This window comes from Pholcus phalangioides, unplaced genomic scaffold (genome assembly GCF_987345545.1).
Source record: "Pholcus phalangioides strain wild (caught in Gottingen) unplaced genomic scaffold, Ppha-v1.0 ptg000028l_1, whole genome shotgun sequence".
Lineage (NCBI taxonomy): Eukaryota > Metazoa > Arthropoda > Arachnida > Araneae > Pholcidae > Pholcus > Pholcus phalangioides.
The window spans coordinates 1,014,749-1,086,837 of NW_028301618.1; the positions used below are offsets into that span (position 1 = coordinate 1,014,749).

The following is a 72,089-nucleotide window of genomic DNA, read 5'->3' on the forward strand; positions in this document are numbered from 1 at the left end:
ACGTAGCAGCCCCCGCCCCTCCCCCTTAAAGATCTCCACAAGAGAACTACTTCTCTAAAGAACCTCTTCTTCGTCGCTCAGCTGCGCAATCTGTACTGCAGTGTATTTCGGTTTCACAAAAGACGCACAGAGACTCTTCTATTGTGGCGGGGGGGGGGGGGGGATATTCAAGCCTGTGTCTACCATAATTTATGGCACAACCCCCCTCCCTCCTTTTGTGGTTTCAGAAGTAATTACCATGTTTCAAGATATATGACCACCATGACCATCTCTTAATCTGTTTTACTCAGGGCGGTAACTATCGACCGCCAAATAATTACACACGTGGGAAACTAATATGGAAAAGTGTTTTCTCCGTTTTAGGATCGGACGTATATTAGGGGGGTGGTGGTGGGGGGGTGTTATAACGTTTTGAAATTTTGTGAAGTGTCAGTTTTCTAACGGTCAGTCACGCGCCAAACATCCAACGGAAAAAAGAAAAATGTTCCCCCATGATGCAGCGGGATTTGCCGCTGATTGAAAATGAACTGAAATATTCAATCCCGTTAGAAGCCAAGTTCAAGTTATTTTCTTTCACGATATTGGCGCTTCCCCCCCCCCCTGTTCGTGTAGAGTGATGTTAACGTTATTATTGCGCGTTACCTTCGCTCCCCTCCGCACTATATTGACAAATTTATCACCAGATTTGTAAAGCGTTAATCAAACGAGATCTATTTGAAGAATTGTTCGACCAAAATCAACATTTTTGCCAAAATGTGTTGATTTGCTTAACAGTAATTTTTTACTGTTAAGCCAAATTTTTTGAGGGAAAGGACAAGGGGGGAAAAACTGGTTTACAACAGCTTCAGTTTTCTTGATTACTCTCAGGGTTATAGCATTGCTATTACTTTAAAAAAATGCCAAGTTTATACGTTTGGTGCACGTTCGATGGATTTGGCAGGATTCGAAAGTGGCGCCGTCAATTTTTTAATGCGTTATAACTCCAGCATTATTGGTCAAATCAAGGAAACTGAAAACACTTTCCACATGTTAGTTTTCACAAGGAATCACGTGTGTAATTATTGGGCGATCGATAGTATCCACACTGTATGGTTTAAGGAAAATTCACCGGCATGCAATTCACCGCTGGGAAAACTCACAGATACAAGTCAGTAAGCCAGTAAGTGAGCGAGGAATGACCGAGTGAGTGAGTCAGTAAATGATAAAGTAATTAGTGAGTGAGTGAAAGAGAGTGACAGTAGTGTTGGTTAGTGAGCGACCTAGAGATATAGAATAAGTGACCTAGTGACTGATTGAATGTCATGGTGAGTGAGCCAGTGGCAGACTGAGTGATTTAGTGAGTGACCTAGTAAGAACGTGACCTGGTGATGGTGCGTGTGACAGAGTGAGTGGCCTAGCGAGGGTGTAACAGATTGAGCGACTTGGTGAGCGAGTGACCTAGTGAGTGATATAATGAGTGACCTAGTGATTGAGACAGAGAGATTGATAGAATATGAGCACCTCGTGATTGAGTGAGCGACCTGGAGAGTGAGTGCGCGAGATAGTTCTAGTGACAGGCCGTATTCGCTCATTCATTCACTTGCTCACTCGATCGTTCATTCATTCATGTCTTCATTCAGCTGATGTCGGGGTGTTATTTGGCGGGATGAATTTTCCATTCGGTGGATTGTTGGTCAGTGAATTTTCGTAGCGGTGAATTGCTGGTGGCGATTTGTTGTGAGTGAATCTTACGGCTGTGAATTTTTCGGACACGACCCTGTATAGGGGACTACGGTAAATGACGTTTCAAGTGAGTACGTCATGTGCCCTAAGGGGTCATTCAAGTATTACGTCAGCATCGAGGGTGGGAGGGGGTTCGGATTTGCTGACTTTTGATGACAAGGAGGGGAGAGGGGTTTTGAAGTATGCTTACGGCATCAACCACCCCCTTTTGAAGATATGAAATATTCTAAGCTGCTGACGAAATTTTGCTGATGGGGGAGGGGGGGGGGGTCAGTGTTTCGCTGACAAGGGGCGGAGGGGGTCAAAAATGGCTGAAAATCTGCTTACGTAATACTTGAATGGCCCCTAAGGTCTGAACTAAAACCGAAATGGCAGCGAAAATGACCCGAACACAGACGAAGAAAAGAGCCATAATAAAATAGTTTTTATTTTCCATAGTCTTAATGCAATAATACAAATAAAAAGAAAACGAGTGTATACCTAATATGTAAGCGTTCGTATTTATGTACATATGTACAGAAATAGAAAAGGGTTTTTCGAATCGTACAGTCAAACAATAATAATAATAATTATCGGGGAATTAATGACAAAATTCAACATATGACTATAATTGGAAAATATAATGAGGTAAAATATATAATAACAATGTTTTTATTCCTTTTTTTCGCGGATCAGAAACCACTGATTTGACGTGAAATGTGGATGTCATTGTGATAATGTTCATGACTTTGGCGTTTGATAGTTAGGTTGGTGTGAGGATTGTGGCTCTTTCTATTGGTTGGAAGAGAGAGACTGAGATTCTTACTCTTGGTTCGAAGCGAGATTGAGGATCTTGCTCTTGGCTGGCAGATGGATTGAGATTCTCGCTCTTTGCTAGAAGAGTGAGATTGAGATTCTCGCTCTTGGCTGAAGAAAAGATTGAAACTCTGGTTCTTGGCTGGAAGAAAGATTGATACTCTGGCTCTTGGCAGGAAGAGGGACAGAGATTCTATCTCTTTACTGGTAGTGTCTTGCTCTTGGTTGGACGAGGAATGGAGATTCTAGCTCATGGCTAGTAGAGAGAGATTGAGATTCTCGCTCTTGGCTGGAAGAGTGAGATTCACGCTCTTGACTGGAAGAGAGAGAGATCGGGATTTTATCAGAAATCACTTATTTGAGGGTGGGGTAGGGGGACACTGGGGCCACAAGCACCGGGAAAAAATGTTCACCGGAGGAAGATTGCATATCACTACAATTTTTTGGAGTTCGTGCTAGCGACTATTCTGACGGCTAGTAGATATACAGGGTGGAGAAGACACTGGAAATGGAGGAATATACTGCAGTTACTCAGGGAAACAATGAACTCTCGATTCGAAGCTTATGAAACTGTTTCGGATCTGGAACCGACGCTACATGGATAGGATGAGATGTTGATGGATGGATAGAGTTGTAAGTTTTCCGATTACATATCCGGAGGCAGACGTACGTGCAGGAGCCAAGGGAAATGATGTCCATCACGGTTCATGCTGTCATCGATTCGAAGCAGTCGGACTCCCCGAGAGAAATGATACAGGAGAGATGTCTCCGTATCTTGGGATGCCTTCTTGAGACGTCTCAACAGATGCCCTCATACAAGGAGAGACGTCTTCTTATCGTGACGTGAAATATAGATGCCATTGTGATAGTGTTCATGACTTTGGCATTTGATAGTTAGGCTGGCGAGGATTCACGTTCTTGGCTGGAAGAGAGATTCAAACTCTGGTTCATGGCTGGAAGAGATTGAGACTCTGACGCATGACTGGACGAGGGAAAGATTCTGTTTTGTGGCTGGAAAAGAGAGATCGAGATTCTAGCTCTATAGGGCTGAAACAAGGAGGATGATTATGACTTGGCTAGAAGAGTAGTAGAGATTCTAGCTCTTGCTGGAACAGAGATGGGATATTTTGACTCTTGGCTAGAACAGAAATGGTAGATTTTTGACTCTTGACTGGAAGAAGACTGGGAGATTCTAGCTCTTGGTCAGAACAGAGGTGGGAGATTTTTGACTCTTGGACGGAACAGAGAAAGGGGGATTTGGACTCTTGACTGGAAGAGGAGTGGAGAATCTAACTCTTGGCTGGAACAGAGATCGGAGATTTTGATCTTAGCTGCAACAAAAAGGGAGGGATTTTGACTCTTGGTTGGAACAGAGATAGGGAATTTCGACTCTTGACTGGAAAAGGGGAGGAGATTATGGGACTTCGCTTGGAAGAGAAATAGGGATTCTTGAGAGATGTTGGATTTTCAGCTGAAATCTGCTTATCTTGTCGTGAAATACTGATGACATTGTTTCTCGGGTAGAATGACGTGACTTGATTACTTGATGACATTGACATGATGGGTTTTTGGTATTCAGTTGTTGACGAAGATTTCTGGTCATGGCTGGAAGATAGATAGAAATTTTAGCTCTATGGTTGGAAAACGCAACTGAATGAACTTTGGTCAGTGAATTCTGGCTATTACTGGAAAATAGATAGCAGTTTTATATTTAGGCTGCTACAGAGATTGGAATAGCGGCGGCCGAAAGAAATATGGAGATTCTGGCTGTTGGTAGGAAGAGAGACGGGGGGATTATGACTCGTCTTGACTGGGAGAGAGTGGAGATTCTAGCTTTTGATTGGAAGAGAGAGATTGAGATTTTGGCTCTTGGCTGGGAGGTAAAAGGAGATTCTTCCTCTTGGTTGGGAGAGGTAGATAAAATAGGTACACTTGACAGGCGGTGCAGGTATCTTGAGAGGTAGATAAATAGGTACAACAGAGCTGAAAATAGATGGAGATTCTAAGTGTCAGAACGGATACTGGCAAAAATATATTCTACGTCTGAGCATAAGCTTATGATATGAGATTGTCAAAGCCACCGATAGAGGTTTTGGCAACCTCAATGCTTTGGCTTTCACCACTAAAGTATTCATCGATTTAGAGTGGAAATTTTCCATGAATTTTTCCACAAAAAAGCCTCAACCACCATCAGTTTGGTTCTGCCACGGACCAAATTCTTTACCGCCAAGAGCCAAAATTCTCTTATGCCCATTTTCTCATCAAGGACCGATACCATCGGACTCCTGGACGCCATATGCTCCCACGATGTCCCTCAGGACTGCATTTATAATTCTATACACCGTGTGTACGTACAAGCATTCAGCAACCAGTTGTTTCTTCCCGCGACAATTCAGAAGAACGCTGACGCCACTGTTTTCCCGCCAATTTCCAAAAAAAAGAAGATGGCAATGGTTCCAGCTTGTTCACCATCAGAGGGATTATTAGAAAGTTTCTCTTCTTCCCTTTCAGCAAAGGTATTCTTGTAATCCCTGGATCCTGTGTATTCAATCATAACCAAACACGGCAAAATGACAATATGCTTCAAGGCTGTATGCTCTGATGCTTTCAATAATGCGAAATAAGTACATCCGGAACCATCCAAGATTCTCGTCAAGTGACACCGGGAAAAAGAAACCTGGAAAAAACAAAAAAAAAATAGACTGGAATCATTAAACCTGATTTGTTTTAACGACTTTTACTGGTCATTTACAAGTCCCGTAAAAATGGGATCAGAATGAAATCGCTCGAGGTGCTGCAACGAGCACTTCGATAACGGTGCTCGTCGTAGCCTATCGAAGGAAACAATAAAGTAAAGAAAATATACGCGGTATTTTCTCTTAAGAAATTACGGTTCGCTGCTTTAAGCAGATGATGGGATTACAAGTTACAAAAACAAATAGATTATGGTCGGATGATGAGGATAAGGGGTCGTAGTAATCCCTTGTAATCCTTTAAAATGGTGGCTCTTTCTCTGTGGAAGTGAAAATTTATTCCTCCTCGCCATTATTTACTTTAAATAACGCTTATTGTCTGACTCGAGAGATAAGAAAACCGTCGCCAACTAATTCCGGAAAAATCCAAAAATTTCACCCTTTCCCAAGGAAACGGATTTTAACCGGGACACGTTGATGATTTCTTCCAAGTTCAACGTAATCCCGTATATACGGGACGTTGTACAAGATGAAAAACATCTAAGATTCTAAATTCATGGGACAAACGTTAAGAGGTGATATGAGATTTCTATAAGCAAGCATTTTAGGTCACAGAATGCGCGATCAAAGCCTGTGGAGGGTGTTTAAAGAGTGCACAACAGCACTTCACCAAAAGAAAATATCATATTTTTCCGACTCATTTGCTGCGATACGTACTATCAACCATTCGAGGGTGCACATGCACCTTCGGATTGGATTGTAGTTTTGTTTTTGTTTTTTTTATTGGTGCAAGCACCATCAAGGTTATGCTGCGCCAAAGAATTGGCGATTAATTAACTGGCGAGCTTGACCGTAATTGAGGACGAAGATGGGTAGAACAAGTCGCCAGGGCGATTCTGGGATCCATCGAAACGACCAAATATCGTTCGTAAGTCTGGGAGTGGTTGTACTGTAGACGTCCAGATGTCGCTCACAAAATGGACAGGAGCTCCGGCAATGTCACGGGCCCACACTCGTCTCGATGGCAGTTCCTATATAATCACTATCACCGCCCTCTCCTATTACGGCGCGCATCTTTTGGGGAAGGATGTTTCCCATCTGAGAGTTCATTTCCAAGGTGAAACATCTTTGCCCTAATTTCGAACGATTTCGTAGGAAAGTTTCGCTTCATTTTATTTATTTATTTATTTTTTTATGTGAAAGAGGATGGAGTCCACCATGTTGTTTATTGCCGTGGGACATCAACAACAAGAAAACTCTTCGGGTGATTTTTCTTTAACGAGTTGAACACGCAAAGACCTACAAGTTTAATGAGGCGTCAGGTTCTTCTTCTTCTTCTTCAAAGGAATAATACAATGTTCTTAACACCCAAACGAGAACAACATAACCTCGAAATGTCTGTTGTGTTTTATTTGTTATTAGTTTTTGTGTGTGTGTGTGTGTGTGCAATGATTTTTTGGCGCGTTGTACCGAAACGCGCGAACCGAACAAAAAGAATGCGTCACTCACTCACTCATGGAAAAAAAACCGAACGGGAACGATTCCGTTAATCACGTGATTTCTTGTTCATTCACATGAGAGGGGAAAAAAAAATTCACTTAATACTGCAAAGAATGTAATTATTCGTAGACGTGCGTGCGTATGGATGTACCGCGGACTATAGCTTGAGAAATGCTGGCTCGACGCTACGAATTTTATCAATCTTTTTGGTAAGGGAGCCATTCAAGTATTATAACGAGCAGAATTTTGTCCCATTTTTACCTTCCCGCCCCAGTCAGCTCACGTAATAATCATTTGAAACGAACCGCCATGCCATCATCAACAAAAAAGTCATAAAAAGGAGAAATAATTTATTTGCGGACTCACAAAAATACTTACATAGGAGTAATCATATTTGGTATTGACAAAAATATGAGAAATAATTCGTGGTCCGATAAAAAATTCATAGGTAGGAGAAATAATTTGCGAACTGACAAAAAAATTCACAAATAAGAGAAATAGTTGGTGGACCGATAAAAATACGTAAGTAGAAGAAATAATTTGCGGACCGCCAAAAAATGCATAAATAAGAGAAATAATTCGCGGACCGATAAAAAATACGTAAGTAGGAAAGATAATTTGCGGACTGATAAAAAATGCACAAATAAGAGAAATAATTTGCAGACTGACAAAAAATGCACAAATATAAATAATTTGGGGGGGGACTGTCAAAAAATGGACAAATAGCAAAAATAATTTGCGGACAGACAAAAAATACATAAAAGAGAAATAATGTAACTCGAGCAACGGCAAAAAGGTACACGAATAGGAGAAATAGTTTTTCGGACCAGCAAAAAAAGAATGAATAGAGGAATAATTCAGAGAGAGAGAACGGCAAAAAAGAAAAAAAAATAGGATAAATAATTTGCGGACTGACAAGACATACAGATAGGAGGAAATACCTCGAGGAACGGCAAAAATAACATAAATACGAAAAATAATTTGCGGACTCGCAAAAAATATACAGGAGGAAAAAATAAGTACAATACGTAGTAAAATTTGCGGACTGGCAAGAAATAAATAAATAGGACGAACAATAAATACAGTCGAAGTAATTTTCCGACCGAAAATCAATAAACAGAAAAAAAAATGTATTAATAATAGAATTAATTTGCAGACCAGCAAATTACCTCAATGTTATTACGAAATGTTCCGTATTCGTGTTGCATTATCACCATAATTGCGATAAATAATATGGAATAGCGACAAAAAAAAAAAAATGTGTCGTTACATCTAAGGTCGTTGCGTGCGTTTTCATTAACGTTATAAGCAAAGTTCGTTAACAATATTCTCTATGCAAATTAGTAGGAACCGCCAATTATTGACGTTATGACCAAGGTGTCGTTACAACCGAGTTCAACTATAGTTGAAGTAATTTGCGGACCGGTGAAAAATAAGTACAGAGGAGAAATAATTTGCGAACCGAAAAAAAAAACAACCAATAATAATAAATGCGAGAATCGTACCTTTCGCGTAGAAGCTGTTGGCGATAAATATTTGAATGATCTGTATTAGACGCATGGGCGATAAATGTGGTAGCCTTGTTCCACGTTAAAAAGAAAGAAAGAAATAAGGGTGAGGGGGACTAATACAGAGAGATAAATGGATAAGAGAGTATTAGTACCTTCTTTTCGCCCTCACCTACAAGCTTGTTTTGTAGTTTCTGGTTTTTTTTTTACTTTTTCCTCTTTCTCGCTTCTATGTACAGTGTATAATAGAAGGATTTGCTCTGTGAGAAAGATACACATTAAATGAGTGTGGGAGGGGAATGCCGGATACAGAGGATGCTCGCATACGGCACCCCCGTGTGGGGGGTCAAAGCTCACTATGGCAGTGAAGAGAAAACTAGACTCGGTCCAGAGAGGCTTTCTCCTGTACATCACCAAGGCGTACTGTACGGCACCGACAAACGCCCTACAGGTGATAACAGGACTAGCCCCCCCCCCCACCCCTCGGGCTCTGGATCGAGTTTGAAGCAAAGGTGGCATTGCTGACGAGACTCAACCGGTCCATCTCAGCCAACGACGAGCACATAGGGCCTGCGCAAATAGAACAGAGAGAGGTTGGATGGCCTGCTCACCCAGCCACAGAGGTGCAGGACGGGCAGATAAGCTTACATCATGACCAGCAGCTAACTCCGACCGCAATGTACACGGACGGCTCAAAGACAAAAGATGGAATTGCGGCAGCCTACGTCGTCACGGAGGGCAACAACATAATCAGCAGGTGGGCGCATGGTTCTCTCTGGAGAACCGAGCTACTCAAAAGAAATGACCGCAGGGAAAGAATCGGCAAATTGATGGAGCAGATCATCAGAGATGAAAAGAAGTTCATCCCGGATGGAAAGCCATCTCGGTCAAGGAGAGCAAGGCATTGCAGAGCGCCTTCAACAGAGGAGGAATCATCAGACCCCGAGGACTGACAAGGGACACTCAGTATCGACGCCGCGCCCCATGGGGGGGGGGCATATGTCGTGTGGGCGGCTAAAAGTAACATGTAAATAGATGATTTTGTATATACTAATATTCATGCAATAAAACAACCGGGAAATTTTGGGTGTCTGGTCTCGGGGTTTGGGTGGGGGCGCCCCGGGCTGTCGCTCGGGTTTGTGGGCCCCTCCCGGTGGGTGTATGGCTGCCTGGGTGGAGGGGGATGCTGCCGTAAATCGCAGAACACCCTAAAGACCAGACCTTGCGCTTACAGCTGGGGTCTTGGACTGAGAGTTGGGCGTGCCGGGAGGGGGCGCCTTCCGGGCACTCTCCGGGTAGGCGCCTCGGCCCGGCACCCCTGACTCTCCCCAGCACGACTCAGCCCACTCGGGTAAAAGGCTTATATCCCGGGAGGGACAGAGCCTGGGTCGTGTCTGGTCTGTCGGAGCGGAATGCCGTAGAGAAAGAGGTGAGGAGAACCGCTACCATCGTTATCTCAGTTGTTCGTTATCTCGTTGAGATATCACGATGGTGGTGGGAGAACGGGACACACACACAACTTCGTTTCATATGGTTTCAATAACCCTTCACGATGAGGGAAAAAAAAGAGGTCAAAGAAACAGTCAGCTGGATTGAATCTATTCCAATGGTGTTTGAACGCAATATTACGTCCTTTGATCGTGAAGAGGGCGGGGGGGGTGTTCAATTTGCGGACGTGCTGACGGCTAAGGCAGAAATAAATACGGTGTACAGTCGACGCGCTCGTTTTTACGAATACGAAAAGACATGGGAAAATTAGTTGCGTGAATGGGAAAGGCGTTTAAAGGGATAACTTTGTTGTTTGGGACCATACAGGAACGTGCGGTTCGTAAATTGGGGGGTTCGTAAAATCGAGCGTCGACTTTAATGTTTAAAAACTCTAAAATTATGTAGTGGCTACTATACATGTGTGAATGGGGCGAAATCATTCAATCTTCTCAACGCTGGACACGATTGTGCCAAAATATTCTATGAATGAAAAATCTTTTGTTATTTTCGCAATACATTTCCAACTAGTGACGTCGCAGGTTTTGAACTAAAGTTTAAAGCGAGGGGTCTCTAACCTTTCTTGGGGTCGCGAGCGCCACCCGTATCGATCACCAAGCGAAGAGCAACCCCCCCCCTCCCCCTCTAAGGCTAATTTCACACGACCGTGCCTGGAATCTGCATACCTTTAATCCTCGGATGTAATTTTCACTGAATGATTTTAATCGATCAAGTGCTCGCTCGCTTCATGCGATTGGTCGTGCTTCCGGGAGCACCATGGTGCTCGCGAGCAGCAGGTCGAAGATGGTAAAGGATTGTATGACATGCTCATAAGCAGGGCCGCCAACAGTAAAAAAAATTTCAAACTAGATACTTCATCAACAAGCACAATTAATTTTAACCATTATCTGGATCACCATACGTCCCGTATTTTCACGTGATTTCAATGATATACACATGACTACTGTCAGACCAGATATGACCCGGGCTCTGTCCCTTCCGGGATGTAAGCCCTCTACCCGTGGGGGGTTGGATCGTGCTGGGGGAGGACCGGGGATTCCGAGACGGAGCGCCCGTCAGTGGGGGTTATAAAGCAGCAACTCTCCCGGCACCCCCGAACACGTGACTACTGGTACACAGGACCAGAAAAACAAATACTAGAACCTAAATAGGTATTTTCCTCCTACGGAATGGCCAAGGGGAAAAAAAACCCCTAGATAACTAATGCTGGGTTTTCGTAGGAGCGGGTTTCTACGGTGCGTGCAACGTGAAAACGCTGATTGGTCAAAAAAAAAAAAAAACAACTGAATTTCAGGGTTTTAACCCAATCAGCGTTTTTACCCTGCACACGCAGCAAAGATTCTACTCCTAGGATTGGATTGGATTTTGGGTTTATTGGCGCAAGGGCCAATTAGATCAAACTGCGCTTCTACTCCTAGGAAAACCCGGTTTAAGTTAGGGGTCGTTCAAGTATTACGTAAGCAGATTTTTATTAATTTTTGACTTCTCCCCCCCCACCCACACGTCATCATAATTCCGCCAGCTCTACCCTAGCACGTGGACCAGAAACGTACGCGGGTGGGGGAGAGGGGGGGGGGCGTAAGGTTGTTGTGATCACCCCCCCCCCCACCCAAGACGATCAAAACACCTTTGTATGTCATTATAATCAGTAATTTCAATGCTATTTGAAGGCTAAGGATAAGAAATTAATGGCGACCCACCCTCTAAGCCATTTATGCTGAACCCATGGCCCCGCGGGCCAAATGTGGCTTCCGGGCGTTATTTAATGTTGCTTTCCACCTCAGACTTGATTTTGCAAAAAATGAACTAAGCGGCACATTTACAGATCGCTTCAGTGACCCGTGGCACGATTCCAGAGCATTTGAGCTGCCCGTGGCACATTCACATAGGTCGCTTAAGCGACCCGCGACACGGTTCCAGCACACTAAGTGGTCCGATTTCCGTCCCAGAACTTGAAGGATTCACCTTAAGCTTCATTAAGCTTCACATCACGGCTCAGTGGTGATGATTGCTTCATATAATAACCCTCCCACTATTGAACCCACCTTATGACCCCCTTGAGGGGGGGGGTCGAATTTCCAAAAAACCCCCCTTCTTAGTTTCTTCGTCATGGAATAAAACTTCGGACCAAATTTCATATTTATAGCTTCAGCGAGATTTTTGGCTCGGCGATGATGACTCAGTCAGTCAGCTAGGACATGTTATTTTTTTATACAGAGTGCTTAGCAAACAGGGGGTGGGGTGGCATTTTACTGGTGATCTTAGAGGGGTATGCTTCTAATTAGAAAAAGTTTCCAAATAAACGTGTGGCACTCAGAAGCCCCGTTTACATGTGCAAGATTGGGGGAGGGGACGCTTTAATGATTATTAGGGGTCATTCAAGTATTACGTCAGCATCGATGGGGGGGGGGTTCAGATTTGCTGACTTTTGATGACAAGGGGAAGGGGGGGTTTGGATAATGCTTGCGTCATCAACCACCCCCTTCATGAAAATATGAAATATTTTTAATGCCATCTTACTCGGTGCGCCAAAAACGAGAAAAACCTTTCGATAGTTTGTGGGAACTTGAAGTAACACACCCCCCCCCCCCTATTGATAAGTGCCCTACAGAGCCACTTTGGTAATCTCCAAATGTTTCGCGGATCCAAGTGATCTGGAAATGTGTCCGGGCCGCTTAAGTGCTCTGGAACTGCGCCACGCATCACTCAAGTGATCCGCAATTATATTCCGCGGATCACTTAAATAATCTGAGAATGTGCCGCGGGTAACTTGAGTATGTAGAACCGCACTGGGGCGATTTAAGTGCTCTAAAACCACGTCCATGTCACTCAAGGGATTTCTAAATGTGTCACGGATCGCTTAAGTGTTCTGGAACTGTCCCGGGTCGTTTAAGTGATCTGAAAATGTGCCACGGGCCGCTTAAATGCTCTGGAATTGCACCACGGGACACTTGAGCGATCTGTAAATGTGCCCCTTAGTTCGTTCATTTTTACAAAATTAGGTTTGAGAAGGGCAGGCCGCATCAGATAACCCCCCGGGGCTATATTTGGTCCGCGGGCCACGGGGTCTTTATGCGATTTATCATTATATGGGTTAGAGGGTGGGTGGCAATGAATTTATGAAAGAGAAATTTTGAGTTCATAGCCTTCAAATAACATTGAAATTAACAGAAATTGATTATAAATAACATATAAAGTGGGGGTGAGGGCACGAGACACCTATGCAACCCCTCCCCCTCCCCCGTGTACGTCTTTGATCCCACCAATATGCGTTAGGAGTCAGAGGGGCAGAGCTGAATTCGAAATTTTGCTCACAAGGGGGGAGGAGGGGATCAGAGTTTTGCTCACAAGGGGGGGGGGGATCAAAAATGGCTAAAAATTTGCTTACGTAATACTTGAACGGCCCCTTTGCTGCATGGTGACCTTTTTTTTCCCCATGAGGGACAAAAGTAGGACGAAGATCCCCGTCGAAAGAGTCCCCATCTTTGTTGCGGAATAATGGTGGGTGACTCCGACCTCCATTAAAAAACTCCGACCATCCGCTAAGACTACTGTAAGCTCCTCCGTCAGCCATCTTGAACCAACCCACGTAACCAATGACGACTTCGGGAAAGAAGAGAGGAGGGAATATAGATATGTCCTTCATGTTTCACGGCATGGGCGGAGATACGTGGGGGGAGCAAAAAGTGGGATGGACAGATCTGATGTATATATGAATTGACATCGTAATCATCGTGCACCCCCCAGACTTCCAAGTCTATCTCCCCCTTGGAAGGGTGTGTATAGTTATTAAAATTAAAAAAAAAAAATTACCGGTAACTTTTTACACAGCCCCCGTGTGCATTTGAAACCCTATTAGAAAGTTGTTGCCCTGTTTCTCCTGATGCCAACGAAATAAATTCCACGTTTCTCAATGCGATATTCACTGAGATACTCGAATTCGAAAAACGGAGGGAATTTGTGGGGGGGGGGGGGGGTAACAGCGTTATATAAATGCGGGAAAAACGGGTTTTCCGCATTTAGTTGCTTTTTTCTGAAAATTTCCTTCAAGAGAGACAGAGTAAGAACTTTCTAATTGGTTTTGAGGCACACATACGGGGGGGGGGGGGACCGTATAAAACGTTAATTTTTTATTTTATTTTAATAACTATACAACCCCTTGCAAAATGAATGACATATCTGAGTACTTCACGTTATTTGGATACTTTTCCTAGTTGCAAGTAAACCTCTGAGATTCTAAGATCAACGGTTCACCAGTGAAATGCCTGTTTGCTATGCACCCTGTATCTTCTTATATATAAACTAGCTATAATACCCGGCGCTGCCCGGGTTTTCTTTAATGAGGCTTTTTGGAATACGTGATATTTTCCTCTTTCTTTGAGGGACATGCAAACCGTGTCTTGCAAACCATTGTTGAGGCATAAAACATGTCTGAAACTCATTGCTAGGGAACCACGGTAACCAAAGTAAACGTTCCGAAAGTGATTGTTGAGGCTAAAAAACCATTGTTGCCGACATTTCTTTGCACATTTGGGGCATTTGCCCTGCTCTGACGAAATTTCAAAGTAGCCTATCGTTCAAGTCGGGTCCCATTTGGTATACATGCAAAATTTGGCGACGATCGACCTAAAATTGTGGATTTGTATAGAGAACACACACACAGAAAATCAATTTTATATACGTTGTATATAGATGTGAAAGCATGTATGTTTGCTCTTTATACAAATCTACAATTTTAGACCGATCGTCCCCGAATTTTACACATACACCAAACGGGACCGGGATTGAACCGTAGGCTACTTTAAAAATTCGTCAGAGCAGGGCAAATTCCCGAAATGGGCGGGAAAACAGTCGGGCAGCAATGGCTCCCGGGCCCCAACAATCACTTTCGGAATGTTTACTTCAGTTGTCGTGGTTCCCTAACAATGCGTTTCAGACATGCGCATGCCTTTACAATGGTTTGTCACTTCTTTGATGCTGTCATTATAGCAGTTTATTCCTTTATAATGGTTTGTCACTTTTTCAATACTCCCAGCAACTGAAGGAAAACCGGGGCAGCGCCGGGTATTTTTGCTAGTACTGTATAATTGATGGAGGGGGGGGGGATTTTCCACTGAAGAGTTCCATAAAAAAAATTAATTATTTTGAAGATCTTCGAGACAAGATCTGAAGACGTTTTGGAAGCCAAACGGCGACAAAACACTACCGTTTATTGCAGAGATCCAAGTGATTTCGAGAGACAATGGCGGGCTGGAGGAACCCTCCGATGCGGAACACGTCAAACCATCCATCCATTTGTATGTACCCCCGACACAATCAGATCAAGGTCAGCTCGAGACAATAGAAAAAAAACACTGACCCTAAACTTAACACAAACCGTTGCCATCGCGAGCAAGAGCGCTTTTGTCTGCTGCCGAACCGCCGATTTGCAAAATAACAGGAAATTTGGACACGCGCGTGTCATCCCATATCCTGTGTTCATTTCCGAATCGAAACCATCAATCACCGTGTGATCCAGTTGGCTTGAATTGGGGATTAGGACGGATGGCTTTTGGAGAAACTGTGACAGGCGGTACCGTTGGTCAAGGCGGTGGAAACTAATCAACCGGAAGACGACGCCTTGACCAATTAAGGACGAATGTGCTCCAAATTGACCGACTGTAGGGTACACCAAGGGATATTGACTGAAATTTCCGGGACGTAAAAACAACAATTAGCAAAGATTCAAAGGGGAAGAACCACGCTTTCTCATTTGCTTCAAACCACGTCAGAGCGGTGCTTCCAATGCGAAAGAGTGGGTCATTGACGTAACAACTGTGCATTCCCGAACCAGCCTAAATTGTCATTCAAGAATTAGGGGCCATTCAAGTATTACGTAAGCAGATTTTTAGCCATTTTTGACCTCTCCCCCTTGTCAGCAAAAGTCAGCAAAACACTGACCCCCCCCCCCCGTCAGCAGCTTAGAATATATGGTCTCACATCTGCAAAAAGGGTGATTGATGACGTAAGCAACCTTCAAACCCACCCCCCCTTGTCATCAAAAGTCAGCAGATCCGAAACCCCCTCTCCCCCTCGATGCTGACGTAATACTTGAATGACCCCTTACGTCAGCATCGATGGGGATGAGGGGTGGGGTGTTTCGAATTTGCTGGGTTTTGATGACAAAGCCGCTTAAGTGCTCTAAAAATGTGTTGCGGGCCATTTCAGTGCTCTCTAGGAATGTGCCGCGCGTCACTCAAATGGTCCTTGAATATCCCGCGGACCGCTTAAGTTGTCTGGGAATGTGCCGCGGGTAACTTGAGTGATCTCTTAATGTGCCACGGACCGCTTAGTATACTAGAACTGCGCCGCGGGTCAGTTAAGTGATTTGGGAATGTGCCATGGGCCTACTTGTCGTGAGAGGAATAATTCCCAGAATTAATTAAAGACATAATTCCAAAAATAATGAAAATTTCCAGAATTTATGACAAAAATAATTTCAGAATTATAATTATTATATTAATATTATTAATATTATTTTTATAGTGAAAACTCTCGATAACTTCAGACCCCTCCCGTGGCTCTTAGGCCTAATTTCGAAAACTAAAAATTTTCTTAATCTATAAAATTGGCTTTCTGTCTGTGTCTGCGCGTGTGTGTGATCACTATACAAATCGACAATTTTAGATCTATCGTCGCCAAATTTTGCATACACGCCAAACAGGGCCCGACTTGAACGATAGGCTACTTTAAAAATTTCTCAGAGCAGGGTAAATGCCCGAAATGAGCGTAAAACCGTCGGGCAACAATAGTTCCTGGGCTTCAACAATCACTTCCGGAATGTTTACTTTGGTTACCGTGGTTTCCCTAACAATGCGTTTCAGACATGTGCATGCCTTTATAATGGTTTGTCACTTTTTCAATCCGCTCAGCAATCGTAGAAAACCCGGGCAGCACAGGGTATTATAAACTAGTCAGGTATATTTTTAATGAGAATATTTTAAAATTAAAAATAGACCGATGAGTGTCGCGAAAGCGATCGTGTTTCGGGGCCGCAACTACCGGTGGAAGCAGTGTAGCCCCCGGGCACCATTCCAGAGGTGGCGCGAATTTCAGCCTTGGAATTCCCTTCGGCCATTGAAAAAGGGTCGCAAAAATGCATGCTTGCGCCGGCTGACCAGGCATCTAGTTGTGGTCCCGTCGTGTTGTTGAAAAACGTCAAGAACCCCCTGCAATCGATTATTACGCATCCCCCCCCCCTCACCCCAAAGTTGGGACCGACATGGCTACAGCCTGGAGCCCGGCACAAAATCTCATCATTTTTTAGCTCTTTCAGCTATAAATTCATTGTAGAACGAACCGTGTAAAGTCTGGTCTGGGAGCACGTCAAAGATCTCGGCCTAAGGGCTATGATATTACGAGTACAGCTTTACATCACTTAAGGTGGCCCATACCACATTTCCACGAGCCTTAAGTGACTCGGAGCATATGTACAGATAATGCAAGTGACCGCAGCACATTTACAGATAATGCAAATGACCGCAGCACATTTACAGATAATGCAAATGACCGCAGCACATTTACAGATAATTCAAGCGACCCACGGCACATTTACAGATCACTTGAGTGGCCTGCGGCACAGTTCCAGAGTGCTTAAGCTTCTAGCGGTGCAGTTTCAAACCACTTAAGTTACTCCTGGCACAGTTCGAGAGCACTCAAAAAATGGCCCGCGGGCACACACACACTAAGATCACTTGAGTTCAAGAACGTAAGTTCACGGTTCCAAATCACTTAGGTGACCCGCGTCATATTCACGGATCACCTGAATGTCCCGCGATCCCCCTTTTCATACCATCGTAGTGGCCCGCCCTCTCCTAAAGCTTGAACATTGCGCACCAATATTACAACAGAGTTCCAGGGCGGAAATTCTCCCGGTGTTTACAGCGACGACAGCAACAACACAAATTCCTGTCGTTCCCCCGTATTATTCTTAGAACAATATTTGCATAATGATTGAATGTTGAGAGGTAAAAGCCCTTTGGCAACCGCGATTGTTTGCACAAGCGCAGGTGCCCTTAAGGCCGGTCTCGGATAGAAGCTACAAGTCTTTGTTTACGCGCGTACGTAATAAGTCGTTGAAAAGAACGTTAATCCTTTGCAGATGGGTACGCACTTTCGCTTTCGGTTCCGAGAGAGTTCCTGGTAGAATCGGGTCCCGAACCTGAGGGTTGTGGAGAATTCGCACGTCGACGGAGTACGTTTCGTACCAATTCGTGTGCACCGGCGTTTATCATGCTACAGGTTACCGTTCGTTTTAATTTTAATCGAGGTGCACTGCGTGTCTCCTGCCCCACCCCCTACCAGACGCAGATCCAGAGCGATGTGTCGGAAGGGACGAATTGCGCAAGTTCCTTGGATCGTCCCGTATTGTTCCGGGACAAATTTTCCCAAAATATCGCCTCCTCCACCTCTGGATACGTGGCCACGCGAAGGCGGGAATCTTCAGCTGCGAATGAAGCCGTGGTCAAATGAATGATCGTGGCAGGCATCTTCAAACTCAAACGGAGTGGAGGCAGGCATTTCCAGCGTCAAATGGAGCGGAGGCAGGCATTTTCAGATTCAAATGGAGCGGGGGCAGGGATCTTCAAAGTGAAATGGAGCGGAAGCAGGCATTTTCAAAGTGAAATGGAGCGGGAGCAGACATCTTCAAAGGCAAATGGAGCGGAGGCAGGCATTTTCAGATTCAAATGGAGCGGGGGCAGGGATCTTCAAAGTGAAATGGAGCGGAAGCAGGCATTTTCAAAGTGAAATGGAGCGGGAGCAGGCATCTTCAGTCAAATGGAGCGGGAGCAGGCATCTTCAGTCAAATGGAGCGGGAGCGGGCATCTTCAGTCAAATGGAGCGGGAGCAGGCATTTTCAAAGTCAAATGGAGCGGGAGCAGGCATTTTCAAAGTCAAATGGAGCGGAGGCAGGCATTTTCATAGTGAAATGGAACGGGAGCAGACATCTTCAAAGGCAAATGGAGCTGAGGTGATGTGTTGGAAAAGTAAATTATTATGCAAGTGCATTGGATCATCCCGTATTTCACGGGACACACAAATTTCTCTTACATTATTCGGTTCTTGGGAGGAGCCATCCCTCCCAGATCCGGGCTTTCCCCCTACCACCTCACTCTGAGACTTAACAACCTGACTAGTGGTCAGGTTTGTGATTAGTGATTCCAGGCTGTAACCAAAGTAAATCCCGCCCTTGATACGAGAAAGCTGATTGCGGGCAATATACCAGCCGTTTCTCTGCATTTAGTTTCATTCACATGTTTGAGAGATTCTCCCAAGAAGAATAGTCTCGTAATTTTTCACAAGAATAGTGTCCTTTGCGCGAGAATCATCGCCATTTTTTTAATGGTCGAATGACGTCACTGATTCCAACTCGTATGACATTTATTTCCTGACTATAGGCAATAAATTCACGTGACTTGGCACATTTATTGCTCTCTCTCTCTCTTTCTTGTTGCATTTTTTTTCTGCCAGTCGACGATTCCGTGAAAACTTCAAGGCGCCAAGAAAAGAAACGTGGAACACGCATAACTGCAAGGGTGAATCGAAAAATGAAAATGGAACAGATGCTGTACAATCAAAATCCTCTTAACGGTCATCTCCGTGTTTTTACGGCCAAATAAAAACATCCCCGCAAAAAGTCTATTTAAATAATGTATTTCGAACCCCTGTTTAATGGTCACCCTCAGATACGGTCACGGACACCATTTCCATCATTCCTTTCATTGGACTAAAACCCTGTTCGAACGCCAATAGTTGCAGTTTCGGTTCGAATCATACTCACCAGATGGCAGCGGAAGTTTACATATTTGATCAACTTTTTTGCACTTGGCTATTTTTGAATGAAATTTTGGCTTGAAGTTGGTAAATGTTTGGCACCTCTGATAGGTCTATATATATATATATATATATATATAAAAGAGTGAAAGAGAGCAGGTAGGGTGAGGATAAAAAGAGAAATCTATTTTTTCTTCTCCTTCTTTTCCTTTTTCTAACGTGTGGTTACGGAAGGACAAGGCTACCATATTTATCGCCGAATCGTCAAATGGAGATCATCCGAATTTCTTGCCAATAGCTTGTAAGCGAAATTGTTGAATACATTTTTCCCTAAACGCAATGACAGAAACTCATTGGATTTAGTCTTTTCAACTTAACCCCTTCGCGTGTTGGCGATGAATTTGAATGACCTGTATTAGACGCATAGGCGATAAATGTGGTAGCCTTGTACCACGTTAAAAAAAAGGAAGAAAGGAAAAAAAAGAAATGGGGGGAAAGAACAGTACAGAGATGATTGTATAAGAGAATATTAGTACAGTGCCTTGCTTTTTCGCCCTCACCTACAAACTAGTTTTGTAGTTTGTGTTTTTACTTGTTCTCTTTCTCACTTTTATGTACAGTATATGATAGAAGAATTACTTCTGAGAAAGGTACATTATATGATCGGGGGAGGGGGGGGGAGAATGCCGTGTAGAACGATGGGGGGGGGGAAACTGAGGAGAACCGCCAGCATCGTTATCTCGTTGAGATATTACGATGATGATGGTGGGAGAACATGTGGGGGGGAGAAACGCACACAACTTTGTTTCATAGGGTTACAATAAACCTTCGCAATGAGGAAAAAAAGGGGGGGTTGAAGAAACACTCAGCTTGATTGAATTTATTCTGCTGGCGTTTGGACGCAACATTACGTCCGTGATCGCAAAGAATTTAAAATACATTTTGTAGGGGTTGGAATACACAGCAAAACCCACACCAAACTACGGTTGATCAGATCTTCCAAAAGAATCGCATCTCATATTGTCAGAATTTCATTCATACTCAAATAAACAACCATTTCAGTTAATATTATATGATACAATTAAAACAGGAGCCCCTCCCCCTCCCTGAAACGGTCACCCCTCTTTTGCGGACAATTTTTTTTTTTTTTTTGTCCTGAAAGTCTCCGCAAAAGAGAGGTTTTACTCTAATTTGGTTTATTTTTGTATGAGTGTGTATGACGAGATTTTATGTAGAAGTAGAGCGGGACGTACGGATGGCAACCCCTACTGCGGAATGGACTTACCCTAGGTCAAGGGTGCTCGATCTTTTAAAGAGTGCGGGCCACTTCGCTACTTTGAAAACATGTCGCGGGCCACATAAGTGATTTAGGAATGTGCCGCGGGCCATTCAAGTGATTTAGGAATGTGCCGCGGGCCATTCAAGTGATCTGAAACAGTGCCTCAGGTCACTTGAGTTATCTGTAAATGTGAAGTGGTCTGAGAGTGTGTTGCGGGTCACTTGAGTGGTCTGGGAATATGTCGCGGATCACTTAAATGATCTAGAAACGCGCTGTGGGTCACTTATGTGGGATAGGAATGTGCCGCGAGCCACTTGAGTGATCTAGAACAGTGCCAAAGGTATCTTAATTGATTTGTAAATGCGTCGTTTGTCATTTAAGTGATCTGCAAATATGCCGTGGTCACTTAACTGGTCTGGAAATATGCCATGGTCATGACGATGGAAATGCCGTGAAATACGCCAATTGGTCACTCATACAGTCACTCACTTTACCATTCATATAGTCAATCACTCACACTTACTCATACTACTGCCACTCACTTGATCATTAATATGGGCATTCACTCAATCACTCAAAGTTATTTTATGACCACCCTGTATGTAAAAAAATTGAAGAGAAGAAAAGGGGGTCCCAGACATGAGAAATCCCACGCTATTCTATTTGAGTGGGGAGGGGGGGAATCATGAATATTAAGTGACATTGAAAGCGAAGGAGCCAAGAGGCAATCGAAAAACTTGTCTAGTTGCTCAAACAGTACAGTCAAACTCGGTTGTAACAGCATCGAAGATTCCGCGGAACCTTGTCGTTTAACGGAGGTTAACGTTATATAATCAGATGCAATAATATGCTACGTATGAATACTTAGCCCCCCCCCCCATACGTTAATAAGTCACTCTTGGGAGAGCAAAAATATGACTTGGTAAGCGGAGTGACTTGTTAAACGGTGTAAGCCATAGCTGTGTCAATTCCTGCCTGAAGACAATTGAGGCTTCCAAAAAGTGACCCGTTAAGCAGAGTGACGTGTTAACCGGGTGACGCACTAACGAGGTTTGACTGTACTATGCAATACGCTAGGCATTATTTATTATGATAAATAAATACAAGGAAACCTCGATAAAACGATACATCATTGTTATCGTTATATCGAGAGGCAGCATCAGTGTCATCAAATTTATGCTGTTGTTGGAATATTTTCTAAATCGGCGTTGTTGATACCATCAGGGCCGCAACCGGAAACTTGGTGAGCCGCATTTAGGGGAGCCCCCCCCCCCTCTTAATGCTGAAGGATAGGTAAAAGGGTTAAATTTTCGACTCCTCCCCCCTTTTTTTTTGTCCTGCTATCGGAGCACCAGGCCAGCCTGCTTCCCCTAAGTTGTGGCCCTGGGTACCATAAAAAATTGTGCTTCTGGGTATTTGTCCGCAGCAAAAACTTTTTAGGTGAACAGTTAGATCAGTGTGTTCTGCCCCTGCAAAGAGTTTCATTGCAATACCCCTTTTATGTGCATCACACAAAAAGTAGGGTTACCCAAGGTCATCTTAAGACCAGGGCCGGACTTAGGCAGGTGCAAAGGGTGCGGCCGCACCAGGCCGCTAAATTTTTGGCGCCGCAAAAGGGAATAAAAATGTTTAGATTGCATTTTTTGGCTTCTCAACCTCTTAGCAAAGCAATAGCTTAAAATTCAGTCCAAGATAGAGAACCTCTAAGGTTGAGGGCCTGGGTAGATAATCGGTTTTCTAGCCCTGAGAGCCCCAAATCTTCGCGTGCCTGGGGCGCAGTTAGAATTTTTTCACTGGGAAGCGGACACTTTTGCCCGTATTTATTGCCAAATGGAATTTTTTATAACTACGAAGGAGTTTTACAGTCGTTCTCGGGCACCAGAGTATCCGTGGACACCCTGTGGTATTGGAAAACCCCTGCTCAGAGGGGCCGCAAAATACTTAAGCCCGTCCCTGCTTAAGACCATATCATGGGGGTCTTCGGGCAAAGTGTAGAAAAAGAAATCAGCAAAAAAGAAATACATGCTTTAAATTTATACAAACACAAGGGCCACAACCGACTTAAGTCGGGAAAACGGGCCCACAACGGACAAATTGCCCAACGAGGTGGCTGAAAATAAATGCCCCCCCCCCCAAAAAAAAAAAATATATATATATGGACGTCCGCTGACGTAACGAACCTGATTTGCTGCCCACCCGGGTACGGCCTGGAGGCCTCAAGCGAAGGAGGGCCTCACAAAAATGAGATCTGGGCGGAATTTTCGAGAAAATATTTGGTAGGGACTCAGAAAAATCAATTGGCCCGGGTGCCCATGATATTCTTAAGACTGCCCTGCCAGTTAACGCTGCAATTTTCCTGTTCGTGGGAGTAAAGCGAGAGATTTGAGTGACTTTGAACGCGGCATGATTGTGGGCGCCAGAAGGGGTGGTTCCCGTATCTCCGAAGCCACTAACCTTCTTGGCTTTTCTCGTACAACAGTATCTCGAGTCTTCTAAGAATGGCAGTTAAGGGGTCATTCAAGTATTACGTCAGCATCGAGGGGAGGGGGAGGGGGTTTTGAAGGTTGCTTACGTCATCAACCGCCCCTTTTTGAAGTTATAAAATATTCTAAGCTGCTGACGCGAAATTTTGCTGACGGGGGGGGGGCATGTTTTGCTGACTTTTGCTGACAAGGGGGAGGGGGTCAAAAATGGCTGAAAATCTGCTTACGTAATACTTGAATGGCCCCTAAGGAAAAAAAACTTCGAACGGAATAGTGGTCGGAAATCGCTTGTGAACGAAAGAGGTGCCGGGCGATTGACACGCATTGTGTGCAGCAGCAATAACAGAAGAGCTACAACGCACAATACAACTCAGGATCACCGCAAAGCATACCTATACTTTCTACAAGACGGATCTTAAAACGGATTGGTTTTAACCAACAAAAGTCCTTTTGATTTCGCTGCAAAACCGAAGAAAACCGAAATTGGACACTCGATTGAGTGGGAGAAGGTTGTCTAGTGTGCCGAGTCAAGATTTCTTCTCCACGACGTTGGTGGCAGGATCCGTGTGCGTCAGCACGAAGCGATGGATCCGGCATGCCACATGACAACTGTTCAAACCGGTGGCGGCGGAATCACGGTCTAGGGGAAGCATTTTTACTGGTATACTCTTGGTCCCTTATTTCCATTGGAAACATCCGTCAGTGCCAGCGCACATCGTTGCTGACCACTTGCACTCGTTTATTGCCATAATGTTTCCTGATGATGATGATGATGATGGTGGTGGCGATTTCCCGCAGGACAACGCACCCTCCCACGGGATGGGGGAAATTACGCAGATGGGTTTGAGGAACACGATTCAGAGTTTCAATTGCTTCAATGGCACCCTCAGTCACCCGATCTCAATGCAATCGAGCATTGGCGATGAAAGCTCCGAAAAACACTACCGTTTAATCTGAGGGAATTGAGAGCTGCCATTTCGTTAGCATAGGCTAGTATTCCTCCTCGACGGTTTCAGCAACTTGTAGAGTCCATGCTGAGAAGAATATCTGCTGTCGTCAAAGAGAGAGAGGAGGTCCCACACGATATTAGTGGTGAGTAGTAGGATATTCCTAATTTTTTGGCCTGCTGGGTGTGGTTTCAATGAGGCCAACAAAAAAAAATTTCCATGGTTCTAAGCGCGATTCGCTGAGATATTTGAATTCAAATATCTCAGCAAATCGAATTTTTTTTTTTTTTAATTAACCTCTGTGAAAATCAGCCCGAAACGCCATTTACTGACGTTATAGCATAGGCGTCGTTCCAACCAAGATCCTCATACAATAATACAAGTCTTCGCCAATTTCTCGCCAAGAAAGGATTTCCATTACAAGTTTCGTAATAACCGTAAGTATACGGATAGAAAATCTCTTGTTGACTTCAGATGGAAAATCGGCGCCTCGGGTGATGGTTGCAAAATAGAGAGAGAGAGACTTTTCGAATCATTTCTTTCCTTTTTTTCGATTGAAGACAGGACAAGTAGCATCTAAGCCTCTTACGCCACCACCACGGCCACAAAAGGCCACCATTATTCAGGGCCGCGAGTATTTTTGGAAGGAAACATATGGCTTCCTGCCGCACCAATACCATCAATCAATCCGTGGCCGTGATAACTGATCTACGGCAAATTAAAAACGAGCAACAACAAAAAAAAAAGCAATTTGGTGATCAAGCGAGTGTCCATCACCTCCGTTTCGTTTAATGAATGACCACGGACAGGTTTGCAACATCGATAGAACCTGCTGATGCTGCCGCCGCTACCTTTGGGGGCCACAGTGGGCCTCTCTGGAGACTTATCATTAAAAGAGATGATGGAGAGGTTGTCTCCGTTGCAAAATATCTCTCTCTCTCTCTCTCTCTCTCGATGATTTATCATTGAAGCAGTGTTGCCGGCTGAATTATAAACTTCGACTCCAGAGAGGTTGCAACAGTTGTTTTTTAAGGCTTGTGAAGATGCCAACAGAACCAGCCATCGCCAATGATCAGGACCGTATTCAGCGTGGGGGGAAGGGGGGGAATTCATCGCCAACAATTCACGACACGACTATTTACCGCTGGGAAAATTAATCGATAATTCACCGATGGGAAAATTTATCGAAAACAATTTACCGCTAAGAAAATTCATCGACAATTTACGGGGAAGGAAAATTCATCAGCAACAATTTAACGCTAGGAAAATTCATCGAAAACAATTCACTGCTAAGAAAATTCGTCGACAACAATTTACGGCAAAGGAAAACTTATCGACAACAGTTTAACGCTAGGAAAATTCATTGAAAATAATTTACCGCTAAGAAAATTCGTCGACAACAATTCACGACACGACAGTTCACCGCTGGGAAAATTAATCGATAATTCACCTCGTTGGGAAAATTTATCGACAACAATTCCCCACCGCCGCAATTCACTGACACGACAGTAATGCCGATAGGAAAAATCATCGACAACAATTTACGGCAAAGGAAAATTCATCGAGAACAATTTAACGCTAGGGAAATTCATCGACAAGAATTTACGGTAAAGGAAAACTGATCTCTCGACAACAATTTACAGCAAAGAAAAACACATCGATAGCAATTTAACGCTAAGAAAATTCATCGACAACCATTTACAGCAAAGTAAAATTCGTCGACAACAATTTACGGCAAAGGAAAACTCATCGAGAACAATTTAACGCTAGGGAAATTCATCGACAGCAATTTACGGTAAAGGAAAACTGATCTCTCGACAACAATTTACGGTAAAGGAAAATTCATCGACAACAATTTGACGCTAGGAAAATTCACCGCCAACGTAGAACACCGACACGACACACACAATTAACTGCTAAAACAATCCAACAACAATAATCCACCGCTGGGAAAATTCGCCGACACGATAATTTTACCGCTAGGAAAATTCGTCGACAATTCCTTACTACCACTAAACCACACACATGCATTTCGTCCATATTCCTCTGTGTAACTTCTAACGAATAGGTACTGTGCTGCCATCTATTCTTGGAACTACGAGTGAAGTGTAACGACTGAATATTTGTACCGTCGTGGACGGTGTTGCTCTCCGTGGCGCGACTTTTTTTAACGCGTAGATATGCTCTCACACCTCTCTGGGCAGACGACTGCTTGATCCCGAAACAGGGGGCTCTTCAACAATATGATTAACGGCCCAAGAATATTGGGAAATCACCAGGAAATCACCAAATTTGACTTATTCGTTGGTGATTTATCAGTTTACAACCCCTGGCAACATGAACGATGTATCTGAGGCCTACACGTTATTTGGACACTTTTTCCTGTAAGGGGCCGTTCAGTGTTACGTCAGCAAATTTTTAGCCATTTTTGACACCCCCCCCCCCTTGTCAGCAAAACTCTGACCCCACTAATCTTATTTTGCAAAATTGAAGTAAGCGGCACATTTACAGATCGGTTAAGTCCCCCGTGGGACAATTCCAGAACATCTAAGCGGCCCGTGGCACATTTTCAGATCGCTCAAGTGGGCCCGTGGCGCATTCACAGATCACTTAAGTGACCCGAGACACAGTTCCAGAACACTTTAGCGATCCGTGTGGCACATTTAGAGATTCCCTTGAGTGACATGTGGAACAGATTTAGCGCACTGGTGCGGCCCCCAGTGCAGTTCTAGATCACTCAAGTCACATTCCCGAGATTACTTAAGTGGTCCGCGATATAATCACGGATCACTTGTATGACGCGCGGCACAGGCGCAAGAGCACTTAAGCGGCCCGCGACACGTTCCCAGATCACTTGAAGGATCCGCGAAACATTTAGAGATCACTAAAGTGACTCTGTACAGGGACTTATCAATAGGGGGAATGTTAGTTCAGGCGCCCCACAAATCAGAGGAAGGTTTTTGTCGTTTTTGGCGCACCGAGTAAGATGCCATATTTGATATTTTCATAAGGGGTGGTTGATGACGTAAGCATCATCCAAACACTCCTTCCCCCCCCCACCTCCTTGCCAGCAAATTGGAAACCCCCCTCGCCCATTGATACTGACGTAATACTTGAATGACCCCTAATTGGAAAAACGGTAAGTCAGCCAGAAATGACCGAGTGAGTGAGTCAGTAAATGATTCAGTAGTAAGGTCGGGATTACACTGTAAAAGTTTTAATAAAAGTCCTTTTATAAAACATGGAAAATTCAACCAGTAAGCTTATCGGTAACGTTTGTTCGAATACTCTATTGGTTGGATTTTTTAAGTTTTGGTATTTTATACCAAACTCTTATGGTGTAATACCAGACTGAGTGACTGAGCGGTAAGTGTTCAGACGAGTGAGAGTGAGCGAGAGACAGAATGAGTGACCCAGTCAGTAAGTGCGTGGCCTGATGATTGATTGTGTGTTACAGAGTGAGCGACCTGGTGGGTTAGGGATATAATGAGAAACCTGGTGAGTTAGATGATAGAATGGGTGACCCAGTGAGTGAATGACAAAATGAGCGGCCTAGTGAGTGAGTGAAATAGGAAGTGAGTGGCCTAGGGAGTAAATGAGTGACACATCTGAGCGAGTGATATAATTAGCGATCTAATGTTTGAGTCAGTGAGAGCGAGCTAGGCTTATTGACAGCGCCAATTTAGCTCATTCATTTGCTCATTCGTTCATTCACTCATGTCTGTCACCCTGTGTACAGGGCCTAGTGTATGTATTAGAATCATCCTGTGTACAGGGCCTAGTGTATGTATTAGAATCACCCTGTGTACAGGGCCTAGTCTATGTATTAAAATCACCCTGTGTACAGGGCCTAGTGTATGTATTAGAATCACCCTGTGTACAGGGCCTAGTGTATGTATTAGAATCACCCTGTGTACAGGGTCTAGTGTATGTATTAGAACAGTGTTTCTCAACCACCGGGCCGCGGCCCAGTGACGGCCCTAACACTAATCACTCCGGGCCGTGAGTGATTCCCAGTGTTTCATTTTTCCCATTAATTTCTCGTTAGTTGTGTGTATGACCGGGCCTTTTTCACTTGCACAAAAGAGATTTTCCGGGCCACGTTCTTCCAAAAGTTGAGAACCACTGTATTAGAATCACCCTGTGTACAGGGCCTAGTCTATGTATTAAAATCACCCTGTGTACAGGGCCTAGTGTATGTATTAGAATCACCCTGTGTACAGGGCCTAGTCTATGTATTAAAATCATCCTGTGTACAGGGCCTAGTGTATGTATTAGAATCACCCTGTGTACAGGGCCTAGTGTATGTATTAGAACAGTGTTTCTCAACCGCCGGGCCGCGGCCCAGTGACGGGCCCTAACACTAGTCACTCCAGGCCGTGAGTGATTCCCAGTGTTTCATTTTTCCCATTAATTTCTCGTTAGTTGTGTGTATGACCGGGCCTTTTTCACTTGCACAAAAGGGATTTTCCGGGCCACGTTCTTCCAAAAAGGTTGAGAACCCCTGTATTAGAATCACCCTGTGTACAGGGCCTAGTGTATGTATTAGAATCACCCTGTGTACAGGGCCTAGTGTATGTATTAGAATCACCCTGTGTACAGGGCCTAGTCTATGTATTAAAATCATCCTGTGTACAGGGCCTAGTGTATGTATTAGAATCACCCTGTGTACAGGGCCTAGTGTATGTATTAGAACAGTGTTTCTCAACCGCCGGGCCGCGGCCCAGTGACGGGCCCTAACACTAGTCACTCCAGGCCGTGAGTGATTCCCAGTGTTTCATTTTTCCCATTAATTTCTCGTTAGTTGTGTGTATGACCGGGCCTTTTTCACTTGCACAAAAGGGATTTTCCGGGCCACGTTCTTCCAAAAAGGTTGAGAACCCCTGTATTAGAATCACCCTGTGTACAGGGCCTAGTGTATGTATTAGAATCACCCTGTGTACAGGGCCTAGTGTATGTATTAGAATCACCCTGTGTACAGGGCCTAGTGTATGTATTAGAATCACCCTGTGTACAGGGTGTGTATTCTAATACATCCGTCGTGAAATATTTTTAGAATTAATGAGAAATCTTTTCAGAGTTAATGACAAATGCGTCCGGTCCTTTACTCCGTTGGCGACGATTTTCTCCGCGTTTGGCGCCGGATCGGGAAAACCGATTGCTGCAGCAGCAGCAGCTGCTTAAAGGGTTAATTTCAGAGAGAAAATTATATTTTTGTCAAAAAAGAAAGAAGAAAGATCGAAAATACGTTCTTCCTTCGTTACATTTTCCGCATTAAATGGCGATCGAAATTGCCATTTAATGCGAAAATTCGGAATGTCTGAGAAAAAAAGAAAAGAAAATGGCAGCCCTTAGGGAAATGAGCGAAATGGAGTTCACACATTATCGGTTCTTGACACTTGCTTATATGGAACAGGATGTCTATCCTCCTTTCTTTCTTTCTTTCTTTCTTTCTATCTGTCTCTTTTCACCTGAAAGTCACTCAAAGAATTCTCTCTCTCTCTGTCACCGAAGAAAGTTCCAGAAGAAGAAATGGCGATTCCCTGAAACATTCTCACCGATGAAATCCGCTGTCTGAAAAAATTCACCGAATGGAAAATTCATCGCTGGGAAAGTTATCCGGCAACAGTCTGGCGTGAGTGAATGAATGGGTGATTGATCTCTAGGACACTCATTTACTCCCTAGGTCACTCGCTTACTTTCTAGATCATTCACTTACTCACTTGGTCACTCACTCACTTTCTAGATCATTCATTCACTTACTCACTCAGTCACTCACTCACTTTCTAGATCATTCACTTACTCACTTAGTCACTCACTTGCTCACTCACTCACTTACTCCCTAGATCACTCACTTACTTTCTAGATCATTCACTTACTCACTCACTCACTTAGTTACTCACTTGCTCACTCACTCACTTACTCCCTAGGTCCTTACTTACCTACTTACTCCCTTACTTTCTACATCATTCACTTACTCACTTAGTCACTCACTCACTCACTTGATCACTCACTTAGTCAGTCACTCACTCACTCACTCACTTACTTACTCACTCACTCACTTACTCCCTAGGTCACTCGCTTACTTTCTAGATCATTCACTTACTCACTTAGTCACTCACTCGCTTACTTCCTAGGCCACTCACTTTGTCTTTCGCTCACTAGATCACTCATTCTATCAACTACTCGTTAGGTTGCTCACTCTCCGTAACACACTCAATAACTAGGTCACTCACTCTCTCAAACACTGAGTCACTCAACAATTCGGTCAGTCATTGTGTTACTCCCTGACTAGGTCGCTCACTCTCATTCACTTAATGACTATAAAGTGTCTCACTCAGTTATACACTCAATCACCAAGTCGCTCAACTAGGTCTAAGCTAGAATGCAAACCAGGATCACCGATTCGGGAATTCTCATTGAAGACCGGCTTAGGTTTTCTGAACATTGTTCAGCGGTTGTCGGAAAAAAATCGAATCGAATGCTCAGCGTTTTACTTTTAAAAAAGGTGTCTTCGCGTTCTCCTAAAGTCCTTCCTCCGCATTCCCGAGGCTTAGTCCGTACTGGACTGGAGTATGCCTTAAGGTTTTGCAGACCATACCCACAGATGGACGTAGACTCGGTTGAGGAGGGGGAGGGTTGCAGAGAAGGGCTACGCGTGTCCTTACTGGCACACACACAAGGCCTGACCTATGAAGAAAGATTCGATTTCTCGAAAATGTTTACACATTGGGGGTCATTAAAGTATTACGTCAGAATCGAGGGGGGGGGTTTCGGATTTGCTGACTTTTGATAACAGGGGGGGGGTTTGAAGGTTGCTTACGTCATCAACCACCCTTTTTGAAGATATTAAATATTCTAAGCTGCTGACAAGGGGGGTCAGTGCTTTGCTGAATTTTGCGGACAAGGGGGCGAGGGGGTCAAAAATGGCTGAAAATCTGCTTACGTAATACATGAATGGCCCCTTGGAAGAACTCAGGTGTCGGGAAAGATACGATCGTCGTGTTCAAAATTTTCAACGGGATGGTTAGGATGGACCCATGAGGACCACTGGTACATCGTCAATCGACTGCTTCGACAAGGGGGGGGGGGTGTGGCCGTGGCCACCAGTATCGTTTAGTAAGGGACAATTCCAGGTTGTGGTGCCACGCACGCAGGAAGTTTTTCACCAATAGAGTTGTTAATAAATGGAATAGCTTACCTCGGGGGGTTGTGAATTCTAACACACAATTGTGACGCGTTTAAAAGGAAACACCTGAAATCGAGAATCTATCGATATGATAATCGTAATCTTTTTTTTTTATGTGCAGTGTATTATTATTATTTTTTGGTGACATATGCTTTTATATAGGGTTGCTGTATTTCTAAATATATGAAAATTGATTTTCTGTGTGTCTGTGTGTGCCAACAATTGTTTGGGGGGCCCTCAACAATAACTTTCGGAATGTTTACTTTGGTTACCGTGGTTACCCTATCAATGCGTTTCAGGCGTGTATATTTAGCCTTTACAATGGTTTGTCACTTCCTTGATGCTGTCAGTATTATGTATAAGGGGCCATTCAAGTATTACGTAAGCAAATTTTTAGCCATTTTTGAACCCCCCCCCCCCCTCACGATGAAAAATTTATTTTTTTAATTGAAATTTCGGAAGAAAATACCCTTTTATATGTTATTATAATCGATTTCTGTTGATTTCAATCCTATTTGAAGGCTTTGAACTCAAAATTTCTCTTTAATAAATTCATTGCGACCCACCCCCTAAGCCATATGATGATAAATCGCATAAAGGCTCTTGGCCCGCGGACCAAATATGGCATTGGGTGGTTATCTGATGCGGCCTGCCCTCCTCAAACCTAATTTTATAAAAATGATCCACTCGCCGCGGATGCAAAAGTTCGGGACGAATTTGACTACCGTATAGATCAGGCATCTTCATCCCGCCGCTCGCGAGCACCGCATGTCCTCCCCAGGGTGCTTGATGCCCGTATTTGATCCCGTGCTCGCGAGCACTTGATCAGCGTTCCAATGAGAACACCTTGTAAAAATTGCATTCAAGGATCGAGATCATCCTGATTTCAATGCATTCGTATGTTACAAACCTGCCGATGACGGGTACAGGCAGTGCTCGCGACTAGGAAAAGGTTGAAGACCCCTGGTATATACACATGCCGTGCATCGCAAGGTGGGCATATTGAGCACCTTTAATTTGGTTCGTTAAAAAAAAAAAAAAACTTTATGATTAGACATGTAATACAGTCGAATGCCGCTATAACGAACGCCAAAAGACCGGAGGAATCACTTCGTTAAAACGAAATTTCGTTATAAAGGAATTCCAGGTTACCTAGCATTGTTCCTATGTAAACTTATTTGGGGGGGGATTAGAAAAGTGTCCGTTAAAACGAGATTTTCGCTATAACGGTATTCGTTAAAACGGGATTCGACTGTATAAAATTAATCTTAAGAGTCTATGTTCAATATTTTTCGTAATACAGTCGAATCCCGTTTTAACGAATACCGTTATAGCGAAAATTCTCGGTTTGACGAACACTTTTCTAATCCCTCAGCTAAGCTTACATAGGAACAATGCAAAAAAAAAACCTGGAATTCCTTTGTAACGAAGTGATTTCTCCGAGTTCGTTATAACGGGATTCGAGTGTATAAGCATTTCAAATCGGGTGATTCTTTTTGAAACACCCTGTATTTGACGCATCCTATATTTCTTTTACGGGCCTAATTTTTCTCCCGCTACCTCGTTTGGGCAATTCGCCCGGTTTTTGCGGCCCTTTGTGTTTATTTGTATGCGATTACGTACGATATCCGACAAAGATGGCGTTGTTTGAAAAACATACACACACACAGTCGGTCTTTTCTCTGAAAACTCACAGCAGAGGTTTTTGTGCTTGGACCTACCTGTCCCACATTTTTGATTAGCTTCTTTCGTTTCATTTCCAGAAAGAACGAGGAAGAGCCCCAGAATTGGGACGAAAACGTGAATAAATGAGGGAAGAAACAAAAAAAAAAAACCGTCTTCTGTGTGTTCCACTTCCTCGGAACAAGATGGAAAAACAAATCGCCGGAAGCCACGATGTAACGCTAATAACAAGCGATATTACCTGTACTATATATCAATCCCGTTGATTGATTCCTTGGCCATATAAGATACAAAAAACTTCTCTTTCTTTCTTTCATTCTTTTGAAGGAAAGAAGAACGAGAGAGAGAAGAGAGATGGAGATCGAGTCCGGCCCGGAGCCAAATTTTCCAAATAAAATTTTTAAAAAAAGTGCAATTTGGCATCGAGATATGGCGTAAATAGGAGAAACGTTTCCGGTGTGTGTGTGTGAAAAAACTGTCCAACTGGGTACGTCGAATTTTTCGCCACACGATTCGGAACGATTTATTTCGTCTTCATCCATTTCGCCTCAGAACGATTTAATTCGTCTTCATCCATTTCGCCTCAGAACGATTTAATTCGTCTTCATCCATTTCGCCTCAGAACGATTTAATTCGTCTTCATCCATTTCGCCTCAGAACGATTTAATTCGTCTTCATCCATTTCGCCTCAGAACGATTTAATTCGTCTTCATCCATTTCGCCTCAGAACGATTTAATTCGTCTTCACCCATTTCGCCTGATTTAATTCGTCTTCACCCATTTCGCCTGATTTAATTCGTCTTCACCCATTTCGCCTGATTTAATTCGTCTTCACCCATTTCGCCTGATTTTAATTCGTCTTCACCCATTTCGCCTCAGAACGATTTAATTCGTCTTCACCCATTTCGCCTCAGAACGACTAAATTCGTCCTCAGCAGGAACGAGAGTATTCGCAGAGGCGTATTTATACGGGGAAGGGGGTTATTGGGGTGGTTGCCGGACTTATAACACGGTGGCAACAACCTCCAGGGCGGCGCACAGTGGCTCCCCCATATAGCGAATTTAGCTGGTACAATAAAAATAAATATTTACTCGAAAAACTAGTGCAAATTTTTTGGCAATTTTTTTTTCTACATCTATATATATATGTATATATAATTCATTTTCTGTATGTCTGTGTATGTGTGTTTGTTCTATGTACTAATCTACAATTTTAGATCGATCGTTCGTCACAAATTTTGCATATATAACATGTTATATACCGGACGGGACCCGACTTGAACGATAGGCTACTTTAAAAGTTCGTCAGAACAGGGCAAGCGCCCAAAATGGGAGAAAAACTTTCTTGCAACAATGGTTTCTCGGCTGCAACAATCCCTTTCGGAACGTTTACTTTGGTTACCGTGGTTCCCTAGCAATGCGTTTCAGACATGCCTTTGCCTTTACAATGGTTTGTCACTTCTCGAATCCCAATTGATACATTCTTCCAGGCATTCATCAATTGTTGCTCCAGATTTGCACATTTTGGGGTGCCCGAATCTGGCAGCCTACCATGTCCCATACATGTTTGATTGGCGAAAGCTCTTGATGAGCAACTTGTGGACCCTAAAGGCAAAGCAATCTTCACAGACGGCTCCCAAACAGCGGACGGCACGGCAGCAACCTTCATATGGCAGATTGATAGAATCGCCACCGATCAATGGGCCGCGAGGCTGCAGGACGGCTGCAGTGTCTTCCAAGCAGAGCTCTGGGCCCTCAAAATGGCTACGGAGCAAGCCATAAAAACAGAGTAAAAGGATCTACATGGACAGCAGAGCTAGCCTAGAAGCGATAAGAGATCCACTCACCCGACATGACAATGCCAGACAGATCCGCAACTGCCTGACTACCAACAGAAAAGTCAGGCTGCACTCGGTGCGAGGTCATTCAGGTATCCATGGCAACGAGCTGGCGGATAAGCTCGCTAAGAAAACCACCAAATCTGATCACAGAGCACGAGATCAATAAAACTCTCCCCCCCCCTCTCATGCCAAAAGGCTCCTCAAAAGCCAATTACTACAAATGTGGCAGGAGGACTGGGATGACCCTGATGACCCCAGATTAATCCATGACATTCTGCCTCGAGTTGGCTGGAGGGCAGTGGGATGGTAACGAGAGAAAACCATTTTCTTCACTGGTCATGGAACATTCCCCAGCTACCTCGAGAGGTTTAAAATATCAGACAACGACAAATGCATATGCGGATATGTCGGCGGCACACCACACTCCACTATGCCACCAGCTGCCCCCCAACACAAAAGACTTCAATCTAATTAAACCAAGACAAGAGCTGGTGAAGGAGTGGAGGATGAGGCCGGCTCGAGAATGAATTAAGAACACTGGAGAATCTCACGCGCTACCTTGAAAAAGAGGGCATCGAGAAACTGCACAGGAGAAGGATAGATACGGGCCACCAGACGCAGAGCCGTTTTAAGAGTATCATGGGCCCCCGGGCAAAGTGGTTTTTCGGAGTCCCTAAATGGTAAATCCTAGAAAATTTCAATCGGATCTCATTTTTGTGAGGCCCCTGGGCAGTGCCCGGGTGGGCCATGCGTTAAGACAGCACTGACCAGACCTCCTGACCTACAAAGAGAGACTGGCGGCAAGAAGACACATAGAACAAAAAGGGAGCGACCACGATATGGTCCCAGGGACCCTCGGGACAAACAGTGACACGGACTTTGAATGAATCATATGTATTTGTTTACATAGCTGCATTGTATCTTTCTGTATATAAATGTATAAATAGATACTCTTTATGTACAATTAAAAAAAAAACCCGCATTAGCCCCCCCCCCCCCAAAGGGATTCGGCAGTAAATTGTCCTTAGACGATTTGCCGGGGCAATTGACGGCGAACTGAATTGCTCCAAGACTGAAGCGGGATTCATCGCTGAGCAATATGTGATGCCAGTCTGCTGGCAACCATGATGATCGGCAACGACACCACGCTTATCACCGAAAAATTTCTGGCGATAAGCGTGGTTGGCTCTGAATCGGGGGGGGGGGGGAGCTTTTAGCGGGACTAAAGTCTCTTAGAAGTATCTAGTACAGGAATGAAGAGTAAGGGAAGAAAAAAGTGAAGTGCATAGCGTTACGACAGCGCAACCAATTAGGAGCCATCACTGTGACGTCACAAAACTTGCATTCGCGTGCGAAATATACCAATATATTGATAGCGCCGATAGGTCACGAGAGAGAACAGCTTGCTCCGCGCATGCGCTTTAGGATGCATCGCATCTTGTCCCAATCCATAGCCGCTACGACGCCCCCTCCCCCCTCCAGTGCATAAAACTTTATTTTCTTACACGGCCGAAAATGTGTTTATATTAACAGGGAAGAGTGACGTCTTTCTGCATATACGTCGCCATCTGGTGGCCCTGATGTCATTTGCGAGCTATTAGCAGAATGTTAATGGTCGCCGTCCATTGCACGGAGCCATTCAGCATGTACATACGCTCCAGGGAGGGGGGGGGTGTCTGTCTTCATAGCTTAGTTGGTAGAGCACTCGTCCGGCAAAGGAGAGGTCCTCCTCACGGGGACAGAGATGAATTTTCCTTCCCTGGAACACCGACGTCTGACGTCTCTTCATTCAGCCAGTTTTCCGAGTCAGTTGTACAGCAAAGCTTGATCGTGCTTTGGTTTCTGCAAAAGAGTTTCTACTTAGGGTTCATGATCTACAAGCCAATGTATTGGAAAATTCTCCGAGTTCTGCTCTGGTCTATGTGGGAGTATTTTCTATGGTTTATCGCGAGTTTTTTTTCCCTTGTAATCACGACGAATCGAATAGGAAACACGATAGGGTCTTGCGGTCATGATTTTCAATTTTCTGAGAGGTGACTCATGTGTCAAATGCTTCTTATATTCATACAAAATTTCATGCTTTCAAGTTCAAGTCATACGTAAGGGGCCATTCAAGTATTATGTCAGCATCGATGAGGGGGGGAGGGTTTGGATTTGCTAACGTTTTTGATGACGGGGTGGTGGGGGGGGGGCTGAATGATGCTCACGTCATCAACCACCCTTTGTAAAAATATGAAATATTCTTAATGGCATCTTTACTGAGATCGGAAAATCGCGGTCCCTAGTTTCTTCGCCACCTGAACTAATGTTCCTCCTATTAATAGTGCTCTCTATAGAGCCATTTTAGCGGTCTCTAAATGTTTCGCGAAACCTTCAAGTGATTTGGAAATGTGTCCGGGTCGCTCAAGTGCTATAGAAATGTGTCGCGGGCCGCTTAAGTGCTCTGGAACCACTCAAGTGATCCGTAATTATGTCGCGGTTCACTTAAGTGATCTCGAAAATGTGCCGCGGGTAGCTTACGCGATGTAGAACCGCACTGGGGGCAGAACCTCCTAGAGATAGAAGGCCTCCGCACTCAGCTTGTGACGTCAGTAAGCAGTCCATTTAAAATATTCAGGGGGAAAAAAAATTTCCCTGCTCGTGCCAGTATGATCGTTGTGAGGAAAAGAAATGATCGGGTTCAGAATTGGCGATTTCTATGCCCCACATCCAATCACTACGCGGTATTTGTGAGCCAATCAGGGAGATTCTACGCCAAAATAAGAAGAAACGAAACAGGATGCCGTGTTTCAAAATGTGGCAAACTTGCTAGGTAGTCTGAATGACATTTATGGCAAACAGTGCAGAGGCCTTCTATCTCTAGAAGGTGATGACTGGGGCCGCTTAGGTGCTCTAAAACTGGGGCGTATGTCACTCTAAATGTGTCACGGATGACAAGCTTTCTGGAACTGTGTCGCCGGTCAGTTAAGGGATCTGTGAATGTGTCGCGGGCCTACTTGAGTGATCTGAAAATGTGCCACGGACCACTCAAATGCTCTAGAATTTCACCACGGATCATTTAAGCGATCTGTAAATGTGCCGCTTAGTTCATTTTTACAAAATTAGGCTTGAGGTGGCGGCTGCTCACATCAGATAACCCCCCGAGAGCCATTTGGCCAGCGGGCCACGGGTTTAGCATATATGGCTTAGAGGGTGCCCTCCAATGCTTCCCGATGTGAACAAAAATATAACGAAATAAACAACAGCTTAAGATACACCAGGCATTTCTCTACACACTGATATAGTTTTCGAACCGATACGAGAACTTCATTTTCGCTTGTTTTTTCCAGCCAATTTGGCGATTTGGACCCACTGTGCGGCGGCGGTGGCAGGGATTTGAGGAATGAGTAGCCAACAATGGGAGGAGAAGGCGAAACCCCCCAACAAAAACCTGCCCAGAGATCGACCAAGTCGGTGAGCGAACAAAAAAAGACCTGGTGCAAGGGTGCTCAACCTAGGAGAATGCGGGCCATTTCACTGGTTTGAAAACGTGTCGCGAGCCACTTAAGTGATTTGTGAATGGCGCGGGTCATTCACGTGATCTGGGAATGCCACTGGGGCTACTTAAGTGCTCCGTAACGGTTCGGCAGGTCACTCGAGTGATCTGTAAGCATGTCTTGAGGCACTTGACTCATCTGTGAATGTGCCTTGGACCACTTGAGTGATCGGTAAATCTGAAACCTAGTTCATTTTTGCTAAATTAAGTTCGAGGTCGCTGGACCACACTAGATCACTCCGAGGGTCAAATTTTGGTCAGCGGGTCATGGGTTGACCAACAGAGTGTGAGCAAGTATGTGAGTGGCAAAAGTGATTTAGACAGCAGGAGCCAGGACAGTGAGTGACTCAGAGACGGAGCCGTCTTAAGAGCATCGTGCTCCCCCCCCCCCACCCATCAAAAATATTCAGTTATTATTATTCTCTCACATATATACAGTAGAAAGATATATTATAAAAAGGGGAAAGAAAGATTTGCCCCGTTTTTTTTTTTACACGAATATTGAACTATTATTGAAATCAAAGATTGAAATTATTTTCCGTAATTTCAGCAATATTTGGCAACTTTGTTTAGTTTTAGCGTCATTTTTGGTGATAATTGGCGATGTCCCGTATTTATAATCCCAATTTTTCCCGTATTTCTCTCGAGGAAATATGGTTAGCCTAGCCATACAGCATTTTACAACAACCAGTGGCATTGGGTGGGAAATGAAGGCGCCGTCTATCGGTGGTTGCCAAAGGCTCGGTAGGTACAGAACTTATCTCTGACGCTCTTGTCCGGATTCGAACTCGAACTTCGCGGTGACCTTCATAGTGGAGACTCACCAAAGGCTGGTCATCACTATCCTCCTTGCGGCCCGGTGCAAGGCCAAAACGGCTCATATCTTCATTACGATTTTAAAGGAAGCCGTCCCCCCCCCCCCCCCCCCCGCTACCCTTCAAGCGAAACGGCCACGAAAGAAAGTAAGAGTAACTGAGAGAAAATTCTACTTGCAAAAAAAAAACAGCAACCCTAATTTGATTGGTCAATCGAAGCGTGGGAAAATGAAATGATATTTACATCAAGTATATAAACAAAGTCATAGCGCACCGGTTTCGATCATGCACATGAAGAAGTGGCAAGCAAGAGATGATTGCGAGAAGAAAGTGTGTGTCTCCCTCCCTATGATTAAAATCAGAATAATTCTGCTTATGCAATTTCAAAAGTGCAAATATTTTGACGGGGGTGGGGAAGGGGATGATGATATTTGCAATACGTATTTTCAGCTACAGTATCGTAATATATTCACACTCGCACGTGTGTTAATTTCTCGAGTGAGGTATGCTTACCGGAGACTGTAGGAGAGAATATTACTCAAAATTCTATAACACGTGTGTGGGTGGAAGCAAAAAGAAAAAAAAACCATCAGGTCAGTTGTGATGACATCAAAATAAATAAACAAAGCCCAATGTTTTTGCTCGTAATGCGAATCGTCGCTCGTTAACCGAGTCAAAATTTGTTTCGAAATTTTCGCTCGTTACGCGAACCACTCGTTAGCCGAACCACTCGTTAACCGAAGTTCCACTGTATGTACTTTTAGTGTCATTTCAGTACAAAATACGGCTATATTAAGGTATATCCGCGACTACCTTTCTCGTCACTTTTCTTTGAAATGCTACTGGAGTGAACTTTAATAGCATTTTTCGATAGAAAGTGTCTCGAAATGGTGAAAGCAGCGACAAAATTTGGGCTATTTATGTCATTTTCTATGAAAAAGTCGTTTTTATGTCAAATTTTAGGCAAAATTCATGTGATATTCGAAACACGATTGCAAAAAATTTTGTTAATGAAATGCTTTGGGATTTTCACAGTGCATTTAGCCAGTGATGTTGCAGGTTATGAACCAAAATTTAAAGGATTGCATGACATGCTCATAAGTTACATTAAAATATGTATGATTGAATGTCATATATATAGCCCTCTGGTGGCTCGTCGTCCATGAGCTATTAGCTGATCGGTTTCACCGTCCATTGCACGGTTCCGTTCGGCATATATACGCTCTAGCGAAGGAAAATCTCTATCTCCTCTGTAGCTTAGTGGTCGGAGCACTCGTCCGCAATCGAGGGACCCGGGTTCGACTCCCGGTAGAGGCAGAGATGAGTTTTTCCCTTCCTTAAAAAATTAACATCTCAAATAATAAATATCTTCACAACATCCCGTCTTCAGTATATCTCGTATTAAAATATGTACGTGTGAATTTTTTGAAATTTCATCCTACATTTTGTCTATAGAAAACGCTGTAATGCAAAAAATATATGTGATAGACCTTAGATTTTGGTTCATAACCTCAACAATATATAGCAAAATATCACATTAAAATTTCGTAAGGATACAATGAATCAATTTTCGCAAATCATGTCACAAACTCAAGTAAAATGTCAAAAATAGCACATTCTTCGTAAAACACGTTTTAAAGTCTTTATTCGCGTATTACTTGTATGTAAAAACGCAACACTAAATTGAACGTAACTTTGATTCTAAGCGTCATATAAACAAAACAAGGCCTGTTTTGGAATCACATCAACGATCAGCAATAAACGTAGTCGGATACCTTAAGTATACCACTTTTTTTTTTTATTATCTAGAAAGAGTTGATTTCTTGTCGGTGTAGTTTTTCGAGAGCTGCGGAAATTTTACGTGTTCAAAGATCTATGAAATCGCACCAAATCGAGGACGGACATTGGAAACAAAATTCAGGGTAAAACTGTTCAACTTTGCTAAGCAAGGTTGTATCCGTTTATAGGTGACGTTAAAATCAAGGCAATTCTGTATATATTTTGCCTAAATTAACCCCTTTTAACCAATTAAAGAAGCCACCCCTTAAATAATTACGTTTTCTGTTAATATATTGTTTCAATTATAAAAATATGCTAACAACACCAGTTTCCACACCCGTTTTTTTATGGGGCATAATGCATTTTTATGGGGTTGAATCATATAGAGTAAATGATGATTTGATCATTTTTGTCGCACCACGGGTCATTTTCTGCACACGAGGGCTAATTAGACCGGGACCTATAACTTATTACCGATTCCAGTTGTTTTTTTTTTCAATACTCATCGAGAGGTCGGTGCTCTAGCTCCCTAGATATGGGACTCCTTGCGGTAGCAATCTCTTTTTTTTCTGTGGCCATGTCGCCGTTTCTGTTGTACCCTTGCGTAAAGGACGAACCAGGTATCGAACTCGCGACGCCTCTTAACATCCTTTGGTACTTCAGGCGTGTATATTATCGACCTGGGCTACCTATACCGCTGCCTAGAGAGTTAACGTGATCGGAACTACCAGAGCGCACTCAATCGAGAACCTACCAACGAGGTTACAATTTCCCATCTAAATTCCGAAACAGCGATTCGTACACGGATCCACAACTGATGCTGAAACTGTTGGTGGGGGCGCCAATAACGAAACTTCAAAATCATTTCGCGCACGTAATCAAGCGTCAACTGAACATCGAACGGCCATCGATTGTGTGCGTGTAACGGCATTTGCATCACGTAACGTTGAAAGTTGTTCGCATTGAGCATGAATACAGCCTGCTATTGGAACAACTGCATTTTAAAAAAAAAAACTCGAGGAAAATTATATTAAAAAAAAGCACGTTGCCCCTGGAGGTTGAACGTATACCTCTTCTTCTTCCTCATATTCGATTCTCCCACTTCCCGCTGCATAGTAAAATAGTCGAGCGGCGACCCGCTGCCATCCGCAGGTTAGTATTTGACCTCCATTGGCGCGTTTTAACAGACAACCCTGATCCAAATGTGCAGTCCACAGAGAGAGACGCGGATGCGTTTCTATGTCAAAAAGGGGGGAAAAAAATGAAATTACAACAAAAATACAATCATTCGACAGACGAAAAAAAAAGAATAAGATGGTAGAAAACTCTTCAAAGAAAAGAATCTACCGTAAGAGGAATCCGCGGACCGTGAAGACTACTACGACGACGGGGGTCCAGCGAAGAATGAGACGGCCTTAACCGGATTCTGACCAACGGTCAAGCTAGCGTGGGGGGGGGGTTCTTTCTTTCCTTCCCCTCTCCTGATTGTTCATTAATGGCTTTGGGGTTCTCTTCTCTTTTTTTCTTGTACTCTTATTAAATCCGAAAATGTGGCCACTGACCCTTCACTATCGCCATCACTGGCACAAGGTCAGTGATGCCCTTCCGACTTCCCCTTCTGTTTACACTTTATTTTTTAGTTCAGGGTGAAGCCGAAATTGCACAGGAAGTCCGCGCTTAATCGGGAGGTTGTGTATTTTAGCGTTTTATGAGGAAGAAATGAGCTTAAGACATCGGTTGCTCAATATATATATATATGTATGTGGACACGTTTTATTTTTTTCCCCTTCTACGAAAGAAAATAACCTGAAGAACTTTTTAATTGCGGGGTTGCGTCCATCACATTTTGGTAGTTTCACCATTCCTGCGGGAAAAGGTAATAAAGAGTGGATATTACTCGCGGGTATGTCGTATTTTACAGGAGGAGGAGAGAAGAGAATTGCAATGTGTTTTTTTTGGTCTTTGGTCCTTGAAGGTTAGGTAGGATTTGTGGTGCGACGATTGCCCAATCCAAGAAGTTTCGCCTCCCGGACTTGGGTTATTTTTCTGAGATTCTGTGACAAACAACCGAGTAACGAGCGGGCACGGAAAATAAAAGAGAAAGTGATTCATATATCCGCCATTGAAGGGGCAAAAAAGTAAATCGTTGTTGGTCGCGATACTAAAATGGAAATTTTTTCCCACGGGGATTTCTTGCTTCAAAGAATTAAGACCAGCGATGGTTTTAAGGTAACAGATAGCAAGCATGCTGTGTGCTTTTATAACGGAACACTGTCTGGATAATGAGAGGTTTTCCTGAGAGAGTAAAGGCTTTTCCGCCCAACACTTGGGAGAAAATGTGGGTTTTTTTTTTCCTCTTCTCCAAAGCTTGGTGCGTGAAGGTTTTCTTGGCCACGAAACTAGACATGACAATGGTTCTTTCTCGAATAGAAATGCAAGCACGTTGTCCCGAAGGACAGGATCATATTGGGAAAAGCCTAATCATATCATGTCCGGGCCGAGCAAAGGTTCGTCTATGCTCGGCTTTTCTGACCAAGTAGAGACTTTTCTGACCAACGCTTGGGAGTAAAGGCTTTCCTCACCAAACGCTTAATAATAAGAGTTTTCCCGACCAAACGCTTGACAGTAAAAGCTTTCTTGACCAAATGTTTGACAGTAAAAGCTTCCCTGAGTAACGATTTTTATAACAGGCATTCTTGACCAACGCTTTTCAGAACAGGCCTTTTTTAACAACGATTGAAAGTAAAAGCAATAGCTTTTGATTAGAAATGGTACTGTTCAATATTTTATGGCTTTCGTGAACAATGTAAACAATGCTTTGGAGCAGAAGCTTTCGTGAACAATGCCTTGGAGCAGAAGCTTTCGTGAACAATGCTTTGGAGCAGAAGCTTTCGTGAACAACGGTATTCTGACCAACGGTTTTCCTGACCTGAGCAGAGGCTTTCTCGGCCAATGTTTTGGAGCAGAGGGTAGCCAGACCAATGCTTTTAAGGGGCTATCCTGACCAATGCTTTTAAGAGGCTTTCCTGACCAATGCTTTTAAGAGGCTATCCTGACCAATGCTTTTAAGAGGCTATCCTGACCAATGCTTTTAAGAGGCTATCCTGACCAATGCTTTTAAGAGGCTATCCTGACCAATTCTTTTAAGAAGAGACTATCCTGATAAATTCTTTTAAGAAGAGACTATCCTGATAAATTCTTTTAAGAAGAGACTATCCTGATAAATTCTTTTGGGCAGAGGCTTGTTTTTTCAGTAGAGGGAATCCTAACTAATGCTTTGGAGCAGAAGCTTGCCTAACCTTTGCTTTCGGGTAAAAGCTTTCCTGTCCAACGCTTGACAGTGATATCTTTCCCGACCAACGCTAACGGGTTTGAGACTTCTTGATCAATGCCGTTGAAAAAAAAAGTGTTTTCCTTGATAACTTTAAAGTGTTAGAACTAATAATAGTCTTTACACACTTCAAGGGCGCTACAGAGAAGCCTCGAGATGAGACGGAGGTATTCCATGCGATATTTAATATTCTAATCTCATTGCTATGGATGCCGCCGACGTGGAAAATTTTTCAGAATCATTTGATCTAAGTAAAGAGGCAAGAGGAACACAACGGAGCTCTCAGCAGCCAATGGAAAGGGGTAAGGGACAGAATGTAGCTGTATTCTATCTCTCTCTCTATAATATGGGAAAATGAGAGAGAAAGCAAATGATTAAGAACAAAATAAGGTGTTGGAGAGACTCGAATCTATATTTCTCATGGCCCGTTTTTCTATTTCCTACAGGCCAAAAAGGAAAGGTAAAATAACCTTCTTTTTTTTCTCTCTCTCTCACACGAGGAAGTGTTTGAACTAGGCGTTATATACGTTCAAAGGAGGAACTTTGCCTTAAGGGTCTTGTGCAAATACCTGAGCACACAGAGTCCGTATTAATGTTTTTTTCTCTTTCCTTCTATTAGAAGACCAACGAGCGGTTTTTTTTACCTTATTTTATTTTTTTTCAATATCATTATTATTTTATTACGACAGTTGTCGACGGGTGGGTGAGATTACATGGCAAATCCAGGCGCACGACATGATGCAATCGTCGAGGTAGAAGAAATGTATTTTATCACGGAATTTAGTTCCATCTTTCCTCTGGGATAAAGAATATCGCTCGTTTGGGATCATTTTAAGGCCACAAACATGGTAAAAACATTATAGTGAGTGTCCACGTTCGGTCAGAAAACGTTATAGAGTGAGTGTCCACTTTCGGTCAGAAAACGTTATAGAGTGTCCACTTTCGGTCAGAAAACGTTATAGAGTGTCCACGTTCGGTCAGAAAACGCTATAGAGTGAGTGTCCACGTTCGGTCAGAAAACGCTATAGAGTGAGTGTCCACCTTCGGTCAGAAAATGTTACAATGAGTGAGTGTCCACGTTCGATCAGAAAATGTTACAATGAGTGTGTCCATGTTCGGTTAGAAAACGTTATAGAGTGAGTGTCCACGTTTGGTCAGAAAACGTTACAATGAGTGAGTGTACACGTTCGGTCAGACAACATTATCGTGAGCGTCCACATTCGGTCATAAGCCATACTAGGGCTACAATTTTTATGACCCAAAAACTGATAGAAAATTCTCTATAAAAATGTATTTATAGGCCTACCCTAAAAAAATAAAAACATATGCCTTAAAAACTGAAAATATGCCAAAAAAACTCTGAAAATTTGCGTTATGAAGTCAAAGAAATACCAAAACGTTTCCTTCAAATTTTTCCTTTCCAGAAAGATTTATTTCAGCAAAAGTAATGTGAGCATGAGGAATATTAATGCTATTAATACTACTGAAAAAAAAATTAGTTGTTGCTTGAACTGAAATTCTTCAGTTTACTGACTTTTACATGTATATCACAGAATCAGTAAGCAATGCAAGCAGATTCAACAAACGGGGGAATCTTAGGATGGATCTCCGGGTCACCCTCCCCACCGGCTATTGCCGGTGTCCGAAAACTGCGAAGTGAGGTGCAAATATTTAGGCAAACGTAGGCCTGCGCAGAATCAAATTTAATCATGAAACAATTTACAGTTACACAGCTGTTAAGTGGGGAAGAGGACAGTGGAGAGGGGCACTTGAGAACAAGATTAGCTTGCAACAAATCTCCTCCTGTACATCTTATCTCCAGCTTGAAGAAATGGAAGAAAGATTCGATAATATCTCAACAGGATGAATGTACGACCTCCCTCTCGAAAATTTTAGAAAGTATTATCAAAAAGCAATCGGTGAAGTAGATAGACAAGATTAGACAGTATTGCCGGAAAATCAGCATGGGTTCAGGAAAGTAAAATCATATGCAACACCCCCCCCCCTCTTTTTTCGCTTCTATAATCACGTGACTAAGGCTTTGGAAGAAGGCCAAAATGTCGATGTTGTTTATCTTGATTTCCAGAAAGCATTCGATCGGATCTAACATTGAAGCATTTACAGGAAATTTGGATTAGGGGCAATTGAATCGTATGTGATTGAGAGATAGGTCACAATGGGTTATAGAGAACGGGAAATTTTCTGATTGGACAAGTGTGGAGAGTGGATTCTCTCAAGGAAGTGTCCTTGGACCCATTTCTTTTTTCTTTTGTGATACATGCTTTTATATTGGGTTGCTGTATTTTGGTTACATTCGACATCCATATTTTTTTTTTTGCATTTTTTTTTCAGCCACCTAGTTGGGCAATTTATCTGTAGTGGTATTTGTGTTTGTATTTGTATTTAGATGTCCAGAACACTAAGATCCGTCCTTTTACTTATCTCATCCCGTATAAGTATTTCAATAGGAAATTGAGATGGCTGGAAACGCCCCCCCCCCCCATCTTCATTGAAAATGCTAAAATATGCGAAAAACATATGTACTAAAATCCATGAAAAATGCCTTAAAATGTATACAAATACAAATACAACGCCACAACAGGCAAAATGCCCAACGAGGTGGCTGAGAAAAAGATGCCCAGAAAAATATGGATGTTATATATTTCCAAAATATGTATAGCAACCCAATTAAAAATGCAGTTAACAAAAATTATAACACTATACAATGCCCAAAAAGAATACTTATCGTTGTCTTATACTAAGTATGGATAGCTTCTCGATTTACCCCAACATGTTTATCGTATTTCTTTTTAAACGTGTCAATTGTATTACAATTTACTACCTCCGGGGGTAAGCTATTCCATTTATTATGACTGGGAAATCATGAAGAAATGCCTTAAAATGATTGGAAAATTATGAAGAAAAGCTCTATCGCATAAAAATAGCGAAACTTGCAAAATCATAAAAAATAAATAAAAATATGCATCGAAAGAGAAGCCGAATCGCACTACACTGACGTGACGGGATTAAATCACGTCAGCGCGTTTCAGCCCTAAGCCATGGGAAATCCCAGCCCTACGAACTGATAACACATCTTTTTCCCCACTCCTAGGAAAAAAAAAAGCTCGGATCACGACTATGGAGCCGCGAACGAACCGCAGTTCTTAAGCCGTTCGTCTCTTCCAGATTCAAGCTGGTATATCATGTGTTGGAACTCCCCCCAACTTCGTAATCCTTTTGTTTATTTCCTTTCAAGCATTCAATGACACCTTATCATGACGATATCGATGATGTTATCCTTGACATTGAGGGAAAAATGACTGAGAGGGTTGGGGGTGATTGAGAATAAGAAGTTTAGCCGATATGGTCGGTTGGATGGTCACTAATTAATTATCACTGCAAAATAAATATATTTTGCCGTGGAATTGATACGCGTTCCGACATCGTACGTGTGTGTGTGTGCGTCGTCCTTGACATACCTGTGAGTGGAATATTCAAAATTGGACACACATACATGCACCAAAAAAAAAGAGAAGAAAATAGGTTATGCAAATAAGAAGAGAGAGAAAAAAGTGTCATCACGCGATTGGATGGAATCAGTGAGACTTAAACATGGAGTTGAGATCATATCACGTTTAAATGGAACTTTCCTGCTTCCCTGCTAATATACAGAGGAAACTGATGAAAAGAAGCAAAAAAAAAAATGGTCGTGACGTCCTGAATGACCGTTTAGTTCTCACAAAAATGAGTCTAACTTTTTTATGTTTTTTCCAAAAATAAATTGTATTGTGGGAAAAGGAAGTTTTTATTTTCGGGATGGACTCTTGATGACATGATTCACATCATGAATCGCTTTTTTCAAGGATGCCGACGACAGGATCTATCTAATCCAGAGGTCTTCATCTTTCCAGACACTCCCCTCCCCCACCATGACTGGCTAAAACAAATTTCCATGGAGTCCGAAGGCCAACAAGTCATCATATGATATCTAGATTCACACAGTAACGGTTTGCGGAAAATTTACCGACCAAAAATTCATCAACGTAAAATTCACCGACAACAATTCACCGACTAACAATTCATCCACGGAAAATTCGCCGACAACAATTCCCCGCTGGGAAAATTTACCAACCAAAATTCACAGCTAGGAAAATTCACCGTTAGGAAAATTCACCGACAGCAATACATCGGTAGGAAAATTCGCCTGCTAACAATTCATCGACGAAAAATTTACCGACTAACAATTCATCAACGTAAAATTCACCGATAACAATTCCCCGCTGGAAAAATTTACCGACCAAAATTCACAGCTAGGAAAATTCACCGGCAGCAATACATCGGTAGGAAAATTCGCCTACTAACAATTCATCGACGAAAAATTTACCGACCAACAATTCATCAACGTAAAATTCACCGATAACAATTCCCCGCTGGAAAAATTTACCGACCAAAATTCACAGCTAGGAAAATTCACCGCTAGGAAAATGCGCCGACAGCAATACATCGGTAGGAAAATTCGCCTACCAACAATTCATCGACGAAAAATTTACCGACCAACAATTCATCAACGTAAAATTCACCGATAACAATTCCCCGCTGGAAAAATTTACCGACCAAAATTCACAGCTAGGAAAATTCACCGCTAGGAAAATTCACCGACAGCAATACATCGGTAGAAAAATTCGCCTACTAACAATTCATCGACGAAAAATTTACCGACCAACAATTCATCAACGTAAAATTCACCGATAACAATTCCCCGCTGGAAAAATTTACCGACCAAAATTCACAGGTAGGAAAATTCACCGACAGCAATACATCGGTAGGAAAATTCGCCTACTAACAATTCATCGACGAAAAATTTACCGACCAACAATTCCCCGCTGGAAAAATTTACCGACCAAAATTCACAGCTAGGAAAATTCGCCTACTAACAATTCATCGACGAAAAATTTACCAAGAACAATTCACCGCTAGGAGAATTCACCGACAAGCAATTCATCGACGCAAAATTCACCGACCAAGAACAATGCACCGACAACAGTTGGACACGAATTAATGAGCCAGTAAGTGAGCGTGGAATGACCGAGTGAGTGAGTCAGTAAATGATACTGTAGTTAGTGAGTGACAGAGAGTGGTTAGTGTTGGTGAGTAAGCGAATGACTTAGTGCGCGACGTAGAGATATATATTAAGTGATTTAGTGAATGAGTGGGTGACCTCTAGTGGATGAGAGACCGAGTGGTAGACTGAGAGATCTGGTGAGTGAGCGAGTCACAAAATGAGCGACCTAGTGAGTAAGTGCGTGACCTGGTGCTTGACTACGTGACCTAGTCAGGAAGTGAGTGAGCTAGACACAGAGTGGGTGACCTGGTGAGTTAGTGATAGAATGAGCGACCTAGTGAGGCAGCAACAGAGTGAGTGACGTAGTCTGTGAGTAATCGAGTGAGAGTGATCGACCTAGTAGGTGAGTAAGCGAGTGAGAGTGAATGGCCTAGTTGGTGAGTGAGCGAGTGACAGAGTGATTGACCAGGTGATTGAATGTATAACAGAGTAAGCAACCTAGTGAGTTGATGATAGAATGAGTGACATAGTGAGTGAATGACAAAATGCGTGACCTAGTGAGTAGCGCTCGACAAATAAGGTCTCGTCTTCCCGATAAAAAAAAAAATATCCGAATATCGGGCTTTGGCTAGCCAGTTCGCGAAGTGACCGGAGATCCCTGGCCAAAGTCCGATAACGAAAGACATGATTCGGGATCATCGCCAAGTTGGTTATTTTTATAGTTTTTTCTCTCGTCACATGGAGCTAATCCAATACAGCTACTATGTACGTGTATATATATATATAGCCAGGTGTCACATGTTAGCGATGAAAAAAAGCCGGATTTGGCGCCTACCGGACCTTCTTTTATAAATGCATCGAACTTCGGTCAGGGATATCCAGTCACTTAGCGAATTAGCCGGCCAAGACCCGAATCATTTCTGAAAGTCGGACTTAGACCAAAACCCTCGGCCAATTCATGAATTGGCTACACTTCGGGCTTTGTCAGTGACATATATAGTAGAAAGATACATATTATAAAGAAAGGAGGGAAAGAAAAGGCAACTCTTCCGTAGATAATAGGGTTGCCGTAACGCTTCGCGACGGTGAAAAGAGAGGAAAGAAAACACGGGGAACCACTTGTTTGAATTCATTTCACTGGTGTTTGGACGCAATATTACGCCCGTGATCGTGAAGAGGTAAAATGCGCCAACAAACTAATCCAGTGGTGGCCACAGTCCTTCACAGAATGATTCTCTATCGCCAGAGAAGATAATTCTACTAAACTACAGTACTTCAGCATACACTGTATAACGCCTGTCAGTGCCAGTGACTATTCTCCATCAAAACGAGGCATTGTGTGCGCGCGTGTATAGAAGAGTAATGTAATATTGTTCTTCCTCACATTATTACACCATTATTTTGGCTGGGAGACAAGAAAAAGGAGCGCGTGTGGGAGAGAAAAATGCATTATTTAGCCAAAAGAATAAATTCCCAGAAGAATTCTTATGTTTTTTACATCAACGCGATGTGACGTCATAGGACCAACATAAACCCTAAGACGATCCGAGTTATAACGCGTTAAATACGAACAAACAAAACGCCACGGGAGTGTATTGCCCAAAGAGTATTCAGCCGCCACCGTCTGCGGAATATTCATCGCCGCGAAATTCCCCAACACCGTCTAAAGCAGAAAGCCTCCGCGCGAAGCTCTCGTGACGTCACTGAAGTCGCCCTTTCCAACTACAGTCATTGGATGTACTACAAAAAAGGGGGTAAAGATTTCTCATACGTCGGCCTTATTTATCCGATGGCTACAGGTGAAATGGACGACTTCAGTGACGCCAAAGCATCGTGCGGAGACTTTCTGCCATAGAAGGTGTTGGCTCAGCGCTAGGAAAACTCAGCGAGAAAAAGTTGCATAGTGAGTGAGTGGATGAACAGGTGAATGAGCCAGCGGCTCTTTCACTCGGTAAATCACCTTGGTCACTCATCCGGTCACGCAATCGCTCACCTCCCACTCACGTGGTCACTCGCCCAATTCCCTGATCACTTAGGGTTGATTCCCATCTACAGACACTCACCGTGTCGAGTCAGACACGGCAACCATTCTTTAACATAAAAATGTCTGCCTGCGCAGTCACGATGGACCACGGTGATTTTTCCGTTAGTGAATTGTGAATTTTGTCAGCGGTGATTTTTCCGTCAGTGAATTTTGTCAGCGGTGATTTTTTCGTTAGTGAATTGTTTATCAGCACATTTTCACAGCTGTGATTTTACCGTAGGTGAATTTTTTCAGCGGTGATTTATCCGTTTGTGAATTGTTTGTCAGTGAATTTTCTCAGCGGTGATTTTTCCGTCGGTGAATTTTCCCAGTGGTGATTTTTCCGATGGTGAATTGTGAATTTTGTCAGCGTTGATTTTTTCGTCAGTGAATTGTTTATCCACGCATTTCCCCAGAGGCGATTTTACCGTCGGTAAATTTTTTCAGCAGTAATTTTTCCGTTAGTGAATTGTTTGTTAGTGAATTTTCCCAGCGGTGATTTTTTCCTATCGGTAAAGCGCGTGGTGGTGAATCGTTCTCGTTGAATTTTCCGTAAATCCGTTATCATGCCGTAATCCAACGAACCAACCTACCAGCGTTGTTGTTGCGCAATCAATCGTTCTCGAAGCAAACAACTCCGGTACGAGTGGCATCAACCGGATGATACCGAAACCTTTTCTTACCTACTCCATGTATTCAGGTTTCTTTTCTCATTGATTGCAGGATAATCCGTCAAGGCCGATTCGTACGTCCTCACGTGCCTCAAAAGGACGTAAAATAAATAAATAAATAAATAAATGCAAGTAAAAACTTGTATACATTGGGGGCTTATATCTAGATTTTTCTTCTGGGAAAGGCACACGTCTCTATCTGATATGACATAATTACATGCATGTGTATTTCTATTCCAGGGTCGAGCATTTCGCTTAATGGAATGAATAACAAAGTAAAACATGGAGATCGACATTTGCAAATGGAATCAGTTTCCTTCTGGTATAAACATCATCGCGTGCCAAGGTCTTTTTGGCTCTTATCCTACCTCAATGGCTACTTATTAATACACATAACGGCTATTAGAAAGATAATGATGATCTATTTATGATCGCGTCATTCTTTTCCTTAATGTCATCGTTATTTTCCTTCGGCCTACCTTTTCCTATCCTTAACGGACGTCACCACGCGGCACCGTCCATACCAGAGTTTCCACCTCATCCTCATGCGACGGTGTTATATACAAACAGAACGCCATTCGACGGTGTATATACAAGCGGAATGCCATACGACGGTGTATACACAAGCAGAATGTCAACGGCGTCACCATGCGACGGTGTTGTACACAAACAGAATGCTATGAGACGGTGTTGTACAAAAGCAGAATGCTATGAGACGGTGTTGTACAAAAGCAGAATGCTATGAGACGGTGTTGTATACAAAAAAAAAACTGCCAACCGCATGATCATGTCACGGTGCTGTGTACAATTCTGCGTGACGGTGTTTATACAAAAAATGACAACCGCGTAATCATGCGACGTTGATGCATATAAACAGAATGCCAACCACGTCACCATGTGACGGTGCTGTACACAAACAGAATGCTACGCGACGATGTTGTATCGAAACAGAATGCTGCGTGACGGTGTTTTAACAAAAAATTACAACCGCGTAATCGTGCGACGGTGATGTATACAAACAGAATATCAACCGCGTCATCATGCGACGGTGATGTATACAAACAGAATGCCAACCGCGTCATCATGCGACACCCCAGAGTTCCCACCTCGTCACCATGCTACGTAGAATCGCAACAAGAAGGGAGCTGGCGGGTCTTACATACCTGGCACCGGCAGTACCGTCTTAAGGCATGGGCCCACCCGGGCACGGCCCGGGGGCCTCAAGAGAATAGGGCCTCACAAAAATTAGATCTAGTTGAAAATTTCGAGAATTTGCCTAGTAAGGCCTCACAGAAATCACTTGGCCCGGGGGCCCAATTGTCCTAGTAAATTGTCCCTAGACGATTTGCCGGGGCTATTGTCGGCGAATTGAATTGAATTGAATTGAATTGGCCCGGAGGCCCATGACGCTCATAAGACGGCCCTGGGCACAAGGGGTGCAAATTCTACCTTTTAACTGCTCTTTCAACATTGCAGGGGGGGCGCCAAAATATCTGTTTGCGGTCCCGATGACATGGCGTTATATACAAACGAGATGCCCAGCACGTCATCATTCGACATATTATTCGCACATCGATTCGCGATGAAGAACGGATGAAACGGAAAACCGTAAAAGGGACATAAAATCGCGCAACTTCAACTGCCATCAATCTTGCCGTTTTCAGCATGCGAAATTCCCACCAATCACAAATACTTGCCGCAGCACACACAGAAAAGGATTACAAGAGATGCGTTGTCCTTCAAGCTGAGGACACGTAACTGTCCTCCTACAAGGAGATAAACCTCTAACGCGATCCTTTCCGGCGCACCGCCACGAGCACCCGAAGAGATTCTCTATGGCTACATAAAGGATCCCGTGATTCTCAATAATATATTCGACGCTTTGAATAACCCTAATAATGCGTCTCAGACACTCACATTCGAGAGCTCGTATCTATTCCTAAAACACACGCATACACGCAAGAAATGAGATCGTCGACGATCGTTCGAAGATCGTCGTCCAGACAATACACGCAATCACCAGTTTTTGGTTCCTGCTGAGTTAGTTATTTATCTAGTTCATTAGTTCTCTAACCCCGACTCAACATACGTACAAACGCGCGCGCGTATCGCACGCAAACTTTCGTAGAAAGAAAATAGAGTTTAGTAAAACTCCTATGGCAACGGTTTTGGGAATTAGAAAGCGGGTAACTTGCATAGAAACCATTGTTTTGCCGACTCGTTATACATTACAGCATCGGCAACAGTTAATAAGTGACCAAATTTATCTGAATCTAAACACGGGATAGTTGGCCATTGCAAGATAGAAGCCGTGATTCGAAGTGAAACGTTTATCACCGATATAGGTACTAAAACTGAAAACGTATCATTGTTTGACATGGTTTAAGTTATTGTTAAAAAGTTACATTTTTCTAAAAGAAAAACTATTGTTGCGGAACGCTCTTTTCAAAGAGCCATCGTTGATAGAACTGTACTGGAAAAATATTGTTGAAGGAAGATTTTTGAAAAAGTCATTGTTGAGAAAATACTTTGTTGGAAGAATTATTGTTGGAAGGATATTTTGATGAATCGTTGGTGATTCTTCCAACAAAAAAAATGTCCAACAATGATAAGAGAAAGTACTTTTTGTTTGTCGAAACACTCGGTGTTAGAATTCTTTCATAAAAAGTATTCTTAGTTTTCCTCTCTCTGCGGAAAAAAACAATGATTTTTTTAACAAAAATACTCCTTCAACAATGATTCAATGAAATATTCTTTGTCAAAAGAATCAATGTTGGAATCCTTCCATGAAAAATTGTCTTATTCTTCCAAAAAAAAAAAAGATTCTTTCGATAAAAAAAATAATACTCTTCTGACAATGATTTTCATACACGAATACTCTTATCTCCTAACAGTGATTCTTCATGCACGAATACTCTCATCTCCTAACAGTGATTCTTCATACACGAATACTCTCATCTCCTAACAATGATTCTTCATGCACGAATACTCTCATCTCCTAACAATGATTCTTCATACACGAATACTCTCATCTCCTAATAATGATTCTTTTGATAAAAATGTTTTTTATTCTTTTAAAAAATATATATTCTCTCAACAAAAATATTATGTTGGAAATAATTAAAATCATTGTTGAAAAATATTTCTGCCGGAACAACTATTGTTAAAAGAATAAGAATATTTTTATGAAAGAATCATTCTTAGAAGAATGAAAAACATTTTAAGAATCATTGAAAGAATATTTTGTCACAAGAATAAAAACATTTCGTCGGAAGAATGATTGTTAGAATTATAAGCGGTTTTTTTTTTTGGAAGGATATTTTTTTAGAAGAATCATTGCTTTAAAAGATACTTTGATGAACCGTTGTTGATTCTTTCAACAAAAAAATATCCAACAATGATTCGAAAAAATACTTTTTGTCCAAAGAATCAGTGTTAGAATTCTTTCATAAAAAAGTATTTAGTTTTTCCTCTGTGGAAACGAAAAAACAATGGCTTTTTAACGAAAATACTCTTCCAACAATGATTCAATGAACGTTTAGAGGGAAATCATTTTCCAACACAAATAGAAAATATTCTCCAGAAATAATCATTGTTAGAAGAATGAGAATTTTTTTTTTGTTGGAAGAAATCGTTATTAGGAGAAACACTTCTGTGTTGATAAAATCACTGTCGAATGCTGTTGTGTAGAAATAAAATCATTGTCAGAAGAATAAGAATTTTCTGTTTAAACAATCATTGTTGGAGGAAAAAACAATACTTTCTAGAAACATTCATTCTCACTCAAATATGAGTATTTTGCGGAAAGAATAATTGCTTTCAAAAATAAATAAAAATTTTGTTGACAGAACAGCCTCTGTTATAAAAAAGTATTCTTGAGAAAAAGAATCATTATATGCAAACGAATATTATTAAAAGAATTATTATCGAAAAGAATTTTTGTTTTGAGAACAGTGTTGGAAAAAAAAGTTCTTTCAACAGAATCACCGAAATCAAAGAAAATTTTGCTGAAAAACAAAAAAAATTGTAGTTGAAAAAAACATTGTTCAAAAATCATTATTGTAAAAACATAGCTGTAGAGTCGTTGTTTCGAAACCTTTTGTAAATTGCTCGGAGGAATTCAGCAAAAAAGTTATTGTTGAACAAAGTTTTTATTCATTCTTCCAACAATAAGTTTCTTTCCACAAAATACTCAAATTTGTGTGAGAATGATTCTTTTTAAAAAAAAAAAAGATATTCTTAGTTTGCTAACAATGATTCCTTTAAAAATATATACTTAATTTGCTAACAATGATTCTTGCAACACAATATTCATATTTGTGTGAGAACGAGTCTTTCAAGAAAATATTCATAGTTTGCTAACAATGATTCCTTTAAAAAAAAAACTTTTTGCTAACAATGATTCTTTAAACAGAAAATTCTTATTTTTCTAACAATAATTCTCTTCCCACAAAATAATCGTATTTGTGTAAGAATGATTATTTCAAGACAATATTCTTGGTTTGCTAACAATGATTCCTTCAACAAAATATTTTTTTTTCTAACAATGGTTCTTTGAATAGTAAATTATAACTCTCCCAGCAATAATTCTTTCCAGTCTTATTCTTCTGAAAAGGGGAATTTTCTTTCCATTGTATTTGTGTAAGAATGTTTCTTTATAGAAAATATCCTTACAATGATTCCCCTTCAACAAAATATTATTTCTTTGCTAACAATGATTTCCCCTTGAACAAAATATTATTACTTTGCTAACAATGATTCCCCTTCAACAAAATATTATTTCTTTGCTAACAATGATTTCCCCTTGAACAAAATATTATTACTTTGCTAACAATGATTCACCTTGAACAAAATATTATTACTTTGCTAACAATGATTCCCCTTCAACAAAATATTCTTACTTTGCTAACAACGATTCCCCTTCAACAAAATATTATTACTTTGCTAACAATGATTTTTCCCCTTCAACAAAATATTATTACTTTGCTAACAATGATTTTTCCCCTTCAACAAAATATTATTACTTTGCTAACAATGATTTTTCCCCTTCAACAAAATATTATTACTTTGCTAACAATGATTCTCCTTCAACAAAATATTTTGTTCTTAACAATGATTCTTTGAACATTAAATTCTTGTTCTTAACAATGATTCTTTGAACATTAAATTCTTGTTCTTTGAATAATAAATAATTCTCTCCACTCTTATTCCTTTAACAATGATCTTTCGACTCTTATTCCTCTTACAATAATTTTCTCCCCACTGTATTTGTGTAAGAATGATTCTTTTTTGTAAATATTCTTAATTTCAAATTATTCCAATTATTAACTAATTAAATGTTTTTCTCAATTATTTCTCTTCAACAAAATGTTCGTTGTTATGAACATTGATTCTATGTTAATTGATTCTTCCTCTAACAATGTACATTCTTTGTACATACTCTTATTTCTCTGATAATAATTCTTCGATCTTTCTACTGTCATTCTTCCGACACGCAATGTGGCTTTCTTTCTTCAAAAATGATTTCCATTTGCTCAACAATGGTTCAGCAAATATCAGCAGAAGTTTCCCTTAATATGGAACATCATTTAAAAAAAAAAAAATTGACGTTGGAAAGAGCTTTTTTGTGTAAAAGCTATTGTTAAAAAGAAGAAAAACCTTAGATATTTCTCACTTGGTCAACATTCGACATGAACTTCACTTTGAACGAAAATCACTGCAGGAGAGGAATTATAATGATCGTGATAATCAAAAATAATGACAAGAATCGATTTGTACTCACCAAAGTGAAAATCTGTAAAATCCACCACATCGATTAAGTCTTTAGTTGATCATCGAAAGAAAATCCTAATTGTTGGTGGCGGTGGCTCGTCACGGATATGACATCCAGAATGTCTTTGCTAAAATTCCCCCCCCCCCCAACACAACATGTGGTGGTCAGTTCCCAATGGTCAACATTCTTGTGGTTGGCACAAAGAGTATTTCACTTCAGCAAAGCTCGTATCGTTTGACAATACCGTACAAACAAAGGGGGGGGGGGTAAAACACAACACAGGGTGGGGCCACTTCTTGATGGAGTTCTGCACGAGGATTGATTGTTGGAAATAGCTGCCCTTGAAGTGCACGTGGGAGCGAATACGACGTCCCTGAGGAGGGGAGGGGGCTTGCTGTATATACTGAAGAGATATATATGTACTATATACTGTGTATATGTTGGATATAGGCATATGGTAATCGTGGTTTGCGGAAGAGATACGCAGGGATAATGGATTCAGGACGAACTAGGATTAAACAAATTTGGAGAATCGATCGGGAATCGTGTGTTGTCCGTCCCCGATTCGCTTCTCCGTTCTGGTAGGGACTATCAAATCATGATCGTCTCGACTTCCTCCTGGTACCTGGCGGACACGAAGTCCGCGGTGTCCGCCAGCTGGTGTAGTATGGCGTGCAGACCGTGCAGGTGGTGGCGGAAGGCGTTGGCTAGGTGCGACGTCTGTTCCATGATCATGCTGTCCCTGTCCGTCACGATGCTCTCGAAGTCGCTGTCGGTGTCCTGGTCCGAGGAACAGCCGGTGCTGCTGCTGCCGAGACCGTCGTCGGACGGCTGCCGGTAGGACGGGGACGACAGCTGCCTGAGGTGCTGGTGGCAGCCCGGGCTGGACATCGTCATCATCATCACGTTGGGCGACGGTGCCGTCGGCATCACCATCCGTCTCGGCGACGACATGCCGCTCGTGAGCGGGGTCGAGCTGCCGCCGTTGTGGAAGAGGGACGACGGCGGGCTGACGATGGACGGTCCCCACAGCAGCTCCGTCTTGACCTCCCTCAGCATCACGTAGAACCCGTACAGGTCCTGGTGCTGCTGTTGCTGCATCCCGGCCGGCGGAAGGGACGTCTTGAACCTCCTGTTCTGGATCTCCATGTCGTGCAGCCTCGACGGGACCAGGACGGTCGCGTCCATGTTGTTGACGGCCCTGACGAACCGCTCGATAGCCGTCAGCACCGACTGCTGCGAGCACTTCTGGTCGGACGACGACCGGGTCGCCGAGGAGGACGGGGACCTACCGCCACCGTTTCGGACCCCCCGGTGCTGCTCGCAGGAGCTGCCGGAAGACGACGAGTTGGACGCGCTGGACGCTGGCCGGCACAGGCTCTCGCCGTAGTTCAACATCTCGTCGCGCCTTTCCTTTTCAGAAGATGAACGGCAGTACGGCGGGCGCGTACTTCCTTGGCGTACAAACCTCCGCCTCCGGTCGCGTATCCGAGTGCTGCCCTCGTGGTCGCTCGCTCTCTTCCGAACGTGGGAATGCACGGGCGAAGGTGTGAGTGGTCTTCTTCCTCCTTTCAGTCGGTGGGCACCAAGACGGTCGTCGTTGTGGTTGCAGAAGCAGCAGCGGCGGCGGCACCAGCGCGAGGCATACAACAAACATTACACACGCACCACGCACTCGGTCACCGACCAAACTGGCAGCTACGCAGAGTGTTTCTGTTTTCCTCCCTTCGGACGCAGACGATACGAGATTCTTCATCGTCATCAGCGGTAAAGCAACCGGTTGCCGCGCCACCTGGCAGTCAGTCGACTATTTAATTGACCCCCATACACACACATAAAGTTAGAGGAAAAAGAGTAGAACAATTTTTTTTTGTGTCGGTCGAGTATTCGGTATGGCGGCAGGTAGGTAGGCAGGCAGGTAGGAACTAGCGTTTCCACTTCGTCTACCTTGAAGGCACTAGCCCGCGAAGCCCTCTTCCATGTATAAAAAAATATAATTACGTTTTTTTTCTTGTACTTAAGTAGGGTATTGCATCTTCTCCTCCGTCACCTTTTTCAAGTTCTCGCCCCCCCCCCCCGATGCCACGGGTTTTTTTTTTCAATTCGGTCCACTTCGGCCGAATCATGAAAATGAGGGGCGGCGGCGAATCCTCCAGAGCGTGTTGATTTTAATTAATAGAATTTTTCCTTTCTGATTCTCCTTCTCGTTTCTCGATCATCATCATCAATATTGAACACTATTTCATGATGATGAGATGATGGTGGTGGTGTGCATTATGCAGGGCGCCGCAACTCGGTGGGGGGGGGGGGGGGACAGGTGGGTCTGGTACCCCGGGCGCTTAACCAGAAGGGGCGCCAAATTCACTCTCTATCAACGACTGATCTTGGTGCCTTATATTCTTCTGATTTTACTTTCTCAAAACACATAAATGATATTGTTTTTAGTTCTTGCAAAAAAAACTTGGCTACATCATGAGAATGACCACAGAGATTTTGCAGATACTGAAGTTCTAACTGTGCTGCTTAACTCTATTACTCGATCAAAACTTGAATATGCATGCATTATTTGGAACCCGGTTCATGATTACTAGAGCCCGGATTATATCAACACCACCTATAGAACAAGGCGCCCCCCCCCCCCTTCTCCCACGAAGCTTTTGACGTCAAATGAAGAAAGCCATTTCTCGTATTGCCATTGGGTATACTGCAAAAAAGGTAAAGATATCGCATGCGTCAGCTTGCTATATCCAATGGCAATAGCTGAAATGACCTTCTCCAGTGACATCACGAGCTTCGTGCGGAGGCCTTGTTCTATAGGTGGTGGTGATTATATATACACTAAACAAGTGGGAAAATATGCTCTAAAAATATGCAAATATGCACTTAAAAAAATTCAAATATGCACTTAAAAAAATGCAAAAATAAGCACTTAAAAATGCAAAAAATATGCACTTAAAATGCAAAAATAAGAACTTGAAATACAAAATATAATTAAAATACCAAAATGTGCACTTAAAATGCCAAAATATGCATTAAACACTCCAGAATTTGTAGTAAAAATCTTGAAAAAATCAATAATTCCGAAATATGCACAAAAAAAAGAGAAAATATTCATTAAAAAAATCACCATGCAAAAAAAAAAAAAAAGCAGACGTGTTTTTAAAATGCATCTTTTCTATTCCTTAAATGCATATGTATCCATTTACAAAAAAAAAAAAAAATATTCCCTTATATATATATATATAACTCCCCCCCCCCCCCCCCGCGTATGCAAATAGCATTTTTTGATTTTTCAGTTTGCTGCTCAATAACTGTTCCAGACTCTCTAAAGCTGGGCTGGAAGAGATCTCGGCAACGGGATAAGTCCAGTGGCAAAGTTCTGGCGTTCATTCATTCTGCTGCTGCTGCTCAGTAACGAAAATACCAGTAACAAAAGAATTTCGACACTATTTCTAAAAATAATTTAACACGTTTTGACATATTTCTAGAAATAACCTTACAATAAAACGGTTAATATTCGCACAAAATACTTTATAAATATTCATTAATTCAATAAATTCCACCTGCGGGGGGGGGGGGGGAAATCGATGTTATGAAAATATTATGAACAACATTTATTTGAAAAATCGCAAAAACGAAAAATTGAGTGAGCTTAAACAAACCTTTAAAATATGCACTTATACTGAAAATTCTTTGATTTCATGCATTTATATGCGTAGGTATGGGGCGTGTGCAGTTGGCGTGATATGAGACTCCTGATACGTCTAGATACGACTCTGACAGGTGACAGGTACGTAAGCATCCTGTCTGATCACCTGCACCCATTCATGTCCATTGTGCAATCCGACGGACTTGGACAATTTCAGCAGGACAATGCGACACCCTTACACGTCCAGAATTACTACAAAGTGGCTCGAGGAACACTCTTCTGACTTTAGACACTTCCGCTGGCCACCTAAATCCCCAGACATGAACATTATTGAACATATCTGGGATGCCTTGCAACGTGCTGTTCAGAAGAGATCTCCACCCCCACCCCTTACTCCTTCGGATTTATGGACAGCCCTGCAGGATTCATGGTGTCAATTACCTGCAGCACTACTTCAGAAATTAGTCGTGTTGCGGCCCTTCTGCGTGCTCGCGGGGCCCCTACACGATATTAGGCAGGTGGACTAGTTTTTTTGGCTCTTCAGTGTATATGCATTAATGCTAAAAAAAAAAAAAAAAGGCCAAAATATGCAAATGCATATGTATTTGCATATAATCCGGGCTCTAGTGATTACCAAACAAAATTATTGGAGCATGGGCGTAGCAAGAAATTTCGTTCGAGGTGGGGTGGGGGGCAAACCAAAGTAATAGAACAATAGATTTCACCATCTTTTTCTATTTTTTCGGTCATTTTCTCACATTTTTGGGGAGGGGACCAGACCCCCCCAAGTCCCCCTCCCCTCGCTACGCCATTGTATTGGAGTCCGCCCAATATAAATTCCCCAAGTATTTGTTTTTCAAAAATTTCGGTGTTGATCATGACATTCTTATACTGACTGGTACGTTTTTACGCTCGTTATTTCGTGTTGTTAGTCGTAAGTGATCGTAGAGATTTCTTTTATTTCGATATCATTTTTCCATAAGTTATATCATAATAAGATTGATTGTATGCAAATTTATACGGGAAGAGAATATTAATGTTGGAATGTATGGAACGAGATTTTTGTATAATTTATTCGCAACTAAGATCTACAGATCAAATTCATGTCGTTTTGATTCCAATTCAGTGTCATCTATATCAGTGTTTCTTAACCTTTTTCAGCTCATGGCCCCCTATGGATCACATTTTTTTCTCGTGGGCCCCCTCTACCCTCATCAATGATTGAGATACTTTCTATATTTTTATTATGAGTGAAATTTTAATAAATCAGATCGATCTCTGGAATCCTGGCTAGGCACGGACTCAAAAATGGCGGATTATCATCTCTCCCAGGCGTCAAATTATATGTTAAAAAACAGTCTGTGTAAAATGCGATACGATCCAACGAACATGCACGATAAATCGACCCTTCCAACACATCAACCGTTGCTCTGGCGGCCCTCCATACTTAGCTGGAAGTAACAGATGAAAATCATTGTCCCCCTCCCTCCATTATAGACATGAAGACCCGGGTCATGCCCAGGGCCGTCTTAAGAGCATCATGGGCCCCCAGGCCAAGTGATTTTTCTGAGGCCCTACCAGGCAAATTCTCCAAAATTTCAACTAATTCTCATTTTTGTGAGGCCCCTCTCCTCCTGAGGCCCCCGGGCCCATGCGTTAAGACGGCACTGGTCATGCCCACATAGACCCAAGGGTTAAGATGACCCTGATTCTATGAACGGGGATCTGATGAATTCTGAAAGTAGTAATATTTTTTTCAACCATGTTTCACTTTTAAAGCTTTTTTCTCTTCACAGTTCTCTGTGACTCCCTTCACCACCTGTCGTGGATCACCTTTCTTCTGATTTTCTCCCGTGGACCCCCTAGAATATCCCAGGACCACAAGGGGGCCATATGGCCCCAGGTTGAGAACCACTGATCTATATAATTGTAGAATAGGAAGTCTAGATATTTTTTTTTATTCCCCTTTGGAGAATTTTATAATTTTTTTTTATTCTCAACTAGCAAAAATACCCGGCGCTTCTTCAATTACTGGGAGGATTAGAGCAGTGACAAACCATTGTAAAGGCATATACACTGAAGAGCCAAAAAAACTGGTCCACCTGCCTAATATCGTGTAGGGCCCCCGCGAGCCCGCAGAAGTGCCGCAACACGACGTGGCATGGACTCGACTAATGTCTGAAGTAGTGCTGGAGGTAATTGACGCCATGAATCCTGCAGGGCTGTCCATAAATCCGTAGGAGTGAGAGAGAGGGGGGGGAGATCTCTTCTGAACAGCACGTTGCAAGGCATCCCAGATATGTTCAATAATGTTCATGTCTGGGGATTTAGATGGCCAGCGGAAGTGTCTAAAGTCAGAAGAGTGTTCCTCGAGCCACTTTGTAGTAATTCTGGACGTGTAAGGGTGTCGCATTGTCCTGCTGAAATTGTCCAAGTCCGTCGGATTGCACAATGGACATGAATGGGTGCAGGTGATCAGACAGGATGCTTACGTACCTGTCACCTGTCAGAGTCGTATCTAGACGTATCAGGAGTCTCATATCACGCCAACTGCACACGCCCCATACCATCACAGAGCCTCCACCAGCTTGAACAGTCCCCCGTTGACATGTAGGGTCCACGGATTCATGAGGTTGTCTCCATACCCGTACACGTCCATCAGCTCGAAGCAATTGGAACCGAGACTCGTCAGACGTGTTTCCAGTCCTCAACAGTCCAATGTCGGTGTTGTCGGGCCCAGGCGAGGCGTAAAGCTTTGTGTCGTGCAGTCATCAAGGGTACACGAATGGGCCTTCGGCTCCGAAAGCCCATATCGATGATGTTTCGTTGAATGGTTGACACTTGTTGATGGCCCAGCATTGAAATCTGCAGCAATTTGCGGAAGGGTTGCACGTCTGTCACGTTTAATGATTCTCGTTAGTCGTCCCGTTCTTGCATGATCTTTTTCCGGCCGCAGCGATGTCTGTCGTAGATTTAATTTTTTACCGGATTCCCGATATTCACGGTACACTCGTGAAATGGTCGTACGTGAAAATCCAAATTTCATCGCTACCTCGGAGATGCTATGTCCCATCTCTCGTGCGCCGACTATAACACCACGTTCAAACTCACTTAAATCTCGATAACCTGCCATTGTAGCAGCAGTAACCGATCTAACAACTATGCCAGACACTTGTTGTGTTACATAGGCGTTGCCGACCGCAGCGCCGTACTCTGATTGGTTCCATATCTCTTTATTTGCATACGCATGCCTGTACCAGTTTTTTTGGCTCTTCAGTTTATATACACCATTTTTAGTGTATTTTCAAAAGCCAAGGACCCTTCCTCCCGAAATGACGGGCCTGCGACACCTCTAAACATCCATTCCTTTGGTACTTGAAGCGAGTATCTACGCCCTGTAATAGCTTTACGAGTAAACAAAAATTTCGATTTTCTTTTCGGAAATACTGAACATCTCTTATAACAACAATAACTACTATTAGTGACAGTTTTTGGGAGAGGTTTCACTGTAATACAATAACCACTAGCAGAGACAACACACTCGCAACAAAAGAAAGAAAACACTTCGAAAAAGTGGTGGGAAAACTGTAATAGTTCATGCAAAATGTACAAAAAAAAATGCAAATATGAAACGTTCAAAATAGATGGCACCAAGACAAAATATTTCCCAAGAAAAATGTAAAGTCATATCTGCCTTTAGTTACATGGATTCGGAAAATAGTCAGACTATAATGTTATTGAATGTTTCAAACGGACAATAATAATAGTAATACGCAAAACTCAACTCTAACTTACACAGAGACACAAAATTAAGTGAAATATTTTCGTTCATACATGGCCATTTTGTACATGAATTTGGAGTTAATTAATCTATCTCGACAAACAAGAAACATGGAGGCAACAAGACGCAGAAAAATAGTATTGACAGTTAACTCAAATTTTGTTTCTCTAAGAGTGAATACATAAAAATATATCATGGGTATGCAAGGCCTTCATGGACACCAACTTCAGGGGGATATTAGGCCATCATGGTTGAGAGTTTCATTCACACTGGTAGCGATAATGATTATGATGTCTGAAACATATAGCTTCCACCTTTACCAGACGCACTCACGCAAACAAAACACCATGAAGAAAGAATTATCAACCATGACGGTCCAATATCCCCGAAACAATGTTTGTCATAGGTTTTTGATGCAAACAACTCGCTGATTATACCAATTCTTCTCGGCTATCAAGCTGAGGTCAGTAATTAAGAATGGGAACCAGGCGATTCCATCGAAAACTACGCGAATCATCATGTTAACATTAATTAATTAGGTTTGCCATCAGCGTCAGGTAAAACATCTGGCTCTGTTCTCGATTATGGATCGCAGCTCAATAGCCAAGATCAACCTTAGAGTTGTGATGATTGCTAACTACAGTATCAGTTCATGCTCTAAAATGGTAAATGATAAATGACTAGCATTATGTAATGTGAAATTTCTTGAGCTCGTTTCACGTATTAGGGTGGCCAACGACTTCAAGTTATGTTCAAAAGCATACAAATATGGAAGACAATCATCAGAAGAAAAAAATATCACTTATCAGAAAAAATCGGCGTGCCATATTCTTATATTAGTATAACAATAATATTGCTCATAATTCATTCAAGATGTTACAATCATTACATCAGATTCATTGGGTACAAGGATACCTTGAATCATGAATGTTTCGACTTGTGAGTAATCAAAGTTATGGTCAGAGGCCCTGTGTCTATCTTCTCAACATTTCCGTTGTCGAGGTATGACTCAAAAGCGTGTCATGTGAATTTTTACTGTGTTAAATTTTGGGGTCTTAACTAACGTGACGTCCCTTACAACCTGCAGCCCAGGTGCATTGCACCCCTTGCACCCTTGCTTAAGCCGCCCCTGCATCAGAAATATCATTATCGGCCATAACCAGAGGATTTTCACACTGTTCGCCACAACTTTTTACTGGGAGAGGCAACTTTTTTTTAGCATTGCCTTGACCAAAAATTAAAGCATAGGGTAGGTGCTGTCTAAATAACCCCAACAGGCTCCTGGGCAAAGCGATGTTCCAGGGGGATGGGCCCCCCCCCCCCTACCTAGCCGGAAATGCCTGTCAACCAGATTACACAGGTACTCTCTAAAATTATTGTGATAAATCTCATTATTACGAGGCTCTCTCTATGCACTTGAAGGGATCCTGGGAGGTGACCTAGTTGATCCAAGCATTATGACGAAGTTTGAGTCCCCTATAAAGTCTGACACTATTGATACCCATTGCTATGCAATGATCATCAGAATCAAGGTGCCCGTTTACTAGGAGGGGCTGCTTGAGTGAGTCTGTGGCAAAATGCTGTTCCAGGGACTTCCTACCTCACTAGAAATGCCAGAAATAATAGTTACTTTGAAAATTATAGTGATAAATTGTCATGGGGTCCCTCTATGCACTTGAGATGACACATAGGAGGTGTCCTGGGGATCCATGCATTACTACAAGCCTTGGATCCCCTATAATGTCTCTATTGATGTGAATTGCATTGCAAGGATCATCAGAACCCCCTATTGACCAAGAGGTGCTGCTTGAGTGAGTCTGTGACAAAGTTTCAGGGGCTCCCTATCTCGCTAGAAGTGCTTGTCTACCAGATTAACAAAGTTACTCTTGGTAATTATTGATAAATCTCATCATATATTGTGATGTCCCTCTATGCCAGTGTTTCTGAAAGTGTGCCTTGCGGCTCCTAGGGGTTGTCGCGACGAGATGAAGATATTGATTTGTGCACCCATTTGTGTTTCGAAATGATTCTTTTAATGCTTCAAATTGTATGTGTGAGAATATCTACTATACTATTCTGGGAAGCCACAGACGAGCAATGGATTAAGCAAGGGAGTCGTGGATGGCAAAAGTTTGAGAACCATTGCTCTATGCACTTGAGGGGACCCCATGACCTTATGGATCCACACATTAAGACAAGTCTTGCATCCCCTATAAAGTCACTATTGACACTATTAATGTGAATTGCTATGCAAGGATGATCAGAGCCCTCCCCCAATTCACCGAGAGGAGCTGCTTGAGTGAGTCTATTGTATTAAGACAAACCCTGGATGTCAATCAATTTTTTTATACTTATATCGTGGGAATGTGGAACGAATTGAAGAGATCTCTGTTATTTTATAAAGGAATGAATGAATCTCTTGACTCCCAGTTACGGCTGTAGATATGCAGTGAGCCAAAGATCATACCACTAGGAAAGATTAATAATTAGCAATATAATTAAAAATTATCAAATTCGAGCATTATAGTAATGCATTGGTTGGGATGAACAAAAAATCTATGGTAAATAACGATTACAATCTAAATAATGATTTTTCATTCGGAAAGTATTGTCAGTTGTAAACACAGCTCTGATACAATTAACATCTCGAGACAGAAAACATGCATTACATCTGGATAGAGCATTTTTTGCAGACAGTTTAAGCGATTTGTTTCATCCGCGTTGTTCGTCTCTTGACCTGATTCATCAGTCTGCACAGATAATACTGTTGATGGCAGTTCTAATAGTAAGTAATAAGACACTTTTCGGAAAAATGCAAAAAAAAATTATTTTTGAAAAAAAAAGTGTGATTCTCTATAGTTCGTCTTTCTTAATGTCTTTTTCATTGCTGTTTTTCTTTCCTTTCTTCTTTTTCTTCTTTTTTGGTTTGGTTTCTTTTTCTTCGTCCTTCACTTCGGGGGGTGGAAGAATGTCCTCAAAACAACCTATAACGGAGGAAAGAAAGCAAGTTACTGACCAGTTTTAGAAGTCAGAGTCAATAATTAGTTCCAATATGAACAAGAAAAAAATTCAATTTTTTTTTTTAGCATAATCCAGTGATTATCAAAGTGTGAGTCACTGCCCCTAAGAGCTTCTGCAACGATTGTCAGGAGCATCGTAGTGAATTGGTGATATTGGTGCTTCAGAGTGATTCTCTATTAGACTCATGTGGGGAGCAGCAAATAGATGTTGGCAAGGGATCTATCAGTGAAATAAGTTCATAAACTATTAGTATAATTCATAGGTGAAAATACATGGGGATGGGGGATAAACTCCAACATGAAAGATATGGGCGGGTGATACAGTATCAGGCCTGTAGCCAGAAATTTTGTTCGGAGGGGGGAACCACTTACATTTCGGGGGGGGGGACCAAAATGATAGAACAATAGATTTGGCCATATTTTTTCCCCTTTTTTGGTTATTTTCTCACATTTTGGGGGGACCAGACCCCCAAGTCCCCCCCCTTCCTCTTGCTACAGCCTTGTACAGTATCCAAAGCAAATGTCGAACACTGCCATTTAGATTGGCAATGAACTGTTGATCCTGGTCTGATTAATCATTGTGTGCAGAAAAAAATTACCATGGTGCCACTAGAAATAATCAAACGATGAATACGCATACAGTGCATCTCAAAGGTATAGAGAATGCAATTTTTTAAAAATAAATAAAATATGAACGAAAGAAATGTCCAAAAAAGTTTTGACACGATTATACAACTAATTAGCATATGCCTTTGCACTAATTTTGACATGAATAACAAAATTCAGATTTCAGTTATAAAAAAAAAAAACCCTGTCTCGAAAGTGTAGAGATAAATGGTTGAAACAGCAATTTCCCATAGAAGTTTAATGAATTTGCATAAAGTTGGATTGCACGTGGGCAGTGCTCCAATATGGTGTAAACAAAGAAAGAAACCTGATAACTTTCACTCTTCATTCAGTTGTAAAAATACAGTAGAATCTGGACTATCCTGCCTTCATTAAGACAGAGCGGGGGGGGGGGGGGTATTATGTTCTGTTAGGAGGAGAACTGTTAATGATGCAGCATTTCAGTTTTATAGTCAGAAATGAATTTCATAGCGAGGATAATGCACATAGTCTAATCTATAATTCTTTTATGACTTACATCGTCACCTTACACGACACTTTTCTTCCCAGGTGAATTATTCCAAACCATGGAAAACCATCTCTCTCGAGGAGACTGTCAAATTGAGCTGCAATTTTCTCCAAATCCCTTTTTTTTGGCAACATATTGGAAGCAATTGATCACCTGTGATCTTGTCTACCTATTGTTGAAGGCAGAAGGTGAGAAAAGGGATGTGCGTGTCTGATACGCATCAGTTCAACCAAAAGTGTATTAGAATGTGAATTCCCTCTCGCATACAGCAGGAATGAATAAAGGTGTTAGCGGGGGGAAAAACAGAGAGGAACACAATAAATCCTCTGCAAGATGTTGGCAACAAGTATGTCTGCTTCAGAGAGTCCAAAAAAAATGGCGCATATGATGAAAGAAAAATTTTGCATTTACCATCATCCCCTTTGCGGAGAAATTTATCCATGCATAGGAACTGTTTTAGCGGCACATCCTGGTGGTTGAAGTACCAATCTTCTATATCCGATTCATGCATCTCCAACAAATTTTCACACTAGAAAAGAGAAACAACAATGTGAAAAAACAATGTACTATATCACCAAACATAATCTGGCACCCGGAAAAATTGAGGGTCACAAATTTAGAAGATTTGGCGATTTCTGGCAAGCTGTATAAAACAAGATTTTGATACACAATGAAACCTGTACAAAAGGGAACATCAATAGACTGAAATAATATTCTATTTTAGACAGATTTGCTTTTTATAAAAGTGCAAATCAAAGAACTAATCATTGAACAGACTACGTTTTGGTTCCATTTAAGACAGGTTTCCATCTCATATGGTGTCAGTCTTTGACAGTGTAGAGCCTCAATATTCTTATATATATTATTATACTTTGCACATTGGCTCTCTTACCAAGCACGCTCTGGTCACATGAAAGAATCTCAGTACATTCTGTACTGAAACACGAGATGATCACGTGACCGGATGTCCCTTCGGAGGGTCCAAAGGACCATGTGTATGAGAACAGATCGGCTCCAGCTCTCACACGAAAAACATTCACATGTCGTCTTTCTCTCTCTTAATCTCGTAAATTTTTACCTGTAAATATATTCTTTATCACCTCACAATTAAATGCCATGCATCTCATATCATGTCTCATCGATACGGAAGTCAGATGCGCTACCGCCACACCTTAGCAACAGGTTTCACTGTATATGATGTTAAATTTATATTTATTAAATTAAATTCTCACAATTTTAACCCCTTTCTCATGTCAACTACACACATGTATTTTGCTTCCATTTCTTTAAGTACCATATATACCCATGTATAAGATATACCCTCTTTATTTAACACTAGAACAACAGATTTTGGCCGCAAAGCTACTTTGAAATGTGATTATGCCCAAACGGTTCATTTCAGGTTGTTGAAATTTCATGAATTTTGTTATCTTGGGAAGGATCTTAAATTCCTGAAATATAAATGTTACAGGTTTCTTAGTTCGGTGGTAAAATGAAGTTATACCTAGAATGACAGTACCACTATAGAGATATTTAACTATTGAATATAATTGGAAAACATGTTGAAATGGTCGGTCTTCTTATGCAAACATATTGAGGGAACAGATTTCTCATATCATGGTATTTGCTTTTCTCCAGTACATATTTTGTATCATTCAAAGGCACACTTTTGAAAAAGCTCGTCATCATACATTATTCAATTCATTTTGTGTTTCTATGGATCTTTGCAATATTTTTTTCGCTGCATTGCTTCGCTGATACAATGTCGCAAGATGAAAAGAATATTCATTTTTCCCGATTTTACTAATGGGCAGGGTTCCAGCACAGGAGATGAGATGATTCTTATCATTTTTTGTGTTTCTTATATAACACTATAAATCCACTATAGGGGGCAACCAAATATCCCAGTCTAGGAACCCTGCTGGATGGTGTGGGGTCGTGTCTGGTCTGACGGATGGTGTGGGGAGCCATTATTTTACCCACACATCATGCTTTTGACTGAGAAAAAAAAGTAATTATACAGTTGGTAAGCAGAGAAAACTTAGGTCTTGAGTATCATGAACACACATACAAAAAACTGAAAAACGGAAACATGACCGAAGAAAAAATTGCTATCGCAGGGAGTCCCCCATCAAGGGGTTAGCGCACCAACCTCTCAATGAGTATAAAAATTCCTGCCGTTCGGAATCGGCAATAAATTGTAGGTCCCGGTCTAATTTAGCCCTCATGTGCAGAAAACAACCGTGATACGACAAAAACTGATCAAATGATCTAAAAATTGAACTCGCAGACAAAGGAAATTTCTGCCAGAAACTATGAAATTTCATTACTCTACTAATGAGCAGGGTCATCTTAAGAGCATTAAGGGGAGGGGGGGGCTCAGGCCAACTGATTTTTCTGAGGCCCTACCTAAAAAATTCTCAAAAATTTCAATTAGTTGTCATTTTTGTGAAGCCCCTCTTTTCTTGAGGCCCCCCCGGGTCACGCCGGTGGGCTCCATGCGTTAAGATTTACACTGCTAACGAGTGTAATTGATACTTTCAACAAAATGAATTG

At 42.3% G+C, this 72,089-nt stretch overlaps 2 protein-coding genes across 2 annotated transcripts in view; both read right to left on the minus strand.

The window, feature by feature from the left end:
* Positions 1-2,132: 2,132 nt before the first annotated feature.
* LOC149067705 (uncharacterized) lies at positions 2,133-59,746 on the minus strand. Its single transcript, XM_089252157.1, has 2 exons — positions 57,958-59,746; positions 2,133-5,194 (listed from the first exon to the last, which is right to left on the minus strand). The coding sequence occupies exon 1, from the start codon at positions 59,344-59,346 to the stop codon at positions 58,540-58,542; it is 807 nt and encodes a 268-aa protein (XP_089108283.1). The 5' UTR covers positions 59,347-59,746; the 3' UTR covers positions 2,133-5,194; positions 57,958-58,539.
* A 5,421-nt stretch (positions 59,747-65,167) lies between these two features.
* Positions 65,168-72,089, minus strand: part of CNPYb (FGF signaling regulator protein canopy b) — a 17,409-nt gene continuing 10,487 nt past the window's right edge. Inside the window, exons 5-6 of the mRNA XM_089252088.1 lie at positions 69,945-70,062; positions 65,168-68,362 (exon numbers count right to left, since the gene is read on the minus strand). Of these exons, the coding sequence (XP_089108214.1) occupies positions 68,232-68,362; positions 69,945-70,062 (249 nt within the window). The 3' untranslated portion in view covers positions 65,168-68,231. The remainder of the gene's footprint in view (positions 68,363-69,944; positions 70,063-72,089) is intronic.

Bases quoted from the DNA above. Each gene is read 5' to 3' on its own strand.
- LOC149067705 (XM_089252157.1), bottom strand. From the start codon at position 59,346: ATGTTGAACTACGGCGAGAGCCTGTGCCGGCCAGCGTCCAGCGCGTCC.